This window comes from Bradysia coprophila, chromosome IV (genome assembly GCF_014529535.1).
Source record: "Bradysia coprophila strain Holo2 chromosome IV, BU_Bcop_v1, whole genome shotgun sequence".
Classification (NCBI taxonomy): domain Eukaryota; kingdom Metazoa; phylum Arthropoda; class Insecta; order Diptera; family Sciaridae; genus Bradysia; species Bradysia coprophila.
In genome coordinates this window covers 3,435,508-3,491,905 of record NC_050738.1, presented here as the reverse complement: position 1 = coordinate 3,491,905, position 56,398 = coordinate 3,435,508, and the positions used below count along the sequence as shown (strand labels likewise).

Genomic DNA, 56,398 nt, shown 5'->3' with positions numbered 1-56,398 from the left:
TGTCTTTCATGTGAGAAAAATCATTTTGTTGACTTGGGAATTGTTGTGAAGTCGCCAACTCGAAAACGGGCTAAATAGAACATTCATATTGAGTCTTCATACTTTTCATATTTTATTTGATTTTGATAGAAGGAACGCAAATAAAACGTTTTTTGAAGACAAATTTATCAAAATGAAAACTATACTTTCTTTGATTACTCCGTATACTCTATTTTCGAGTTGGCTATGTCATGACAATTTTCAAGTCATCACTCCGTTCGGCCTACAACTAGCGAAATTGCCTAAACTTAATCGTGCAAATCAGGTACACAAATGACTATTTCATATTGGACGGAGAAAATGTGCGACGAAGTCGAACTTTTTGGGTTCTCGGTATGAAATAGTCATTTCGAACGAAGTTAGATCTACAAGCGAAAGTGTCTTAAACCAATCGTCCCAAACAGGTACACATGTGAATTTTCATGCAAAGGGCAGAAAACCCAAGAAAATTTGAAAAATTCTGTTTTCAGAACTGGTAATTTCAGTTTTAGTTCAGGTTCAAGTTGACCTCAAATTTTTTGTGGAAATTTTTTTGGTTGACCTGAATCTGAAACGAGAAAACTTGATAACTAATCGGGTTCAGGTCAACATCAAGTTCAGGTACCGCACCCACATAGGTTGATATCTTAGGTGAATTTCTATTTTTTTTCTATATATCATCTTCAATGACGTTAATAAACTCAAGTGAGGTTACATCTGAAAGTACTATAAAATATTTCCACCACTTCTTGAAATGCTTAGAGTATGACATTAGACGAAAAATGTATGTCAAAGTCTATTGAACTAAAGATTCTGATACAAACAATCTGGATAAAATATTTAGATCGAAAGAAGTAATAGATTCGACGATTATATTTATGATATACTTGCTGTTAATGCAAAAGAGTTAATGCAATACAGAAAATGCATTCAAATTTATGTTGTTTAAGATGCTTTGCTGAAAAGCATATATTAGGGCGATTTTTAAATACTGGATTTTAGTTTACTTTTGGTTTACTTTTTGGAAAATGTACGACCGCAATTCCGACCACGACTGTGGTACCTTTCAACAGAAAATACATTTGGTTGTAACAGTTTTATACCGGCTCCGAGAAACGCGAGCAGTTTATGAAAATTTCATTAAACTGCTCACTTTTCTCAAACGACTACAACCAAATCTATCTTCTGTTGAAAGTTAACACATTCGTAGTCAGAATTGCGGTCGTACATTTTTGAAAAACGATTCTGATGGAAAGATATCATCAAAAATGAAATATGAAGCCCACAAAAGTAGGCTACAATTTCAGCTAAATACTGGTGCCTCTTAACTCGCCTGCAGAACGTTTGCATTAATTTTAGTGCTAGTATTTTTGGAAACAATTGGAAAGTTCACACCGAACGAAGTGAGGGCGACAAGTGAAAGTGACAAAAATCAACCGTCCACAACAGACGCGAAAACAACTTTTCATGTTGAGGGCCTAAATTAGTAGCAAACTTCCGAAATTTATGCCCAAAGCACGAAAAACAAATCTCAGGAGTCCGGTAAACTATAATTGTTCAGGCCAATATTTTCCGAGTGATGAAACTTTGATATCATCAATACAAACATCCCATTTTCAAATGCTAAATGCTCGGAAAATGTTGACCTGATTGAGATTTCTTTGATTAAAATCCTTGCAGTCAGAATTTAATTTTCACTGAATCTGTCAAACTTGTCCTTCCCATTTACGTTTCCGCTTGTATTTTCGTTTGTATTTTCTGTTCAGAAAATCTGACGTTCCCTAATATAACATTGTTATATGCATACTAAGTAAGGAGACTGAAGGCACAGATATTATGAAACCAATCCACCTGAAGAATTTGTAACTAGGTCAAATTTAATAGCCATTTTCGTTTGTCGTCCTCACTTCGCTCGATCTACCGTCCTCCACAAAAACGTAATTGTAATTGACTATTACGTTTCAAGGACAAAGACCGAAAGTACTTTTTCGTGTTGTAATATCGAGGGCAACATAGCTCCGAAACTACTGAACCGATTTTGATAAACTTTTTTTTCTCAGAAGGGCAGTAAAAAGATGTAAATTTTGTGCCCGGCATAAATTTCAGTGAAATTCGCATTTTTCGTCGTATTCTCGAGAAGATTATCAGTTTTTCAATATCTTCCGAGCCATGTGGCCGATTCCGATTGACTTCATGTCGGCTCAATTCAATTCTTTACTTTGTACTACTTTTCAGGGGAAAAAGTTTATCAAAATCGGTTCAGTAGTTTCGGAGATATAAAAGGGGGAAGAAAAAGTAGAAAAGTTTACTTTCCAAGCCTGAATTCATGTGGCATCAACACTAAGGTTGTAAGACTTAGGGAAGTCACGAAGATACAGATACGCGGGTGATGGTAATATAGCAGATTTAAACAAATTCACATCCCCAAAGTTTACAGTCTTGGCAAAATTCTGACTTTAAGTTGAATTTTCCACGAATTGTGATAGATGAGAGTTCACCAAGCTCGTTGTGTAACAATATCAGGGACTAAAATAAGGATTTCTGTGCAGGTGGGAAACTTTTCGAAGGGGCGCCTAAACACAAAATCTTGGGCGCCAAAGTAACAATTTTTTATCCAAAAATAATATCATGAATTCAGGACGTTGACGTAAATATATTTTACGATTTAAAGGGAATTATTCCCCTGACCGTAAGTCTAGGGTATTTCACCAAAAAATCATTTAAAATGTCAAAATTTAAAGTCTAGTCAAGTTGCCGATCATACCTGATAATAATCTGCAATTTTCTGGAATTTAATTTTTCGGTCATGTTAGGGGTGTATTTTTACCTGTGGAAAATGCGTCCACAATATGACCTAAAAATAAAATTCCAGAAAATTGCAGATAATTATCGGCTTACTGGACTAAAAGGTGTTTTTGGTAGAATATCAGCCCAAAAAATCACAATAGTGGTGAGTTTTTGGGTATGAGGGTGAGTTTTGTCTATAATTTATATATCTCAATAGATGTAACTGAAAAAATTCTCAAGTAACGTCTATAACATCTGTGATTTTTGCAGAATTTTTGGACCCCTACTTATAGGTAAAAATATTTATTCAAATATTCTTCGTTAAATTAGGGTGTGTTCCGCCATTTTAAAAAATCTGAGTAAATTACATAATCTAGGCATATTCCATGAAGACAAATCAAGTGACCAAAAACGGTAGTAGCACTTTTGTCTAGCATATGGAAAAAAATCACTGAATTTTTTCATCGTTAAATAGGGTCCAAAAAATCTGAAAAAATCTCGGATGTTAACCCTCCATATACAGACATTTTTTGAGAATTTCTACCGATTTTTACGTTAACACACCAGAGAGAAATAAATGAGAAACAAAATTCACATTTTTGTCAATAACTCCATTTTAGAGTTTCATACGCCACTCCACTGAAACTCTAGGCCAAGGTCTTTCGAATGATTTAGTTCCTTTAGTTCCTTTAGTGTCACTTTTTACATGCCAACCCTATTTTCTTTCCATTTTTTTTTAGTTTTTAGTAAAGTGAAAGCCACAAATGTGAAATACTTTGATTCTGTATCTGTATCTCCATCTAAATGATGATAAAAGATTAAAAAAAAAACTGATATCGACAATGCCATTATCATTTTCCAACTAGGTTCAATGCGCCGCAGGCAAAATTTGTATTAAAATTACATTCATTTGACTATTTCAAGTCAGATAATTATAATTTTTCTTGTGGGCAGATCTGGATTCGCAGGTGGGAATTAAAGAGCGCAGGTGGGAGAATTCCCACCTGCGATGTTCCTTAGTTTAGTCCCTGCAATATGGTGTAGATTTCAACCTAGTCTTTGTGAGGTGAGGATACAGGATATCGTACGGAACGGATTCTTGGTCAGAGTCTTTGTGAGATTTTTGTTGTCAAAAGCACGAAAAAAACGCCATTTATACTTTCTGCAGAAATTACTCATTTAATATCAAGTAACGTGCATACAGTGTTTCAATTACAAATCAAATTTTAAGAAAAAACTGCAACTAGTGCAGTCACAATTAAGATTTCGTCTAGACAGTTTTCAGTGTAAACATTCCGTTCAAATACCGTGCTTGTAGCACTTATTGTACCAAAATTGAGATTTCTTAAATCAAATGTTAATCCAATAATCGAACGTGAGTTGTAGACGCGTTGCCTGTTTCAATTTTATTTGCCTCGTAATAGAAGGTTCACAGCAAACATTAGATGAATGCTGATACACTTAGTACTCATCGTTGAAGGGATAATCTGGATGAGTGGTCGATCTGCGAAGCAAAGGTGTCTTAAAATCTGTAATTTACGTTTATACAAGCATGCTAGCACTTACGACGACATGGGACAAATTCTGCCATTGCAATCAAAACTGTCGATCAGAGCCATATCCTCATCGGATAGATCAAAATCAAAGACTTGAAAGTTGGATATGATTCGGTCCTTTGTGACTGACTTCGGAATAACGACATGTCCTCTTTGAATTTGATAGCGAATCAAAATTTGAGCCGACGTTTTGCTGTATTTGCTCGCAATGGACACGATCTGAATGTGAAATTTAAAGTACAAAAATTTCTGCATTGATTTCCTCACATCTTCAAGTCCTTATCCACATACCTTCGGATCGTCCAGCAAAACTGGATCATTGTTGGTGACCCATGGTCGATTTGGACTGCCCAGTGGACTGTATGCCGTGACGGCGATGCCTTTCGATTTGCAGAAATCACTGAGCTTCTTCTGAGTCAGATAAGGATGCGATTCGAATTGATTAACTGCCGGCTGTATACGACAATTTGCGAGCACTTTCTCAATTTGCCTCTTATTGAAATTTGATATTCCAATGCTTTTCACTAGGCCATCATCTACCGCCTTTTCCATTTCTTTCCACGTGTCCACGAAATCGACATCGGAAAACAAGATATTTTCCTTGTCATCCTTCGGGAACAATTCCCCATCCTCTTTGAAGGCATGTGGCCAATGAATCAAGTACAAATCAAGGTACGGTGTGCCCAAATTCTTGAGAGTTGTTTCCAGGGCACCTCTTACGAGATCAGGTCGATGGAAAGTGTTCCATAGTTTGCTCGTAATGAACATATCCTCTCTGTGTAAAATTTAAGGACGTTGTAGCACAGTTCCGAAGAAAGAAACAAGTTGGGACTCACCTTTTAACAACACCTTCCGCAATTTTAGCATTCAATCCTTGGCCCACTTCATGTTCATTCTGATACACATGAGCTCCATCGATACTACGATAGCCGGCATCGATAGCATCAGCGACGGCTTGTGCCACTTGACCAGGAGGAGACTACGAAATATTAAGATAACAAAAACCCTTGATTGATCTGTCACATACGGCTATTCATTATCGATAACGACAACAAAAAAAATGACAAGCTCTGGGTAATATGGTCCCTTATATAAAAAAATGTATGTTAAAACAATTGAAGTACAAGATTTGAAATCAACAGATTAAAAATACTTTGTTTGATAGTCTATCAATGATAGAAGTAATAGACCAGATAATATTGGTCATATGCCTGCCGTCTCTGGAGAGACTTAGCATACCCGGGTGTCGGACAAAGTAAAGTTATGAAATAAAGTGAAAACAAACGGGACAATCAATCTTTCAAAAATATCTGGAAGATCAAATGAATAGAGGTACTGCCATTAAATTGTCTCGTATTAGCAAAGTAAATTGAATCCGAGTTGAATCCAAGCCTTTTTTACGTTACGGTTATTGCAATTGGCAAAAGTCTACCTCTATGCGTATTAGTTGCGTTACGTGTCAAAACAGTAAGTCACTGGCAATGTTCAGAAACTATGTTAGTGATTAGCACGTAACAACGCAACATTCCATCGCATAAATATCTAACACTTACTCCCCAAGTTCCAAGGCCAAGAATTGGCATTTTATGGCCACAATTAAGCACAACACTCTGCAGTACAGACATGGTTGAAGACAAATTCACTGATTTTGAACAAAAAAAAATTGTTAAAATTGGGTGATCGTCACGGTTTTAGATTTAACAAATCAATTTTTATTCTATTCTGCTGAAGAAACCTCAGAATAATACTGTATTGTCAGCCGGTTTCCATATGTTGTCATGGATTTTCTCCTCTCTCTCTTTTCAATTTTCTCTCAACAAACGTCGACATTTCATTCAACATTCATGGCAGGTTATTTCTATAGGTACATGCAATACGAATATAGTGTTCACACGAGCATGTTAAGCGGTTGCTTCTATAATAGTACCAACATAATTAGCAACGTAATTTATCGGGGTTTACTTTTGGGAATTTCAATCCTGAAAATTGTGAAAATGCCCTTTGTTAACACGTTTCTACCATCTGGGAGTAGTTCTCAAAAGAAGCCTTTTCTACTCTTTGTTAAAACGATCTGGAGTCTTGTTATTTGTTTTTGCCTTGTAAACAAAACCGAATAAACAGAACCAAAATTAAAGAGTGTGAATTCACACGAGTTTAAATTTTATTGAAAACATACGTCATTTTTTACCGGGCATTTTATAAACCATACAACTAGAAGATTTTCAGTGAAACGAAACATAATTAAATCATCAATGAGATATTTATTAGACCGCGGTCTAGAAGTTCTTCTTCTAAATGCGTTTTTGTGGCCATCAACATACAAAATTACATTCCATTGAAATAAATCAATAAATCATTGCCAATATAAATATCATTGAGAAGCTCAGACAAACAGTCAAGGGATCTGACCCACCCAACAGGTGGGACCTAGTTTCTTGAATATTCTTACAAAAATCTGAAAATTCATAAAGTTAGGAATTCTTTTTTTTTTACATTTTCAGAATTTTTAAGAAATCAAAACTGAAAATTCAGAAACGTTTCTACTGTTTCTATTTGGATTTTTAAACAGTCAGGGGCAGTGAAATTTCAGCATGAATTTGCTTCAGCTGATCCGCATTGCCAATCAAAATTGTTCATACGTCTTTATCTTTATATGGATTTAAAAGTGTAAACAGTTTTTAATGTATGTGTGGATCAGCTGAAAAACAGCTGCAGCAAATTCATGCTGAAATTTCACTGCCTCTGACTGTATAAAAATCGCAATAATAAACCCTGTCATTTATAGAATCTGTTACTTCTTTTGGTGTTACTTCTTCGCATTTGTCATTGCTGCTGTAAACAGATTATTTTGCTGGAATCACTAATCTGTTGGTGTAATTGTTCAGCTATCGTTTCTCGTTGGTAGTCTACGTCCTTTTTTGGAACTTTTTATTTTACAATTGCAGCTTGACCCGAACGCGAGAGATGCAACAACACAAGGCAAAATACAATGTTCCCATCAATTACGTAAGTTTTGTAACTCATCGGGAAATGAGTTTTAACGCTCATATGTCAACGTAGTAACAACTAATTTCCCAGGGGGAAGTGAGTAAAGTATTATACATTTTTCAAGGTCTACATAAACCGTTCATACGTTACAATATGATAATTTTCAATTTCCATACAAATGGTAAATTAGTTTAGTTCCATAGTTTAGATTTTACGTCTTAGGATGTCTTTCTTTCACTAATAAAAGTATTGGCGAGACTATTCGGAAACCGGAAATCGGCGCAAAACTGAATTTTTGTCTTAAAATATTCTTCTGCTCGTATTGTTCATCTGATGTGTTCTCAGTCATTTCGAGCAATTCCAGATCGTAAGGCCTTTATCACAATAATATGGTGGAGCAATGTGCAACGATAAAGGTGAGATTTAATGTATTATGTACCGGAATCTGCTTCTTGAACGCTATAGAGCAATAAACCGATCCAATTCTTATTACCAACGACGAAGAAACCTACCTCAACACTATGTCTCAGAATTGCATAAGGTATTATGCCACTTAAGCGTTGGTAGGACGTTTTTAAGATTCAACAAAACCTAAATTCAGTGAAAATCGTAAAGCGCAACTCATAGAGAAAGAACCAAACTTTCACACCACGTGGGATGGTGAAACTCTCTCTCCATAGGATTCTGATCAATGCACGAAACTGCATTCGAAACTCGACTAATACCACCAGCAAAACACTATAAATCAACGACGAAATTTTCCTACCGACATGCATTTCCCCTTCTCGTAATTCACATTGAATATACGTTTTTTCCACCGAACATTATCTGTGTTAAGCATGCGACCACTTCATTGAAGCGATACCTATTTCACAATATATACTCTGTGTAACGAGACGATAGGAGTGAAGCGCTAAAATCATTGAACGAACGAAAACAATGTCAGAGCCAGTTTTGGAGAGGCATAAGGGTCTTATGGGTATTCGCAACAAAAATTCAGTTGTGTTCGGAAAGTTAAGGTAGAAAGATAAATAAAATGAAATTTTGTTCGTTGTGTGTTTTTCGGAACTGAAAAAGAATAACTCAACAATGTGAGGTATACATGAGGTAGATTATGAGGGGTATAATCAAAAAATTTTTTTTTGCTATTTGGTAACACATTTCACAAATTTAAATAATTCGTTTGTTGTGTCGTAAAAAGATATGAATCGAAATGACTTATAGTTGCAGATTATTTAAACAACTGGTAGCTCGCATAGATTATTATTATAACAAAAAATTGTTATAAAAACCGAACAGACAATTCGTTTTGCAAGTCTGAAATTGCGATACACTCGTTGATACAACTCGTTGTAATATAAAAAAGAAGAAACGAAATCGTCTATCAATGTTATCAGTTGAGTGACAACACAGTTCATACAGTTTGTAATTATTTTGAAAAATTTTATTGAGCACTTTACTGCTTATTGACACGAAGCGTATACATTCATATTTTTTACCTGCCGGACTAAGGTATGAAGATACAGACATGTTACTGTTGTACTTATAATATTTACATTAGGGAATTGTTATTAAACTAAATAACCTTCAGTTCCGAACCGATGAAATTTCATATTGCAGTGCTATGGACGTGTGTATCGAATACCTAGATCTCGATTTACTCATTCCGAATTTTAAAAAAAAAGTTTTTCAAAAATTGTCTTCATTTATTGTTGTTGAGCACTCGATTGGCAACAACAACAGTATAACGACAACTCACTTTCATAATAGTGTAACGAATGCAATTAAAAAGTAATTTTTTCTATTAATTACATAAAACGGCACATTTGAACTCATCGATGTTGGTTATGATAAATGTAGTCGGTCTATCCATGGTTTTCAGACCGAACCGAAGCTCGGAAGTGATTTCTCATTTTCTATAATAATTCGAATCCGCTTATCATTTTAATGGTAAAACGAATTCTGTGTTGTGTGGTGGGTAATAATTTTTATTTGTTACACGTATCGACTCGGCTAAAAATAGATTCGAAAATAACAAGAGTCACGATAGTTACCATTAAGGTAATCAATACAACAGCTACTCATATAGAAAAATGTATCAAATATGAATTGTTAATTAACAACAATAGACGATTCAAGATGTGTGAAACAATTGCAATACGATATAGAATACAGATATGAATCAAGAGGAAAACATTTTTGTAGGGCAGGTCGATTACAGCCAGAGGAAGTGAAATTTCAGCATGAATTTGCTTCAGCTGTTTTTCAGCTCACACATTAAATCAAAACTGTTTATACGGTTGAAACTGTTACACAGCTACACGCACACGCGGTAATAGTATATTACTTCCGAGGTTCCAAGTTGTGTATTTGATAAGTGAGGTGTTACAGCCCGACCCGAAGGGGAGGGCTGTATTCCCCACTTGTCAAATAACAACTTGGAACCTCGTAAGTACAACGCTTTACGTGATTAGGCAATGTAAATGAAAATGAAACATGCCGTAACACGTAAAACTTTATAACGATGTATAAAGACGTATAAACAGTTTAAACAGTTTTGAATGTTTGTGTGAATCAGCTGGAAAACAGCTGAAGCAAATTCATGTTGAAATTTCACTGCCTGTAACTGTACTACTAAGACTCATCTTCATTTCGAAAAAAATTAATTTCCAGGATCTTTTTAGTCTGTTGAATCTATAAACATTTAAATGCGCAAGTATTCTGCACGCAGTCGAGTCTCCCTCGATGGGAAAACAACTTTTGATTGAGCAAAAACTGCATCTCGAATCAGTGAATTCTTCGGTGATTAACATCGATTAATCGCTATTTTGCGTTGATTTGTTATAATTAGCAACTAATTAACGACGATTAACACAGTTCCCATCACTTGTTAATCACTTGATTAAACTCGGTTAATCATGTTATAGTCAGAGGAAGTGAACTTGCTTCAGCTGTTTCACACATCCAATCAAAACTGTTTATACTGTTGAAGCTGCTACACGCACACGCGTGGTAGTGGTAAAACCGTATAAATACGTGTAGACAGTTTTGAATCTTTGTGTGGATCAGCTGAAATTTCACTGTAATTAACTGTAATTATCTAAGTGAGGGAAATCACTTATTCTCCCTCTGAGTTCAGTTGATGGATACCAATGATGATGTTTTTTGATTGCATTACTTACTACACTACACCACCCAATCGTAAGTCTATCTTTTTGTACTAACCGCGTCAGGCGACAGTCCACGATGTAAAGTTCCAAATCAGAATATTGAGTCCGATTGATAGAGTCCGGTCTAAAATTCGTCAATGAACAAAATGAGTTCATTGTTTGATGTCATTGCCTTTTTAAACTGTGTATAGAAACACAACAGACGATTATAACGTAAAAAGGTCAAAGGTTATCTGACGAATTTTAATGTCAACTCCAATTTTAATCGACGATCTTTATCTTTGTATTAGTTTAGTGTGATGAATTTCCAATCACTTTACTGATCGAACAATATTCAAGACTTCGAGTTTTTGAAGTTTTGAAAATTTGACGTGAGTAATTTTCAGCTCAAATCAAACGACCGAATCTACTACTTCTTCTGAACACAACGTTAGGAAGAATTTATCGCTGTTGTCGAAGCTCTTCTAAGCAGATAAAATGATCGTCGGCAAAAAGCTATAGAAGTCTCGTGGCTAAAGGGGAAAATCTTGGTGATCGGTCAGTAAAAATGAATTTAATCTTTGAAAAAAAAGCTGCGCCCGTCGGAAGCAGATTTAAAAAAGAATGGAAAATTGACATCTACTCTGGACCTTATCTAGATTCGAGTGTGGAGTATCAGTAATAATACAGCTAAGCCTCAGAAAACAATAGACATTCTCTGAAAATCAACAGCAAAATTTTGCTAACCAGATCCCACATCGAAGCACATCGACTCAAATTGCTACAAAACAAAAATTTAGCGTAATACACCCTAGGCTCACTCAAAGTCTAACTACATTCAGAGCTTAAATTTGAAAGTTTAGCGGACCGGGACCATGTTTTTCAAAACTTTTGTCGGTGGTACAAACATTTTCCATTTAATATTCTCTTTCTTATCGCAATTCTATGCTTCAGACTACATTTTAATGTTGTGAGTTATTTTCAAAATTAACGAGCTGCTGATCATTATCGAATTAATGCGATAAAAACTAGAGAAGTAACACCTAACCTACGCAGAAGTATATACCGCTATCGATTGTATGCATACACCGAATTGATTTTATTTTTCCTTTAGAACTAATTTTTCCGTTTTAATTAAACGACGAATATGTGGCATGGCATGATGGCATCCTATGTGAGGCTATTTGCATTTTAATGGAATTATAAACGGACTTTTAGTCAGGCATATCTTTCTCGCAAATAATTACGTAATTAATCAGAAGTGAAATGAAACAATTTTTTCCTACATAAAAACACTGTATTGCACTGCAGAAGCGGTTGACCTATTTTCGTAGTAAATAGATGTCAAGGACGAATGGGGGTTGTTTGTGAATATGATTAGCATTATGCAGTCCTACCACAATCTTTGTATTTAGACCATAAAAATTGTCTATACAAACTGCTATTACACTCCATAAAATATAACATAAGATTCTAATGTGGTTTGCATTTCTTTCACTTACAGTTCAATCAACCAAAAATTCCATTTCGAATTGCAATAAAACAAACCCAAAATTATGTCGTTGAAACCATCAACCCCAGATCGACGTCATCAATTTCCACATGACCATCTACCACCATCACGTATACCCCAACCATCTCCACAATTATTGCGACGCTCGCTCTCACTGCGTCTGCGCAACACAACCCTCAACATATTAGATAATAATCCTACACAGTTAAAATCACCCACAAAGTCACCATTAATCCAAAGACAACGATCGAATTGTACGAAAAATCAATTGCACAGTTCAAAATCGCTAACAAATATTGGTAATATGGCCGAAGAAGCTGCCTATTTAAATGGTAAAGTGGATGCCAACGATGGTGGTCCGTGTGCGGAAACAAAGCATAGTCCAACGAGTGTAACAGTATGTTGTAAACAGGCATCGAAAAATTGTTTGGCCAAAAGTCAACATGGAATGGTTAGTATTGTGTGGTTCTTGCAACTAAGTGCTGTTAATTGTTTGGTGTTGAAATTTAAAACTATTGATTGAGGTGTGCGCCACTATTTGCGGTTTTAGCTTTAAAGAATTTCATTCGGAAAGTCCTCATTTATATGGCAAATTATGTCATCGAGGCTCCCTATGGATTTGATGTTATATAACAACATATGTGGCCAGTACACTGTATAGGAATACAATTACCGTCGTACAAATCAATTATGTACACGTATGTTGTTGGTTGTATTACTAAACTGTTCACGTATGGAATATCTGTGGCCCAGTTTAGCCTCTGTATCTTGGTTAGTAAATTACTTAAAAACTTCACTTTTTTCAGTCATTGAACCTGAACCGCCACAGTGACAATGGCTCAATTCAACGAACACAAAACCGAAGTGCTCAGACACCCCAAAGTCCACACACACCAGCTGGTCTACCACCAAATTTTAAGCAAAAATTAACTCCACAAACTCCACCCCAAACACCCGAATCGCCACTGAATGGTTATATGGACGACGACTTGGATTCGGTTTACAGTTATACTTCAATGGCATCGGGACGATCGGCAATATCAACGTGTGAACATCCATACGTGGCACGGAATGGTACAACATTCAGTGGACGTAAAATGAAGTATGTCGTTCATTGCTCGAGCTATGCGGGTCAGACGGGGGACGATTACTTAACGCCCACACAGAGAGCACAGAAACACATTAGAAGATTGAAGATTTTGCTGTCTCAAGCGCGCATGGACTTGGAGCAAAGAGATAGTGAAATTTTGAGGTTTGTAATTACCGTCTGTGAAACGGCGACCACGTGAGAATTTACCATTTTCCCTTCAACAGACTAACGAAGGAGGTAGTGGAATTACGGCTCTTCAAAGCGTCGCTCAGTTCGCCAGAAGAACGATCCAATTCAAGTGATGCAATTACAGTACGAGAAATCAACGATCCAAAAACATCAACAGACGTTTCGCCTATCGTAGTTGACACGGATATGGTCGACGAAGTATCCAAGTGTAGTCCACGGCATGTATCGTATCACACAAGCATCAATCCAGCCCAACATTATTTGGAAAAAATTAGCAATTCCGAAATGCAAAGTTCGTTCGCCGATTCAGGCCATTTCGAAGATATAACGGTATCGTCGATCAATTCGAAAGATTCGTTCGTACAAACCAGAGATGTGGCTTGCGGTGACGACACCGACGATCTCGTCAAAATGTATGAACAGAAAATTGAAGAATTGATTAAATGCCAAAATGAAGAGAAACAAGAAACTCGGGACAGTCAGAGCAGAGTTGAGGGATTGTTGGTTAAGTTGGCTGAATGCAATGAACGGTACGCTGATCTGGTGCCCGATTACGAGCAGGCAAAAGAGCGAATTCGTGAGTTGGAGAAACAATTGGAGGAACTGCAAAAGAAGTTGCAAGAACAAGAAGACAAGCAAAATAAAATGTACTTGCACATGTACACCAAAGGACAGGAATCCGAACGTATCAGTCATGCTGATAAGGTACATATATGACGAAATCCAATTCAACGAATCGATTGTAGCCTGCGAACAAAATCATTAATAAAATCCTATTGTCCAACAACAGGTCCTAGAATTGGCCAGTCAATCGGGTGCTGCTGGTCGAGTGTCCGTTCCTGAGCTAATACATCAGTTGCAAGTTACACAAAATGAATTGGAGAATATCAGGGTGAGTACATTGCCATTTGCGTCATATACAGTTAAAGGGCTTTTATGGGAGCGGGCGTGGTGTTTGTTCGGGATTGAAATCTTCTATTGAATGTTTGACATTTCATGTGTGGCCGTTGAGTTCATCTAACAAATGTACATATAAGCTTCACTCTCAGTGTTTATCAATCAGTTTGTTGAATGCTCACCATCAACGCTTCTCAAATGATAAAGAAACGAATGAATTGAACATATTGCTCTTGAGGGTTGAGTCTCTGTCGCATCAACCGATTCATTACATTTTTCATCATTGATCTAGTCATTAAAAAAGATGACCACAGAAGCTTAAAGTTTGCGGCAGGCTTGCAAGATCCTTAAAGTTTAAATTTCCTTTCTGTAACTAACAAGGTCGAGCCTCAAGTAAATTGACTAAAAAACAAGCGAGTAATTAACAAAGTGAAGATACTTTAACTGTATTCGGTATTTGGTGAAAGGCCAGCTGGTGAGAGACCGAGTACACTAAATACGACTTACATTCGTGCTAATCAAATATATTTTTGAATTTTGAAGATTAAAAAAAATATTTTTAATTCGAACCCATATTCTAGGAGGAAACAAATTATCTACAAGAAAACGGAAACTCTCAAGTTCTTTTGAGTGCAAAAGAAGCCATTTCATTATGGCTGTTGGGAGCTAGAAAGGTCTGTATAAATTAGCGAAATCACGGACAATGTAGCTGACGTTCCTTCGTTTTTTTTATTTTTGTTGCATTTCGAGGGGCGGATAAGTGTGACGAAGTATTTGCTGAAGAAAGAGTGTCCTTTTTAGTGATTTTTAGAACGGTATAAAATTACTGCTTTATACTGCTCTGCCCTCGCAAAGAGTCCCACCTTCATTTCTGAGCTGTTACTGTGATGCGACTCTTCGTTTCTCTGACTTATTTCGTATGTTATTTGAAATCAGAGAAACCAAGAAACCAGAAACCTCGAAATTAGGAGTAGATTTAAAAAGGATTAGATTTCAAAATGGTAATGTCTCTAACTAAAATCAATTGATGCACTTCCAAACTTCTTCTTTGAATGAGTTTCTTCCTTGTTGTTGTTGTTATCGATAACAGATGAATAGCCGTAAGTTGGAAGTTTTAAAATGAATATGTGAATTTGTGGCTGATCCATATTTTTGATCACATAGAAGCTAAACAAAGGTTTTGGTGGCATAAAGTACTAAAGATAGGATACTCAGGATATCTTAGTAATGTAAAACTTTTCGACAATCACAAAAAGTCAAAATACTTAGAGTCCAGTTGAGTCTTTGAACATAAGAATGGCTAGCAAATTTAATTCTACGTTTATCTGCCCCTCGCTGCACTAAAATAGAGTAACGTAGTTCGTGTTGGATGTTGTACCTAACACAATTGTAGACCTGCATTCAACGTTTTTTTAAAATTATTATCTCGTTAATAATACACAAAGTGCTCAAAATTTTAACGCTAAAAAACATTTTTTTGGACTTTGATGGAACTATATTTCAACTATCTGATATCGATCATCAACATCCATAAACAACGTTCATATTAAGTCTGACCAAATAACAAAAAATGTGTCAAGAATCTGTAAAACGGCGAACTTAATTTATGGATGATCCTTAATGTACCCATTTACCCATTCAATTTTCTTAATTTTTGCAGTGTTAAGTTGAAAAATTTGGTTTTTCGAAATTTTGATCACAATTTATGAACCAAATCACTTGAGTAAAAATTGTATTGGCTTATGACTTCAGATTAGGTTTTACCTTGACCCGAAGCAACGCACTTCAAGCATTAGTGATACTCATGTTTCGGCCGGTGAAAATTCGTGTTAACTAAGTATTAAAAGTTAAGCGATAGAATTTTCATAACACAGTAGTTACTGGGGGTTTTACGCACACGACTCACATCTAGTACGCAAAACAACCCCATTTACTACATTGTTATGAAAATAGCTATTTACTTATGGGATTTGGTCACAGTACTGCTCGTAGCATGAAGACTAAATTGACCAGTGACAAATTTGGAGGCTTTGGTGATAAGAGGCTGCTTATGATTGTGTGCAGTGTATGTTTGAACTCATACAAACTGGATCAGCCTCCGAATATTTTCTATGTTCATGCTAGAAGCAGAGCTGTGGATTTGATCCATGAATGGTGTTAAAAATGTCGAAAGGTCGAAAAACCAAATTAGCTCAAATTTTTGCGCTCCACCGAACCCTAAATTTTTGCAACTTAATTATAATCGCAGACGGAGTATATCAACTTTCGTTCAATTTTTTTTTTTAAGTTTATTTTGTTTGTTTTGTCCACTTGCACATAAACTACTGCATTAACTTTTGCTTTTTATCGTAAATCATTGGCGCTTATTTTCGTTAATTAAAAGAAAATTCAGCTCATTTTTATTGACTATACTAAATTCTCGCTGTTTACCATTTCTAACAGACCATGTACCGACGACTGATCGAAGCACAACAAACTAAGAGTAAAGTGGATCCAGAAGTGACGTTACAGTTTCTGAAAAGCGCAATTTACTACTTTTTAACCGATAAAGAAAATACCCAAGGTCATTTGAATGCGATCGAAAGTATTTTGGGTTTTTCGGAACTGGAAAAATTGAATATTGATCGAGCTAGAGCGGCTAAGTAGAGAACGTGAATTGTGAATTGTAGGTAAACAGAGAAAAATGTTTAAACTTTGCATTAGATTCAATATTTAGTGCGTCAGCTTAATGATCTAATTGGATGTCTAATTTTAATTTATTCAAATTGTTTTTAGGTGTTTTCTTTCGTAATTTATAAGAAAAAAATAATTTTTGATGGGAAAAAAATGAAGAAATTTGTATTACGTGTCTAAAAATGTGTGTTGTGTACACTAAAACCGTTATTTTTATTAACAAAATGTTTATTTCCTTTAAAGGAATATCAATTTCTAACATTTTAAGTTTGTTAATTCATTTGCCAAGCAATAACACGCATTAAAGTGTACCAAAATTTGAAGAGATTTTGTTTGGAATTTTCGAAATTAAATCCGATTCGGATGTGAACATGTATGCAAAGGACCAATTATGTCTTTGCAAAAAGGACAATGATCTCAGATCTCCAGAGAGATGCTAATTTGACGACTGGTTCGTTTCGACGGATAGAGGGAATATGTCGAATGATTTTGAAATTGGTTGAGCGAAAATGTATTGAATTCTCTCTCAAAAACCCAACTGTCATTCGACATATTCCCTCTATCCGTTGAAACGACCCAGTCGTCATATTAGCAACTCTCTGCAGATCTCATATTGTAAGAAAGTTAAATCGAAAGTTTTTGTTCGAAATTTCGAACTGAGTCTAAATCGAGTTCTTATTGTGCAACTCCGTCCGCTGTTACTGAAATCATTTGACGACTTGAATAAGGGAAAAAAATAGAAAATTTTGAAAAGAAGGTTGAGAACGTTTGCCTCCTTAGCATCCATCGGTTCACATCCGCCACACCGTACACTTGCTTATTTTGATAATCCAAAATAATCATATTGTTTTTGAAAGTGAAACTGCCAGCAATCTTGCTACATACACACTGTGAGTATGTACTACAAGACATGAAAATGGTTTTCCTAGACGTACAATCGTGTTAATTTAAGGATCGTTCATTAAGGTAAAAACAAAACTATTGATTCTTAGATTGTAAGAGTGATGTGAGACTAATATACTTACCCACACGTCGCGTCGCTGTGATATTCTTCAAAATTTTCAATTCTTTTTCAAGTTTTCTTAAATTTCTTTGTTCGATTCTTAGAGTAATTATACCTAGAGAGGAAATGACGAACAGAATTTCGTAAAATTTGTGGTCCCGACATGAAATACGTATCAAAATTTTCAACGCCTACATGTGTTAGTGAAAAGCTCTACGTAAAATTGTACGAAATGTGAATCTTATACAAACTGATGTCGGGACCACATTTTATCGTACGAAATACCTCTCTAGGTATAATTGCTCTAAGGTTCGATTGCTTTTGTTTTCTTGGACGAATCGTAATTTTAGGTGTCGCTAGTAGAAGAAACGAGAAGTTTTGTATACAACAACGCATTTGCAAACGTATTTAGGAGAAGGTCGAATGAGAAATAGATGAAGTTTGGGAAGTACAACGTTGCTGTGTACTGAATTACAGGGAAGGTATGACTAAAACGTTTTATTCTGTACAGCACATTAAAATGAACACGATTCTCTACTGTTATATAACCAACCATTCTGATGATTGTTTCCAATTATTTTATCGATGATCGTGTCACGATTGTACTGTACAGATTTTGATCTCGTAATCCTAACAATCCAGAGTTCTGTTTGGGTTAGGAGTAACCATAATTTATCTCCCTAATATATCGTCTTCAAGATACGATACTTTCACACGTAACCTCACTTAGGCTTCGTTAAATGTTTCGTTCATTCATTCAATTGCATGAGATTTTTTTTTAACGTGAATGGCATTTCAAACGGCCTTGATGATGATCTATAGATCTAATCGATATTCTATGGTAGAAAGTCTGTTGGCCTTTGAATTCTGAGAAATTATTCGTTAAAATTTCAAATCAAAGTGTAATTATGGACGGCTATTCATCTGCTATAGATAACAACGACAAAAATGTACGACAGAATCCGACTAATGCGGTCTTATAAGTAAAATGTATGTTCAAACAATTGAGGTAAAAGATTGGGAATTCTTTGGTCGAGAGAGGTACTAGACCCGACAATAATCCTGTTGATTGTCTGTGACAGATTAAGAAATATTGATACAATCACCGGTCACATGAATGAGACAGACATTCTTTCATTGTTAGTTTTGTGACTATTACGAAACGAGTATCTAGATTTGACAATAAACCTTTTCGAATGGCACGCAAACTGCGAAGTTGTTAATTCAGACTTTGGGAAACAGTGCCATCAAGGTATTTGAACATAATAAGTGTGATGTTCACAACTTTATTGCGATTCGAATCCAAAATTTAAAGATATCATGTTTTGTACTGATGGGGGTGAAAAGACTATTCCTTCTTGGGCGTTCCTAATTCTAGATATTCACTGGGATTTATCATTTTTACTGTAGCAAAAAGGATTCCAATTTACAGCTCAAGTTCAGTAATCTTGATTCCCGATCACCCTAAGAAAAAAACTCCTACTTCCCGTCCGTTCTAAACCAGTAGAAAAGGCAAGGTCCCAGTTGTAAATGTCAGTCCATAGTTTCTTAGAGGGATTCTTTTGAAATACAGCCTACCGAAATCGGACGCATTTTCCAGTGGACTTTTTTATATGTGCCTAGAAAGGACTTCGACCCTAGAACCCAAAACCACTTTCAAAAAAATTCTTCGAAGCTTTTGTGACTGGTGAAAGGTGATCAAAAACCGAAAACTTGCACTTTTCTTACCAAAATTTCTCCGGGTACACGAGCCGTACATGGTCGTGTGGGGTGTCATTAGAAAGGCAATCACATGTACTATTGAGCCAAATAGAGACTCATTGGTTTTAAAATTAATCCACATTGAAATTTGTGCAGTTGAAGTTTTCAACCGAAAACTTGCACTTTTCTTACCAATATTTCTCCAGTTACACGAGCCGTACATGGTGGTGTGGGGTATCATTTGAAAGGAAATTTTATGTGCTTTTGGGCCAAATAAGGTCTTATGGGGGTTTGAAAGCATCTACGATGAAATATGAGAAGTTGAAATGTTTAAGTAGATGTGATCACCTTTCACCAGCCATAAAAGCTTCGAAGAATTTTTTTGAGAGTAATTTTGGCTTCTAGGGTCGAAGTCCTTTCTAGGTACCTATAAAAAGTTCCACTAGAAAACACGCCCGATTTCGGTAGGCTGTTTTTCAAAAGAATCCCTCTTAACCCCTTTTTCAGTTACCTTTATGAAGGCGATTACAGCGGCGAAGTGAAACTATTTTAGTATGAAAACTTAAAAACAAAACCACAATATCATAACCCGGCCAGACGAAGAGAGTGCCTCTAATTTAACGGAGCTTTGAGCATTAGGAACTGTTAACATTCTATTTTAAGGGCAGAAAGAAAATTAAAGTTGCGCTTTGTTGAAACGACAGTAATTGCAATTTAATGCGATCGGTTTCCAACTGACTAGAATGGTAGAATTGGAGCTGTTGTTTGTAGAGACGCGTTCATTGTAGTAATCATCATTATTAATAGCAAAGGCAAAAAAAAAATGTGAAAATCAAAATTGAAAAAATAAAAATTTCTTGTTAAACCATTTACCGTGTTACTTAATCAATTTAATCAAAATTTCGCCCTTATCCATCCCCTACATTCACTTCCACACATTTTACGTATCCTGAGCAATAAACGGATTTTGTATCGCCTCCACACCGTCTTGCGGACAAATCAACACCACCGACGTACCACGGCAAACGACTAGTCCCAAATTTCTGGTATCATCGGCCAATTTGTACGGTTCGTCTGGATCGCGTAAATGTTCTGTGGTATTGTCCAGGACGAGATTCAACAACGGATCGAAACCTTTCAGAGATTGCGAAGTTTCAGTTTGTCGTTCGAATTGTATAATGGCTTTAAGTACATACCTTTCAGAACACCAGCCGCTTCTCGACCACCAGCAAATTTTACACGAATTGTCTTTTCCAGGTATTTGCTCAAGTCCAAAATTGACTCCTTTCGGCGTTTCTCTTTGCCATCTCCTCCTCCACCGCCGCCGCCACCTCCACCACCACCACCGGCACCTTGCAACTGTTAATAAGAGAATATTTGGTTGATCGGCAAGTGTTTCCACGAGAGGCAATAATGGAATATTCACAAACTCACTTTGTTTTTTTCGCTCATGGCTCCTACTTTGTACTGGATTTCGTTATTCTTGTGCAACACGAACAAACGTTTGTGTTGAGAGAAAAATAAAACTTGTAGTTGCGGTTTGAATGAAAAGGTTATGTTTTGCGTTTTATGTGTCAAAACAAATGTCAACTAAAAGAAAGCGCGCGCGCGACAAAACAAGACGGATCTGTAATACCAACATTTCTTCAAACATATTGAGTTGACATTCCCACAATTATTCAAGCTAGAAGGTTATCCGAGAACGGGCTTAGACATTCACGACATTTTTTGTACAAACTAGACGATTTCAGTGCCTTTGCCTTCGTGATAAGCTCATGATCACAAATTAATTATGATTAAATCAAAATTAATTGTATTTCCAGTGAAAATCAAAGTTCTGAAAGAATAAATTAAGACAACCGCCTCCGTTTCGGTGACACCAAATTTTATAAACACACTCACTACAGATAGTGTGAGAAAATATTTTTTTGGAAAATTGAGATTTTTTTTTGTTAAGTTGTATTTATCATATAAACTTTGCAGTCGTTGACGCCTTTGTGATCAACTCAGAGTTGTCTTAACCTGTTCTTTCAGAACCTTGGTGAAAATGGGTGAAAAAAATTGTTACAAAAACATCATCAAACTGACTTGCTTTCTCATAAATTGCGCATTTCTTTTATTTTAATCAAAACAAATTTTTAGAATGTCCTACATTTTCAAACGATCGTAAGTCCTATTGTCTGCTATAAAATTTCTTGAAAGGATTTCTTGTCTTGAACAAAAATTATCTGGATTACGTCCCTCACTTTGCTCTGGCAGCAAAGTTCACACTCGTTTAAATTTTTTTTATACAAACAACAAACAACTTATATTTCATACTCAAAAATTATTGCTCCGATACTTTCCATTTAATTAAAGAACTTAGCCTCAGGAATTTCAGGTGTCGTCGCTCGTCGAACAAAAAAGTTATCGAATAATCAAGAGACGAGACAAAAATTCTTTGATTATCTCTAAGATCACTCGTCGTCCGTCATAGCCTATATCTTCGAACTTACCCTGAGGCATTTTATTTCACTTCGATTAAAAAAAAACGTTTTTCAAAACGTTGTATACACATCTGTTGTCTCACTTCGTTCGGGCGACAACTAGCGAAATTGCCTAAAATCTATTGTGATTCGAGCCGATTTCCTTAGCGTTTCTCAACATCTTTCAGGTTTTTCCAGAGAGATCATAACAGATGGCGTTGCTTCCGCCGAAAAGAAAAAGTAAAATTTCTGAGAAATGAATGGGCCTTCTCGTCATCATAACTCAATGGTTTCGATATTGTTTTGACAATAGAAATTTCAACAGAAAATGTATGTTGACTGAATGGTTTTGTAGAATAAGTTTTGTGCCATCAACTATTAACATGTGTGTAAAGTAGAATTTGACTCATCTCTATTCTCTTGTAGTGCATAATAATTAGAAGAACGATCACCAAAACTAATTGATCAATACAAAAAGCAAAAATTGGACATGAATTGAAGCAAATTTATAATTGTATTTGAAGAAGAGCCGCTAATAATCAGACAATTTGTATTGGTAGTCAGCTTATAGACCCATCAAAGAACTGTAATATTTTCGAAAAACAAATAACGAAACAAACTGACTCATAGATAGCATCACCACCTCTAAACAAACATACCAGCTTTGATTATCGTCGGCTTCTATTTCATTCGCAGACGTTAAAGAAGAGAGACCGGTATTAGAGAATAAATTATACAATAATCGAGACAAATATTACGAATATACCATTAAAAACATCAAAAAGTAAGTAGGAAATTAGTCAAAACTGCTGCCTATTCCACAAAGAAATACACATCATCTGCGTTAATAGAGGATTTCATTTTTTGCATATCGTTAAAGGTGTTTCAAACTTACCAAACAAAAAAAAGAAGAGAAAAGAAACTCTCATTTGAATCGATAAAGAAGTGCCGACTGCCTCTTTCTCAAAAATCGATTTTGCCATTTCGTCGTGTAAAAAGTGAGCCGTGTAAAGTGTTTCGATTTGGTTGAAAATTATTAATTTTATGGAAAAAGTAAGTCAATTTTACGGATCTGATCATATGGAACGGGTAATTTTTCTGGTGTACTGTGCCGTTTTGATGGAATTGCTCGTTAAACGGTCATATTATCACTGGTATTGCCAGAAACATTTTCTCAAAAGTGCGTACATTTCGAAGCGGTATGGATGGTTGCCATGCCATATAGTTCTATTGTGATTCGTATAATTGGGACCTGGCTATGGGAATCAATTTTTTTTTGAAATTTGAATTTAAATCGAGAAGAAACGTTTGTGTAATGTACGCATAAAATTGTTCAAAAAGAAATTGGAATTCGTTTGACATCATCGAAAAATCATTTTCGTTTCCATCAGTTTTTTCTTCTTCTTTCGTTTCTCTTATTCATCAGTAAAATGAACAAGAGAAATTCTACGAAAAGAACAACGGTATCGGCTTTGTTCAACAAAAGAATTTAATTCCCTTTGCGCAATTGTCCGTATGATCATCTGATTGCATATCCTCAAACAAAAAAAGAAAAACCGAAGTCCACTTCACATATCCATTGACTAACAGAAAAATTAATTTTCTTTAGTTCCAGACTCTGTTGCCTTGTAGAAAAGTTAAATCACATCATTCAATCCTGGCTACGCGATTCATCATCAACCCTCCCTGCATGCTGAAATTATTGGCATATGTGCAACGGTAAAAAATGGCTTCACAGAACGAGAGCCATGAATTGTTCGAGGGATGGGTATGTATCATGCATTTGCTTTTCGTATTAACTCTAGTAGAGTCTACTGTGAGAAGACATTTTTAAATTGCACAAGCACCCGGACTATTTCGTTACAGTTTTTTTTCCCTTCCTCAGATTCTTGCGCAGACTCTTGGCGAGGGAGCTTACGGAGAGTAAGTACCATTTTTATTCCACAATGTAGCATGCAAAGAGGCACACTCTGAAAACTTACATTTTTTTTCATTTTTTTTTGTGTGCAAAATATATCTACCACTCAACTTCTCATCCTTTGTGCCTGAAATCGTAAGGTGTTTTAAGTTTCGTCAGTCGTAAAATCGATTTGATAAATTCGTGCAATGCGTTTCACACGGAATTTTTTTTCTTTCTTTCTTTCCTTCGTCGACAAAGATGTTTGAAGCTGTTTCGCTTCAAATGTTTTTTTTTTTAGTTGATGATGCACATACGATACATATTAAATTCTCGTTGGCACAGATGTGCCAATTGTTAATTATTTATTTTTCGGTTGTCGATGTTAGAGGGTGTGCCCGAAGTTCACTTTATTGATTTATTTGTTGTGGAAGTTCTTTAAATTTTACTCGCGATTCTAACGGTATAGACACTTTGATGGAACGGACTTTTTTTGCGGAAATGGTTACGTATGATTCTTCATATTTTTTTTTTGTTGCATCAATTCGGTTATGGCTGCGATTTGTACCGGTGAGGTTTTTCACAAAATTACCATCAACCTCTTTGTATACGTAATATCTGTGCTAAGGTTCGATTGGTTTTAAAAGAAAGAAATTGTTAGGTCTCCCGCTTAGTATTGCCAATAAATTTTGTGAGCGTGATTCGTAGGAAGAAATTAATTTTTAGTTCAAAGGCTGAACCACTTTTAGTGCGAAAATCAAAAAAAATTTTGTTTCGATCGGATTTTGGGACACCACTTGATGGATAGATTACAATGGTAACAGCATTCGTAACGGCAATGATAACGGCAATGGTAACGGCCATGGTAACGACAATGATAACGACAATGGTAACGGCAATGGTAACGGCAATGGTAACGGCAATGGTAACAACAATGGTAACAATGAGTGAATTTCTTGAACATTTCCCAGTTTATCTTTTTCGTATAGCCATTCTCAACACTCGGTATATTTAATTGTCTTCATTACGCCTTCCATTGCCGTCCTGTATTCATACACAAAAAGGTTACCATGACAACGAGCTAAATGAAAAAGCCAACGAAATAATTTCTTTTTCTAGTGAAATTGTCTAAATTCTATTGTGATTTGAACTGATTTCCTTAGCATTTCTCAACATCTATCAGGTTTTTCCAGAGAGATCATAACAGACGGCGTTGCTTCCGCCGAAAAGAAAAAGGAAAATTTCTGAGAGATGAATAGGCCTTCTTGTCATCATACATAACTCAATGGTTTCGATATTGTTTTGACAATAGAAATTTCAACAGAAAATGTATGTTGACTGAATGGACTGGTTTTGTAGAATAAGTTTTGTGCCATCAACTATTACAATGTGTGTAAAGTTTTGATGGATAGATTACAATGGTAACGGCAATGATAACGGCAATGGTAACGGCAATGGTAACAATGAGTGAATTTCTTGAACATTTCCCAGTTCATCTTTTTCGTATAGCCATTCTCAACACTCGGTATATTTAATTGTCTTCATTACGCCTTCCATTGCCGTCCTGTATTCGTACACAAAAAGGTTACCATGACAACGAGCTAAATTTATTTTCCGAACTTCTCATAAATTGATGCCGCTATGCTCTGCTCACCAATTGTCGCTAATACTTGAAAGTGCAGTTACAACGGTCTCAGCATTTAATATTCGTCGCCGCGAATACTCCTGGGATTTGCACGCACAATCGTTTCGTGAACTGACAATACAAAACCATCAATTGCATTGTTATGATGAACGTAGCGGTAGCGTCGAAGGCTAGCATGGAAATAATGCCGGTATCCTGGTAGTTACCGGGAAATTTTATTCGTCAGAATTTGATTACCGAAAAATTGAACCCTTGCAGAACAAACCCACCGGGAAATGTATGACCGCGATTCCTTCCAGTAGCCTCAAGAATTAAAAGCTCCCGAGGATTTGTTTCTCTTGAAGGGTTATAAGTCTAGGGGAGCTACTGTGGAAGAACCAAAACTCTCGGTGAATTATAACAATCCAAAGATCAAACACTCATAGGTCTCGGACGCTCTCAATAAAATGGTTGTGTTGGACACCTTTGCCTTTGTCCAATACTTTAACGTTGATAGAGGATGATCCAAAGATCAGTGTGCACAAACTTATATTACAAAATTGATACCAGTGTAACAACTGGTGGCGGGCTTCCTGAAGTTCATGGTCCACTAGAATTAATACTTTACAATAAGTAACCAAGTCGCTCGACAAGTAGATTATACTTCATCGTCGAAGTTTTAGATTTTCAAGAAAACGGAGGTATGAGCGGTGCTGACGGTGTGTTACTACATCACATTGAATCGAATGAATCTGTGACACAAGATTTTACTGTAAAAGCCCTCCAATGTTACACTATTCCTACTATAAAGCACAAAAATTACAATTAATTTCAATTGAAACTCCCCAACCACACCCACACCCCAGACCATTCTCTGTACCATGTACTTCAATGCCATTCTTTCCATTTCAAAATCAACAGAGTCAAACTGCTAATCAACAAACGAAATGGTGACACAATTGCAATGAAAATGATCGATCTACTCCGGCATCCAGACGCAACAGCTTCCGTGCGAAAAGAGGTTGGCATCCAGAAAATGCTGAACAACAAACACATTCTCCGATTGTATGGCAAACGTACCGAGTGCGACGTTGAGTACATTTTCTTGGAGTATGCCGTCGGCGGGGAACTATTCGATCGAATAGGTTGGTAATCTGGATGGAGTTGAAATCCACTTTTGTAATTGAACTTTGTGTTTGGACGAAGAAGCGTAATGCGAAAAACAATGTGTGTCATTTAGAACCGGATGTGGGAATGGAACGACACAGTGCTCAACGTTATTTCAAGCAGTTGCTGGAGGGTGTAATATATTTGCATTCGAGAGGCATCGCGCACCGTGACTTGAAGCCGGAAAATCTGCTGCTCGACAAAAATGACAATCTGAAAATATCGGACTTTGGAATGGCCACACTATTCAGGTAGTACGTACACTGCGAGCATGCAAATTAAATTGCTGAAATTTACATCAAAATCTCAAAAATAGAGTGCAGGGAAAGGAACGACTGCTCGATAAACGGTGTGGCACGTTACCGTATGTGGCGCCTGAAGTGTTAGCCGGTTCGTACCGCGCTCAGCCAGCCGATCTATGGTCGTGCGGAATTATATTGGTGGCTATGATCACGGGAGGTAGGTCAATGTCCGATAATTTTGTGCAGAAATTTTGCTAGCATTTTGTTTGGTTTTGTTTTGCGAGAGTATTCTTTTTGAGTTTTTTGTTTAAATCATTTTTGTTGGGTCTTTGGTATTCTAGCTGTAGATTGCATTGAAAATATCTAAAGCTTTAATACCAGAGGTCTGACTGAAATTGCTTGCTGCACATAGACAATTTTTATTACTCACTTTGTTCACCACCATACGCCTAATCCTGAGTTCATTCACCTGACAGTTACCCAATTGCACGCTTATCAAATAGATTTTCCTGTTTGTCGTCTTGTCACAGATGCCCTAACTTCCCCACTTTTTTCTTCCGTTTTATTTCTGAAACACGTCCCCTCTGTACATAAATTCCCATACATAGTGATAGCATAACAGACCATTTCTGGTCGTCTCGAAACATTTTGTCGTAACGCATTTCTTTTAACGCCACTGTTCCATTGCAGAATTACCGTGGGACAAACCGGGCACCGATTCGTCACCGTACATCAAATGGAAAAGCAACGATCGTTGGACGACGATTATGCCGTGGCGGAAAGTGGACACGCTCGCCCTGTCGCTGCTTCGGAAGATGTTGGATCCGAATCCGACAAAGCGTTTGGTGATGGCCTCAATCGTCGATCACAAATGGTGTAACATGCTCTTTGAGAATTCAGGTACGGTCCAGATTTTGGTGATTTCATTGAGTTTTGTGATTTGATCAAATTTTTTGGAAACAATACTGCGACGGAGATTAGTACTGCGTTCCAGGATTGGACTGAACTGCTTTTGGTTTTGTAAAATTTGGAAATTTAGAGCAAAAAGTTGTTCCCTGTCACACAACTAAAAATTTTTTCCTAAAACGTCAACCTCTCAAAGCTTCTTTGTGAAGCAGAAGTTTTGGTTGAACCTTCCCTAATCATAAATTTACCGTTAGCGCTGGTTCAATCGAAACTCCTGGTTCACAGAAGGATTTTTAGATGTCGACGCGGTGGGAAAAAATGTTAGTTGAGTGGCAGTGAACAACTTTTGCCTCTAAGCGTCATGTGAAATCTTACCTCTAAATATCGAAATTTTACAAAGCAAAAAGTAACGCTCGACTAGAGCAGCCCCATCCTGCTTCGGTCAGCTCGAGAGCTAAAATATTGACACGGTAAATTATAATTTGTGGCTGTAATGAAACTGTGTAGTCGTCAAAACTACATTGAGTTTCATTGATAAAAAGAGTTCAGTCGGCAATACAAACGGCACACCGATTTCAATCCAGAAATTCCATAACCATAGACCATCTATTCATTGAGTGTCCAGCCCGTGAGACCATCGCATTCCAGGGTATGATAGTTGCATATTCTCATTTGTGAAGCGAAAATTGCAGCCCTCGTATTAGGTGTCATAAAGCTATTGAAGTGCTCTTTCATCAATCATCAGTTCAAGTAGATTGTTCTAAGGCCTACAATGGTCACTTGTTTAAACACAAGCCTTTTTGAACAGATAATTGGTCCGCTCCTTTAAAATTTTTACCGCACACTTTACTGATCCATCGAGACCGGTTGAGTTGGACTTTCGTCACCCGAACATCGACTAAGGCTCATAAGAGTTTAATTACTCAGGTCTTGAATAATCGACTTTTTCGAACAGTGCGACAGTGAATGTAAATGACACGGTCGTTAGTCGGTATCAGAGGTTTTCTGTTGTATATGTCTCTTTGTTACTGCGACATATGTCTCATACATTTACAGACTTACTAACAACCATGCTATTTACATATGTACTATCGTGCTCTTGGAAAAGACGATTGAGTTTATTTTCCAAGACCTGACACTATAAAGAAACTATACCCAAGACAGTTCGATCACCCTTCCCACCCAACATTCAAAATTATGCAAATTGGTGGTTTAACCTTGAACCTTTTCTTGATTGCAGACAATATAATGAAACATTTCCCATATTATTTGTGCCCTGTCTCCCTCTCTACTTTGAAATTTTGTTTGCTCACAATAAAATGCTGACATTGAATGTAATTGTTACAAAGTACGTATCAAGGCCGTGTCTTCTAATATGCTGCATGTACAGTATACGTTTCATCTCGTAGCTACCTTTTTAATATTGCTTCTGCTACAATTAATGGAAAAATTTCCGTGTTTCCGAGAAGTTTTTAAATTCTTTCTGTAGAGTACGAACAAACAAAGTTAAATTTCATTATTTGTACAGCGTGTGTGAGAGTGCAGTTAGAGTTAAGTTTTTCATGAAAACGTTCGAAAACACTTCTCCGAACCATTTATCCGTTTCATTTTGTTCAATAAAAATTTTCTTCGTCAACACTTTTTTCTGTGTGAAAGCCGGTCTCGCATTTCGTCGGTAATTGGCAGCGATTCTTAACTGTAGAACGAATCATACAATGCTATTGAAGTTTTCAATCGCAAACATAGTTTCGAACACAAAAAAGAAACTCTTTATTCACAGCTGTGTATCGAAACTTGTGATTGCAATTTGTTTACTTTACCAGTCCATTTCAATCATCAGGAAGTAATTGCCATTCCGGAAATTTAAATTGAATTTTCCTTCATTTTATTTCGTGCATTTTTCTGAATCTAAACAGTGCCACTCAAGAAGCAGAAAAACATCGCAAATTTGTGAATTGTAATGCATAGCTTTCGTTAATAATATTTTAGGATTTTTGATTCACTTGGCGGTCAATTCGGTGCTACAGGCTCAAGTGATTTCCGAGCAATAAGTTTTATCTTTTAAGATTGGTGGGAGAAACATTCAACCTGGATTATATCAAATGAAAGATTGGTTGAAGAAATTGCTAATAGGTGTCGTCGCTTCCTTGCATGTCCTAAATGGCTACAGAGATCAGCGATCATTTTCGCTTTATGTTGAAAATGTTGAAAAAATCATTATTTTTGGAGAGAAGCTTATACATTCGTCTGGGCCTCTCCTTTTCCTCTGACGAATGTTTGACGACAACCCAGAGCCTATTATTGCTCTTCAAGTTAAAAAAAGAAGAAGTTTTCAAGGTCTCTTCATTGATGTTAGACTTTAGAAAACTCATCCTTAGTACATTGGTTTTCGCTGGGTTATTGGTAAATTTATTTACCGAATCTACATTGTGCTCATCTTTAGAAGACACAATTTTAGATTTATCAGTTTAAAAGTCATCGAAGTTCCCAGTCAATTAAAACAACATGCTTCTCAGTCTATGATATTTTGGCGCGAAATTTGAATTCGCTAAGGCGTTTTCAAATTTTCCGCCAAAACTCTTGAAAAACTGTCAAATTTGTTTTTTTTAGAATGAATCAACTGTAATTTCCACTTACCTAAACCGGACCGTGATAGAGACAAAATTGAATTTTTTCAATTTTTGCTTTGTTTTCTTGACAGCTTGCTCTCTCACTGAGTACTTTTGTTGACTGGACAGTGAAGACATTGAATTTTTTTTAAATTTGAAAAGTTTGAGCCTTTAAAGGTCAATACCCCCCACCCCACACATTTAAAACCGAACATTTTGTACGCTTCGTCTGATCTAAATGCTATTGGAAATGAAGATCGGAAGAAATTGTCCCTATTGAAAGTTGTGTACCTTAACATTTTACATTCCAGTCTCATGTTCCCAACTATCTGTACTAATGAACTCTGTTATTGATTAGTGTCGCAGATTGAATTTGTGGAGAAATATTTAACGAATCGCAATCCAACAAAAACAAGGAATGAGGAGTGCCTACGACGAGGCCTACGATATATTATGATCGCACTGTACCACGGAATGTCGATTATTTACCGAGTTGTATATTTCAATGGACAGACTGTTTGTACAGGTACTTAGTGACTCTCAGTTGTTTGGATTTCTGAGAGCATTATGGTGCCTGACCGAACGGTTTTGTCATAGCAACAAACAATCATCATAACGTAATTAACACAATGTTTAGTCAGTCCATTGTCTGAGTAGATGAGCTAGGAATCGCTAATGTGAAGTCTCTAATCAATTTCTAAGCTTTGGCGCTTTAGCTGTATGATAGATTTGTTATTTCATAAAGCTAGATTACCAAAGCATTGGAATTGTTTTCCTTACATCAAAACTATGCAATGATCGCGTTGCATATCGATGGCTGACATGTCGATTTTTTTTGCTGATGTTCACAGAGTAGTCTTTTTTGCTTAATTTATTATTTTTTATTTGTTATCTGATCTTTGGTTGTTTTAGCTGTATGCTTATGTTAAAGACTCATATGGCTTTACGACCAAATACCAGATGGCATTTATTTTCTTTCGTTTGGTTTATTTTTTTATTTATTTTAATATTTCATTTTTGTTGTTACGTTGTGCATGCGAACCATTACAAATATGGCAAACTAATCGTTCAGTGTTTTTCCTTCGTTTTAACATTACATTTTGATTTCTTATTCTTTACTGTGGCTCTTGGCTCCGTCAAGCCCATAGACAAATTTAATTTTCGAACAACCTCCGACCCTACATCATCCATCCAAGCATTACTCTAACTAATTTTTCTCTTTCTATCCATTTCCTTTCAAGATTACAAACACAATCGCGACTGTACCGATTCATCGTCTCCCCGTGCCAAACGCCAACGTCATGGTTCCAGCGACGACTGTATCCAATCGAATTACGCCAGTTCACACGTTCAACAGTCGCAGCCGGCCCATTCAGACTCGCGGCGAACAAACGTTGTACAAGACATTGAAGCACGGTATTCGTGCTTCTCGCAGCCGGCCAATCTGGATGATCTGTTATTGAATTCTCAAATGAATCCGACGCAGAGCACCAATCAGAACATATTCCAACAGTTGGTGCGTCGAATGACAAGGTTCTTTGTGTCGACCGATATCGACACGTCAATCAAACGATTGTCAAATATCTTTGACCATTTGGGTTTCACTTGGAAGATCAACGATTGCGGCATGGTAAGTTGAACAAATTCAGACAGTGAAGTGGTATCAGTGTGAGACTAACGTCTGTTTTTCTATTCAAAGATGTCAATTTCGACGATTGATCAGCACAAATTGCTGTTAGTGTTCAAAACGAATCTGGTAGAAATGGATGGAAATATTCTGCTTGACTTCCGGCTATCAAAAGGATGCGGTTTAGAATTTAAGCGACGATTCATTAAAATCAAATCAATGTTGACTGATGTTATTGTTAAGGGACCTGTTACTTGGCCCATTGCGGTCGCCACTCACTCGATGCCTTAAAGATTAGTAGACCTAGCCGATTTACAAATTTAAAAAATAAAAAGTTTTTTTTATTGACACTGAACGAATGTGACCGAATTTATTTATTCCAGTTCGCTTAATGCGACAACATCCTTCCGAAGATGTCGCTGCACGATGAGTTCTTATATAGTGGGCCGAGAACTCACGAACATATTACCTCACAAGGTCATGTTGTTAGACGAAGAATGGTTGTTCTATTGCTTGTACCTTCAGCGGTAGGGGTACCTTATTGGCAGCCAACATTGAAAAGAAATGAAATTTATCAGAAAACGTATTTCGAGCCTGATCAGTTCAAAATTCGAAAATTTGACCTATCTGGCATGACTGACCATTCAATTGCATCCTTTGCACTCTTGTCACATTGACATTGGTTATTCTACAATTACGATGTAAGCTGACTGAGTGTACTCAATGGATGTGTTATCGATAGTAGCAACTCTACGACAAAATTCTCGTCCTGAAGCTGAAGGCTACCAATACGGTACTTTAGAGTTTTCGAATGTTTCATCTTTCGGTTCAAAGACCTTCCTGGCTCTTTTTCTTTTCTTTTTTTTTTTGAGTTTGCTCTACCATTTAAGAAGAAGTTTGTTGGTCGATTTTGGGTGTAGCATCAAGTTTCGCTGATGTCTACCAATTACTGTTACTTCAAATTATTTGAATCAATTTTTATCAATAACTCTAATAACTCTAGATGAAATGACGAAAAGTGATGGAAAAATTTGAGAATTTTTGGAAATTAAATTTCCTTAAAATAGGCCCTGGCTACAAGTGAAAAATCTCGAAATTTTTAGAGGGCTGACAGGACTCATTATCCATTGACACCCTACACGACCATATTTTTCCGTCACAGAAAGAAATGGAGGTGATTTTTCACAATGTATTTGAACCCATCAAATTTTGGAAAATCGTCGAACTTTGACGTTCCCCAAAATTTGGGGCCAAAATAACGTTTTTACTTGTGGAACCACGGAGCTCAATAGACATTGCCATACAGTACCATACAGATCGTAGGAACTACGGAAGTAGTTGGCTTCGAGACTCGGTTTATATTAATGTGTCTAGTAAAGTGAGTGAAGCACGTGAGTAACTTTAGGCTCGAGACAAAAAAATGAAAGGAAGAAACAGTTCAGGGCCGCTACCAAAATTGACCATTTGTTTGACGTTCATCCGTCTTTCCCTTAAACTTTTTGTATTCATGAACGATCCAGCAAATGAATAATTCTTCTATGACAAACGAAACGTACGTCGTACATTCAGGCGTCACCACTACTTTGAACACTAATATTAACCATGCTGAATAGAATGATAAAATTTCATTTAAAATTCTCGAATTAGATTCGTCATTGGAAACTATTTCCGTTTCCATTTAAACGAACCGCTTGAATATATAATTTGTAGTTCGAGAACCACAGCGACAACGATTATCCTATGTTATATCCAGCTAAATCTGGATACTGAAGCCATCACAATTCCACTTTGTAAAGTTACTGGGCCAAAATTAAATTGGCTATAATGCAATTTTGACATGTAGTGCTCATAAATATAGCCGCAATAAATGCACTTTTCTCGAGCCTCGGTCGATGTAAATTACCATTGAACTGTTACGTGTCGAATTAGCCATTCCATTAAAGTTATGTCTAACAGTTGGAACAAAAGTCCTCACACATGACAGACACGTTCCATTAGCGCAAATCAAATTACATTTTTCAATAAAAGCGATTTTTGATGGAATTCCGTTGAATTGAATTTTATACTTGCCGCGGTTTTTTCCCTCTGGTGAAAGTACATTTCATAAAAAGAAAAACAACATCGAGGCATCCTCTTGGTTTTTATAAGCCAGGCTTACATTTTGCAAGATTATTTTGGCAAATAAAAATCTGGCGTTCAATAGAAAGTCTATCGGTTTTCCCACACTCTGTTTCCCTTTTTCTCTCTCTCTACGTTTTTCAAATGTTTTTCAATTTTGCTTTTACAGAGTTATGAATAAATAATGAATGAGAATAGATGTATATAATGCACGAGATGTGAATGCTTGCTTCCAATTCCAGCCACTACAAACATTATATCAAATTTTATTTGCCTCCTTTAAAGCTCCTGCATTATGAAACCAAATGTAAAGTGAAATGCCGAAATGTGCCAGCAGATTCAATTTTTTCCCTTCCTTATTCCTGGAAACCAACGAAAAAAAAACGGTGAAGTGAATTCTCGCAGATGATGGCTGTGTTCGGTATGGCCGACCAGTGTCTGAAGAACTAATAAAAGCACTCGGCTCTGTGCATACAATTTTAATAAAAATGAAATGTTTTTTCTTCCTCCTCTCCATTCTTTCGTCTACATACTGTCTTGGATTTGGAATATGAATTTTTGTTATGTGGGTAAGTAGTGATAAAACCTCCCGGTTGTAATCGACCGAACGTGAGGTTTTATATTTAAAGTGACTTGGAAATTGCACTTTGTGAAATTGGTAAATTATGCAAAACTTCGTGTAAATGATTTATGGTTAATGGGCATTTGTGTACAATATGACTTGAGAAAGTTAAAGCCAAAGTAAAGGAGATAAAAAATAAAATTTGTTTTAAAGAAAATTGTTTTTCTTTTTGAATGAGACTTTCAGTTTTAGAATTGCTGATTTACAGCCAACATTTTTACGTTTATATTGACGACAACGTTTTATTGCCAATAAAATGGCATAAGGGACGCGTGTGTTCAAAAGCCTATCGTCAATTTACATCGTCATGCACACAATTTTCATCGGTTAAATGTAAGAAATTAGACTTTCCGTTGATGGGCTTGGATTATTAAGCCATAAATACCAATAAACAGGCAATCATTGTTGTCAACATTACAGAAATCTACAAAATTGAACACTCATCTTCTTTCGAGTCGATAGAGTGAGAATGAGGAGTGTAAGTGAGAATAAGCCTTCGTGAGGAGAAGCTTTTCAATTTTCTCTTCATTCAAATAATGGCAAAAAATGATAAAGCAATGCTGTAAGGAGACATTCATTGACTTAATTATATAAATTTCATCCTTGAAATCTTTCACAGTATACGCAAGCAATAATTGAACCATGGACCTATTAGGGTAAACAGGTCAGGTCAATACCCTTTCTAGCAACCTAACTACATTTTATTAAGGTGGTAAGAATGCAACGTAGCCTTTGCATTTTACTTGTCAACAGCGCATGATTCTACAAACAAAGGAATAAGGTGGTATTTTGACAGCATCAAAACGAAGTGTGTTTGCTAGAGAGGGTATTGATCCCCTTTATTTTAGTTACGTTCTTTCAGCGGTCGTACTGGTAGAATGCATGTAACTGACTTGTTCACCCTATTTTTATAATGTGTCGTATCTCGTATCGCCTGTGCTGGATACAATAGATCTTGCTCAAGTTACGGTACTTTCAAACGTAACCTCACTTTATCGTTAAATGTTTTTTTTTAAACGGGGTGGCATATCAAACGTACAGAGAGTTGACATTGTTTTAGGCACAATAGTCCATGACATGGACTCCATGTTATGTGGGAAAGTTATACAAATGTACAGAAAAGCATAATTGCATAATAGTAAATTACCATTGTATCCAACATACTATGCGATGAACAATGCAAGTAGTAGATTCAGGAACTATTTTTGGGAAAACATTTTCTTGAATTTTCCCACATTTTCCAATTTTTTCCTTAATTTTCCAAAAAAATATTTCGTAGAAAATTATGGGAAACGAATGCCAGACATAGTCACTCAGTAGATTACTTCACAAGTCTTAAGCTTACGTATGGTAAACATGTTTAAGTCAGACTACATGAGCCAGATACTTTTGTCATCACTTCTATTCGATATCAGATGACATAGTCTGGTTTGTTCCGTAAAATCTTTTGTTTGGTTCCGAGGCAAGGCCGATGGTATTAATCTCACGAGAAGTCATTTTCAAGCAACTATACACTTATTAGCCCCGTACGAAGTACTGGGGGCTTATAAGATTAATATGCCGTTTGTAACACGTCGAATTGGAAGCAGACAGTAAGGGCAAAGCATTTGGTTATGTTCATAGATGACGAATCCGCAATAAAAAAAATGTCCGTCCGTCCGTCCGTCCGTCCGTCTGTGACCCCTCTAGCTTGAGCAAATCACAACCTTTTTTCAAAATTCTTTTTTTCCCCGATTGGTATCGACAAAAGTAAGGTCAAGTTCGAAAATGAGCATGGTAGGGTCGGCCCTTCCAGAGCTAGGGCCCTATAGGTGTTTTTCAGTCTTTCGACTATATCTACCGAAATACGCACGCAATAGCTGCTTGTGATATATCAAATGAAAGGTATTGACGAGTAGAACAAAGTTGCTGAACATTGTTTTTGGGTAAGATGCAACGAGGGCTTGTTGGGAGGGCTCAAAGGTCGTTACTCGGCCCTAAGTGTTTTTTGCACATAAATCGAGTAAATCTCATCCGATTTTGCTAGATTTAGTTTTTTATGGAAGGTAATTGAATACCGAAAAGAACGTGGCGAAAAAAGTTTCAAATTTGGGCCCTTGGACTAAGGCCACTACTCGGCCCTAAGTGTTTTTTGCACATAAATCGAGTAAATCTCATTCGATTTTGCTAGTTTTTGTTTAATTTGAGAGATAATTGAATGCCGAATAGACTGATGGCAAAAAAAGTTTCAAATTTGGGCCCTTGGACTAAGGCCGCTACTAGGCCCTAAGTGTTTTTTGCACATAAATCGAGTAAATCTCATCCGATTTTGCTAGATTTAGTTTTTTATGGAAGGTAATTAAATACCGAAAAGAACGAGGCGAAAAAAGTTTCAAATTTGGGCCCTTGGACTAAGGCCGCTACTCGGCCCTAAGTGCTTTTTGCACATAAATCGAGTAAATCTCAACCGATTTTGCTAGTTTTTGTTTCATTTGAGAGGTAATTGAATACCCAATGGAAAGTTGGCAAAAAATTTTGGGTTTCTAAAATAATGTCGTAAATTGTTGGTTTTACTTGAGAGGTACTTCGTACGGGCTTTCGTAATTGCGCTATGCGCAATTTTAAAAATGAACACTTTTAGTAAATTTGACCATGCCCAACTTGACTTGCATTTTGGTAACAGACGCATTAGAAGGTTGTAGACGTATTAGGGTTACGGGCGTATTACGGCTACGGACGTATTATGGTTACGGACGAAATAGGATTACGGGTCGTACGGGGCTAAGTCGCAGCAAACGCTCCGACTGTTCTGATGCCTTGTTTAAATAGAAATTAGTAACATTGCAAAGCTTTTCTTCAAATTTTCCTTCGTTCCTACGTAAAACGAATTTTCAGCATCGCAGTAGAGAAGCTCCTTGCAGCAACTCGAATCGTGAGAGCAGATATAATCGAAAGATTTGTCCATCGTTTAAGCGATTGTTATAAGAGATTTCGTTGACAACCCATTGAGACCATGAACCCTCAACGGTTCGGAAACTGTCATTTTTAAGTTGTGTGAGCTCTTTGTTTCATTTTTTTTCTGTTGGGTATTTGCGACGTCGCACATACCTACCTAAATATTATTCGCACAGTGAAATGTCACATTTATTTACATTTTGTCATTATTAAATTCCATCAGCTGTGTTTTGCTCGGTGATTGCTGTGCTTCAGTTTACGAGCTGTATTACTTTCTGAATTGTATTATGGTTGATTCGAAGGTATTTGGTCGTTTTCATAATGGTATGTACTCTAGTATGCTGCTGCGAGCATTATAATTTCGTTTCGTATTTGTGTTAGAGGGTTATCATACTTTGGATAGAGATCCGCTTCAACTAACTATCTTGATATTAACCAGTCGATTTGTATAAACAATACGCTCTGTTTAACTAGATAAAGCACGAAAAATGAGCTAAAATTGAAAGGGAAATAAAAACCACGAAAAGTCTGACAATCCTATAACGTCTTTTCAGATGAGTACGAAATAGTTTCCTATTCAGACAATTATTGGGACCAGTGTGATAAAGTAAGAATCAAAAAGACTAAGTTCAACCAACCACTCACCGAATTCCGCAAACGTTCCAGGTGCTCAATGATGCCTTCTATGACCTAGAGTATGTGTGCATTGGCTATGGAATTAATCTTCCCGGAACGGAAGAGGTTCGCAAAGAACTTTCTACATTGGTCAGAGAAACAACCAAAGACGGTGTGTCATTACTGGCGAGAGAAATTTCGACCGGCGAAATTGTTGGATTTTCTTTCAACAAACTACAGGTGAATAAGGCCGTGCCACAGCGTGAAAGATTTTGTCCTCTAAATCGAAATCGATTTTAGCCGAAACCAACATCCGACGAAGTATCATTTTTCGAAATTATTCGAGATCGATGCCAGAACCCGACCAGCAAAGCATACATTCAAATGATGATCGATTGTGACAAGGAACTGGACTTATTCGATCAATTCAAAACCGACTGTTTGATGGAATTGATGTTCTTGGGAGTGACACCCACACACTGCCGAAAATCCATCGGGAAAACATTGACCGACTACACCATTCGATTAGCGCTGGAACTTAAAAATGGGAACGGTTTGGATCGACTTCCTGCCAATTTGAAATCAGCTAGACCAACAATTGTTACGTCACTTTTTGCTTCTAAAGTATCACAATCGATAGGACGTAGCATGGGCTTTGAATTTTTTAATCGATTCCCTTACACCGATATCTGGTTCGATGGAAAATCGCTGGCAGAACGAATAGGAACTGATGATGAAGCAACAATTTTGTGTGTCAAATTTTTGTAAATTTTAAATAAAATTCAATTCTCATATTTGCTTATCAGCCTCTGGCTTAGCTTATTGAAGTGTGCTTACTCACTGGAAATTGCTGGTTGGTGAAGAAGCCTCGTTAATATTATATATATAACTCATGAGTTATATCGACGGCCAAAAAATACGTCCGATTTCGGAAGTTCGTTTCCCAAAGCTGAAGCCATTTTTTACTCGTGACTAAGTTTGAACCGACTTACAGTCACTCAATAAACGCAAACGTAAAGTAGAAAGCAACATCTTCTAATTGTTTTGTTCACCTTTTCGAAGGACTCGTCATAAGAGAGAATATAATTCGAGACAAACATTGTCGTAAATTAAAGCCACCGAGATTGCTGCCTCACGTTTTTTAAATAAAGTAAAAAACTTAACCTTAATAACATTGCCATGTCCAGTCCAGTTAATTAAAATTTAATGGAACTGTTTGAACAGAAAATTAAAGACATTCCAGCAGCTAGCAGCCGCAAACAAGAACCTTAAAATGGAACACGTTAAATACAATTTAAAAACAATGTTATCCCAACAATAAGCTCATAATCCTACAACACCACAAGGATTTTAATCTATTTACATATACTGTATTACATTTTGTACACTCTCCCCGCTCAGACGAAAGTCTATTCCATTTTATGGTTTTATTATTTTCATCACTCAAAACTTTTGCCGAAACTTTTCTTTGCAAGATTTCGTTAAAGAGGGAAAAACTAGGTCGGAAAAGAATATATAATTTAACCAGCAAGTGAAGAAGCGCTTCGAACGAAAATCAACACACCACGAAATTATCTACCCTCAAATCCATCCGCCAGACATATAAACATTAAATCGAGGTAATATTTATGGCACAGTCATTCGCTGATAATCAAATTTAATTCACTCATTCCCTCGACTGTAAGTCAGGGTCTTACGCTGAAAAATGGATGTTTGTTACGCGACCCGACCACTATGATTGAAAGTTTGTGGAAATAGTAAATGTGAGCGAAAACGGTCAACGTACGCTTCATATTTAGTTTTGTTATCACGACAAGGCTAAGGATGGGGCTAAGTTCGAAGATGGGATATATGAGACTCACATTGTGGAAGTTATTCCCAAGGTAAATATAGTGAGGAGGTAATGCCAATCCGACGCGCGGCCTACCACATAAGTTCGATGCCAATGACATCTTTTTTTAAAATGGTTGACTACGATTTACTTGTATTTTACAAAAATATTATCGCTATCTCACAACAGATGGCCCGACTTTCTATTCAATTTTTTACTTTCATCGTAGGGATTAGATGGTGTTTGTATCGAACTTTCGTGCCACCGCACATCTGATTCGGTTATATATGGCATTACCTCCTCACTATATTTACCTTGGTTATTCCCAAAATTTTTATTTATGTTTCCTTGCCATCACGATAATTTGAGTAATTCTCAATCTAAACTCTTTTACCTCAGTGTTAAACGAGTGTGAAGTTCACACGATTTTAAGGTTTATTGAAGACATTTTGGAACCGGGCAATTTATACACAGTAACTTAGTTCTCAGTAAAAATAAGCGAAATGAAATTATTAATCAGATATTAAGACCGTTCTAGGTTGTAGTAGTTTTTCTTCTAATTATTTTTTTTTGTAAAGGCTGTAAACTTTGGGAAGGTCACGCAGATACAAATACGCAGGTGACACACCACAGCTGACGATAAAATGGCGGATTTCATACAAAAATTCACATACTTTGGCGATTCTCGTCGCCGTGACGATGTGGTGATTTTTAATAAAATTGTTGTATTGCTTGGTCAGTAATTCAACATTGGCAAAGTGTTGTATTGCTTTGACTTGACCAAAAATTGTTGAAAAAATTTCTTTTATTCAACGAAGGGCGAACGAAACGTGTTACCGTTTACGATTCGTGACGAAACGTTTTACCGTTTACAATCATAATGCGGACGAACAGCAGGACAAAACAATGCTGATTTCGGCGTATCACGCCATCATCAGTGCACCTATGTCTTGCGATGACTATGTGCATATCAGCACGACACAAACTGAAGTGAGCAATCACTTCAACTGTACGAGCATTATATACACTTTCTCGTCATTTGTTAAAACTCTTTGTTTTGTTTTTTTTGCTATATCTCTCACATACAGCTTTTGTGGATCTCTCACATCCGACAATTTGTTTTTCGGTAATTTTAGTGACAATAAATAAATTGTTACTAAAACCGCGCAGAGTATGGCAGCCGTGGCGCCACCCACAGCTGCGATGCCAAACTTCAAAAAGCATCGATTAATAAAATTGTTGTATTGCTTGGTCAGTAATTCAACATTGACAAAGTGTTGTATTGCTTTGACTTGACCAAAAATTGTTGAAAAAATTTCTTTTATTCAACGAAGGGCGAACGAAACGTGTTACCGTTTACGATTCGTGACGAAACGTTTTACCGTTTATAATCATAATGCGGACGAACAACAGGACAAAACAATGCTGATTTCGGCGTATCACGCCATCATCAGTGCACCTATGTCTTGCGATGACTATGTGCATATCAACATGACGAAAAAGTGTATATAATGCTCGTACAGTTGAAGTGATTGCTCACTTCAGTTTGTGTCGTGCTGATATGCACATAGTCATCGCAAGACATAGGTGCACTGATGATGGCGTGATACGCCGAAATCAGCATTGTTTTGTCCTGCTGTTCGTCCGCATTATGATTGTAAACGGTAAAACGTTTCGTCACGAATCGTAAACGGTAACACGTTTCGTTCGCCCTTCGTTGAATAAAAGAAATTTTTTCAACAATTTTTGGTCAAGTCAAAGCAATACAACACTTTGTCAGTGGTGATTTTTTGTTATATGTAAAATGATTTGACTAAAATCTTCAGAAGTGGTGAACCTTGAAATATCGGTAAAGAAATGTACTGTTCACATAATGGAAATGGCAAATGACACGATCTTTCTCTATAGAAAGAGAAAGAAAATTTTGACAAGTACTTCAAGGCAAGTTAAAATAAACGGGTCTTTGGTGTTCTCACTCACATCATAACATGTTGAAAGACAAGCAAATACTTTGACAAGTACCCCAAAGCAAGGTATAATTAAATAGTCTTCGGTTCTCTCGCTCTGGTCATAACACTCTATTATGATAACAAAATAGGTTTTTTCCAAGGCCATACGAATTGTCAAATTTAATCCATAGAGACATAGCCTCATCACTATTTGTAGACTGTTATCATCAGAGCAAGAGAACCGAAGACTATACTAGTTAATTTATTATAGCTTGCCTTGGAGTACTTGTCAAAATATTGCTTTCTCTTTGTTACGTTGAGAGTGAGAGGACTGATGACCAGTTTATTATAAGTTGCCTTGGAGCTCGTTCAAGAACGGAAAATTCTTCACTCAGTGAACATTTGACGATTCGTTTAATGTTACACTGACAGTTGTCTGACGTTTGCCGTTCAGATACGTTAGTGAAAGTTACGAGTTAACTTTTTGTTTATGTTTACATTCACACACCGTTTGCTTTTCAGAAAATATCATGATGCATAAAGGTAATTCTTTTAAGTAGGAACGTGAACTCCAGTTAAGTGATTGAGGGTGTATTGTCACTTACAGAAATAGACATTTTAATTTTTAATTCATTTATTTTACGTCCACTACTGCAGTCTGGACTGCAAAACAGCTAGAGTTTTACACTCACACTTCCGAATAACAGTAGATCGGGTCAGGTTGAAACAGATTTAAGGTGTCAAATTGTAGCCAGCGGATCCTGGTCTGAAAACATTGAAGACCTAAAGTAGCGACTGATTTATCGATGAAGAGAAAGGATGTGCCACAAAAAACTTACAACAGAACCGTTTACCTTAGAAATTTATTTGACCATGACGAACATCACAAATCCATTATTCAGAATTCATTCGACTCAATGAAAAATCGCAGAAAAAAAATATTTCCACACAATCTCTAGTGCGCTTTTTTAACATTTCTTTGATCATCTGAATTGCATCAGGCGTCTCCTCATATGCCTCGTAATAGTATTGAGCGGTTACCTGGGCATGATCTTCACTTCCTTCTTCCGTCTTTCGGATCGATGAGACCGGGCCAAATGTACTAATTCTCCGTCTGGCCGAAGTCGAACAGCTGCTTCATCTGCTTGAGCAACGTTTTGATCAAAAGATTCTGATTTTTACTGATGAACAGATCCTTTTCCTTCGCCACAATGTTTCTGTCAATTGCTTCTTTGCGGATGAGATTGACTGGTTCCGTAGGAAGCGGTACTTGTCCGTACATAAAAAACGAATGTTGCAGCGTTTGTACGTCCCGTAAAAATTTCGTTTTGATCAGCATCAATGCTACGGCATATTGTAGTAAGCTAAGCATTGTCTAAAACGCAACATATTCGCCGGCAACATGAAGCTTGGTGGTTCTGCACGCAAAAACCTCTCTGCCATTTGATGGACGTTTCTAGCATTTTGCACTTGGATGCTTGCTACTTCGTTTTTAATATCAGCGTTCTGATGTTCTCGACAACGATATAGCAAATACTGCCTGTACTGTGGTTGCTTGCAGCCCCCGACTCGTACAGGATTGCCTTTAGCACAACATCCGTTTCTATGAAAATGTTCTGTTAGGTCGGTGGCAGATCGATTCGACATCGGAAAATCTTTGTTCTTGAACTGTCGACGCTGGCATATAGATTCATCAAATGGTCCACAGAAACCGAAATGATTTCTATCAGCAGATAATTTTGTAACAAAAAAAATTCAAACCACAACACATCCATTGTAAATTCACTTCACCGAAGTTTCATGACATTTGGGTAACATTTCACGACCAAAATACATCGTGAGAAATCTAACCTCACAGTTACACCTGTCATCGTTAACTGAACGAAACTCAGTGAAGAAAAAATCGTTCCTGAACGAGCTCTTGGGGTACTTGTCAAAATATATCTTTCTCTTTCATCATAACACTATATGAGAACCGATCTCTGCGAATGAAATCGTGTTCTTTCGACCGGTGAAATCTCGTGTTTACAGTTACTTGCAACAAACCTATGGGACTTTGATGTTGCATTGTTGACAGAGATATAATTTCAGTTTATTGTTAAGTTAGAATCAGTGTGTAAAGGTCGACATAACTTCCTGAGTTGCTTAGTTGAAAAAAAAAATTGGAATATGGGTGATGAATGGAATTACCCGAAATTACCTTCTCATAAAACAATTCGAATTTTGTTTCCAGTCAAATATCATAAGGTAAGAAATTGACAGTTCGACAGTTGAAAAATGGTTCGTTTTTCGACACTTTGAGACACATATTTTTTGGATGCAAAAAAGTGTGCAAACTATGATTCTACCAATAAACTCAATGCTCATTTTTATGTTTTCAAACAAAGATAAAAGGGTTAAAAGTGATCATTTAAGCGAAATTTTGGGTATTAAACACTGATCCGTCTTCGACGCGTTTCGACCGTGCTTCTTGTGAAAACTATATGATTTTATTCAAAATGTGAGTGTTTTTTGCAGTTTTTTGGCATAGGAACATCGATATTATAAGTTTGTTCCAAGGCTGTATGAATTGTCAAATTTCATCCACAGAACCATGACCTCAATAATATTTCTGTGTAAATCGCGTAGGCGACGTTGCTATATTTGTATGAAATTGACGCCGTAAGTGCGGTCGAAATTAAAAATGGAAAGTGCGTAAATGACGCAGCGTCATTTTCATACACGATGAAAGCATTGAAAGTTATTTTTCGGTCACTTTTTCATTAAATCGGTCGCTTGAAATTCAAATTTTAGGCACACTTACGGCGCGGCGTGATATCACGTAAGCGACGCTGTTGTGGATGAAATTGTCGTTGTTCGGGTTGTCAAAGTTAGTGTTTACAGTTACTTGGAACAAACCTATATACTGTAGATAAGAAGACGTGAAGAACGAAATTTCGGAAAAATGGCACACATACCGACTACAAAAAATACGAATCACAACACAAGCCGAAGAGGAAGAGACAAGAGTTCGTACAGTAATGCCAGGTGAAGTTTACTGTGAAAATTTTGACAGATCTACCCATATAATTTATATTGGTAGACTTGTCAAAATACTTTGGTTGAACGTAAGCTCAAAACACACTAGGCATAGAAAACGTGTTTCGATCAAAATTATCTTTGTTATTCCCTTGACTAAAAGTCAAGGGTCTTATGCCAGAAAATTTTAATAGAGAATTAGTTGTTCCTATAATTCCTAACGCGCCCTGGACATACAACTTCAAGTATGATATTTTAACGACGTTGATTAAAGATGTCGGAAAATTGTACAGAGACCAAAGCTCCGTTCTTTATAAACAATTGTCAATCGTCCGGGTCAACGCACAGTGCGTTGTCCGGGTCGTTCGCTAGATAACTGGGTAATGACGACAGTTTCTTTTTTCTTTCAGGCCACTGCTTTTCGTCTTTCTGACTATGAACGGTATGGAACGGTTCGATCACGACGATACGATATCGTCAAAAACAACTTAGAGTGTCAGGTTGAGTTCGAAGACGAAGGCGTTGTAGATAAAATTTTATCGGATGGATACATTTACATAAACGATCAACGAATCAAAGTCGAACCAATGACGAACCCAGATTCAAAACGAATCAAAATCGAACCAATGACGACACCAGATTCAAAACGAATCGAAATCGAACCAATGACGACACCAGATTCAAAACGAATCAAAATCGAACCAATGACGACACCAGATTCAAATCTCGCTTCCACGATGAACAACGACCAATCGATTATTGACAACGAACTCAATCTCACTGGATTAAATGATGACTGTTTACGCTCGATTTTCCGGGAAGTGGGCATACGGACACTGTGGTCGCTGGCCAACGTTTGTCTGCGTTTCAATGACCTTGCTAAAGAGGTTTTCAGATTGAAATACAAAGACAGCGAAATTCAATCCTTTGACGTCTCAATGAATGATCCGATTTCATTGCCGCAGTTCGAAGCGTCTTTGAAAACATTTGGATCGTCGATTCGACAATTACGTATCGGATCGGAATGCGAAGAACGTCAGCTGACCGATGTACTGCTGCAAATTGATAGGAATTGCCCGAATATTAAATCGTTAAGTATGCCTTATGTGGCCATTGGTAGTGATACAATATCGTTAGAATGTCGGTCGGTATTTTCTCGATTAGAAAGTCTATACATTAATTTTTCTGGTGATAACACGAACTACAGTGACATTTTACAAAAGAAAGTGTTGCCAAAACTGACTTCCTTAACTGTTTCAGTAGAAAAGTATGAGCACGAGCACCTTGAGTCGTGTTTCGCACCAGAAAATAATTGGCAATTAGAACAGCTGAATATTTTAACCGAAGGTGAAATTGCACTGAACACCACTGGTACAGAGACGCCAATGCTGTCATCGTCACATTTGTTTCCATTGATTTGTGAACGATATGCCAATATCAGTATATTGAATATAGAATTTGACCATGCGGATGACAATTTTCAAACGAATGTGCTACAATTAGGTCGACTGAAGCGACTACGTAATTTGCGTTTAGATTTTAATGGGAACGACCCTTCTCCACTGTTGGATGCAATACTTCAAAATGGCATTCAATTGAAATTGTTGAACATTTATAATGGTGTTATTGGGAACGATGCAATGGTCCTACTTTCTCGATTCGAAACTCTCCACAAATTGGAAATTGTATCTTCACACTATGATGAAGATGATCTAATTCAATTGGTAAAAGAATTACCCACACTATCTCAACTAATTATTTCTCTTGATTATATACCATCGTCAGCTGCAAATATGATCGATACGATAACATCAATAATTTCGAATGGAAAGAATTTGTCGCATTTGAATGTTATGGTGAATAAGTTTTCTGAAATAACGTCTATCGGTACCAACGACTACAACGCGATTCTGAAGATTGTTGAGCAACGTGTGGTACCTGTGGTGAATCTCACAGTTATCATTACGGGTTTCTATGGGCCGAAAAATGTAGCGCATTACATTACAATCGCGTCGAGTCCAGAATTATTAAAGCTTCAAATCAATTATGGAGACACATCGATGGTGTAAACTGTTTTGCAGAGAAATGATAAGCACGGCACTCATGAGTGGCCTCGCTTATCATTTCTCTGCTGTTTTGTTATAATTTACCTTCTTTTCTTTTCAGAGAGGTGCTAATATGACGACTGGGTCGTTTCGATGGATAAGGTAAATATGTCGAATGATTTTGAAATTGGTTAAGAGAAAATGTATGGAATTCTCTCTCAAAAACCCAACTGTACCCAGTCGTCATATTAGCATCTCTCTGTTTCTTTTACTTTTTTTTTTCTCGTCACATAAAATGTTCTCAAAATATAGAAAATAAAAATAAAAACGTTTTTCGATAAATGAAAAAGCCAAAATTTATTTATGCCCACAACAGATGAGAGTACAAGGTTTTCCGCTTTATTTTTGGGGCTGGTATGGAAACAGTATTTTATTTACCTAGAACTGCAAAATGGTATCTCAGTTTGAGGTGACACCGAGAGCGAAGACTCCATTTCGCCTTTTTAGGTAGTCTGAAAGATCGCTTGCTCTATAGAGCAATTTCACTCGGGAGGTGAACACAACGTTTTTCCTGTGTACATGTTGTGTTTTGCCGTTTTCACGAATCGACGCCATATCATTTTCGAAAACATAGTCGAAGTGACAGTTCGAATGAGAAAAGTTCGGTTTTCTCCCCCACGGGAGACAAAGTGCTGCACTTTTCTCACTAGAAATGTTATTCGTCATCAATAAAATGCAATTTTCTCATTGAGGGGAGAAAATAGGCAAAACACAACGCGCCTATTAAAATGATTTTTTAGCTTGCCACATGTATTGTTAGGGTGTGGCGGCGTGTGGGGCTGATCCTGTCATCGGAATCATAATTTGTCATCTTACCGAAACTAAAATTGAGTTCAATGATTTCAACATGATGATAAACAACCTATAATTGAACAGCTAAACTGAGAAAAAATAAAGAAATGTCTGGCGTATTTAAAAAAGGGTCATAAGACCATAAAAACGATAAAATGTTTATTCAAAGTAATGGAAATCCATAAGAGAAAACCAGCTTTCGAGAAAATTTGTGTATAAAAATGGATGTATTTGAAAGGATGTCAGTGTCATTTATATGAGCTTATTATGTTAATAACCTTTTCGTTGCCAGACGCTATTGATTGTGTTGCAAGAATCGAAATCTTTTAGATCACGTATATTTGCATAAAAGGGTATTCACAGGTTAAGAGAAGTCAGGCGGTATGAAAATGTATCAAGCTGAAAGAAACATATAATTAATGATTTAAGGAACGAATTTAAATTTTTCATATGACACGACTAATTATCGTTACCATTTGCACAGCTCTGCTCCTAGCATGAACGTAAGAAATATTTGAAGGCTTATGCATTCAAAATAGGAGTCCTGATTCCTTGTTTGAAAATTTGTAGGCTTTTTGACGTTGATGGAAACATTAGTTTTCGTGCTAGGAGCAGTGCTTTGCCATATAACATCGACTATTGGAAGCTTGCTTAGAACAACGAAATTTGAGCAAGTTTGCTCTAGCATGAGTATGTTGTCGGATCTTTGATCAATACCATATGACATAGTCGTGTCCAAATTATTGTTTTGACCTGGTAAATCGCATTTCAAGCATTAGTACCCTAAATAGAGTACTGACACTGGATAGTGTCTATATCTCCGAACTTAGTCCAAGTCCAAAATTTAGAACCCGCCTCCTGTAGAAGAAAGGACCAGCCTCTTTTCAATTTAAGTTCATAATGTTAACGTTAAAGGTGTGTCTAATTTAAGTGAAATAGCCGTGTCTTTAAAACAGGCAGTCCATTTTAATAAAATAAAATATTTCTTACCGATTCTGGACTGTCCAACTTATTTCGCGAGTCTTATATCTGGACTGTCCAACTTTTTTCGCGAGTCTTATTTCTGGACTGTCCAACTTTTTCTTCGACTCTTATTTCTGGACAGTCCAATTTTCTACTTACGAATCAATTCTGGACTGTCCAACCTTTTTCGCTAGTCTTATTTCTGGACTGTCCAACTTTTTCTTCGACTCTTATTTCTGGACAGTACAATTTTCCACTTACGAATCAATTCTGGACTGTCCAACTTTTTTCGCGAGTCTTATTTCTGGACTGTCCAACTTTTTCTTCGACTCTTATTTCTGGACAGTCCAATTTTATACTTACGAATCAATAAAAGGTTGAATTCCCTAGGTTTGGAACAAAACGCCTTTACGTTAAATTTCGTAAAAGGATGAATTCCCTAGGAACGAGCTAACGCCTTCACACAGACTAATTATTAGACGATGCGAGAGAAAAAAAAATAACTCCTAAGTTACCGACACCGTTCCGGCGCCCGGCTCGCATTGCGGCCCTCCGCTTCGCTACGGGGCAATGGGCCGGATCGCTCGGCGTGTTAAAACGCTTTTTATGTACAATTAAAATTGGTATTGGTTGGACAGTCCAGAATTGATTCGTAAGAAGAAAATTGGACTGTCCAGAAATAAGAGTCGCGAAAAAAGTTGGACAGTCCAGAAATAAGACTCGCGAAAAAAGTTGGACAGTCCAGAATTGATTCGTAAGTAGAAAATTGGACTGTCCAGAAATAAGAGTCGAAGAAAAAGTTGGACAGTCCAGAAATAAGACTCGCGAAAAAAGTTGGACAGTCCAGAATTGATTCGTAAGTAGAAAATTGGACTGTCCAGAAATAAGAGTCGAAGAAACTGTTGGACAGTCCAGAAATAAGACTCGCGAAAAAAGTTGGACAGTCCAGCATCGGTAAGAAATATTTTATTTTATTAAAATAGACTGCCCGTTTTAAAGACACGCCTATTTCTCTTAAATTAGACACACCTTTAACGTTAACATTATGAACTTAAATTGAAAAGAGGCGGGTCTTTTCTTCTACAGGAGGCGGGTTCTAAATTTTGGACTTGGACTATCTTCGGACATGTATAGTGTCTCAGTGTCTCATACAAATTTTGTGCACTGTAAAATGATTTGTACATTTTTTTTAGTCAACGTAGTACGCTATTTGGCAGCTATCACTACGATCACTCATGCTTGCAGTGCGTTGCACGGGAACTTAATGTCCATTGTCAAAATAGCAATTTGAAAGCCGCTCGTAAATTGCTATCATGATATATATTTCTCCGGCAAAGCTGTGCCATTTTCCTTGAACGTCGTGAGATAGAACTATATAGAACTATAGGTAGAACTATATTTAAAAACAGCCGCAAGCATACAGTACATATTTGTCAATTACAAACATTTCCATTGAAGTTGTAAATTTCGTCATTGACAACTCTCACGCTCATTGTATCGAGCCAACGCACTGCTCCTGTTCATGCTAGGAGCAGTGCGTTGATCGAGCCAATATCGACTCCACATGATGTTTGCTTTTTTACGTTTTACGTTTTTACCATGTATGTCTACTTACGACAGTCTATTATCCAAATTGTTGTTCATCCTGCAATGAAATTATTTTGTTTAATCGTACCAAATTCAAATAAAGTCTTTACTGGAATCATCGCATTCGCATTTAGTGGTCGACCTGTGATAAGAGTTATGAACAGTGGTCGCGACAAACGAAACCGAGTTGCACCTAAATCAACTGCCTATAAATGAACCGCTGACAACATAAACCCTAGCTGCTTAAATGTTGGTTCTGAGATTGTTATCGATGGCACAAAGTGGAACATTAACTCATCTCTGCACGCTATGTATACTATAAAAACATTTATAACAAACGTTGAATGCTGTTTATCGCTTGTTTATACCAAAATTTTGCCGGACGATATTCTGAGATTTTACAATATGTGTGGAAAATCAAGTAACAAAGTGCATGAGATTTTAACGTGTACCCACTCGGTACGTTGTGTTTACATAGGCAATTCACCGCTATGTAAAAGAATCATAACAGACTAGGCAGTAATGATTACAGTCCAGCTCATTTCAGATGAATCATATTAGCTGTAATGGCTAAATAAGCCAGGTCCGTCATACTAATTTCCTCGTCAGTCGTAAACAAATTTCTGATAATGCCATTTCGTTTCTAGGCCTGCATACATATCAATAATGCATGTCAATCGAATTTCAACAAATAGACCCGCGATAATTTCCACAAAAGCCATCACACTCTGGAAGCAATCAGTTCTAAATCTGCATACTAACCGGTTTAAAACAATGCACACGCAAGTCAACTTTCATCTCACACATTCGCGAAAGGTCCAACCTTGACCATACATCCCGCAGAGCTAATTTTTAAACAACGATTGTTGCTAAATTTAAAGCGATCTTTTTAGATTCTCAGGGCATCCAGATTTTAGAACGATTTGAGAATAAAAAGTCTGCTCTAAACACGACAGAGTAAAGTTAACCAGGCAAGAGCGGTGATTTGACTAAGGACCTGAATAATCTAGTAGCCCTATATATTTTGCGAATAAAATTTATGTCAGTGTTTATTTGAGTTCATTTTCATACAGTGTATTAGGTCTCTTATTTGACGTTTCGAAAATGAACCGCTCCTGCCTGGTTTATTTTACTCAGCCGTGGTTCTAAATCATCACAATAGATCATTGTCAATGTCGTTTGAGATGTGAAATGAGCTGTCATTTTCACAAAGCTAACCAAAATGTTACAAAGATTGATATGTAGCTGTCATTGTTTGAGGTTAGCTTTGTGAAATTGACAACTCATTTGACACTATTTTGAGAGAAGAAACCGTTATTTGACACTGATCTATTCTTTGGATTAGAATACATATATTTGTTTACCGCAGAGAAAAACTAAGAAATTTCAATAATGTGGCCAGAGCGAAGCGGGTACCGCAATATCGATCCATTTGGATTTTTCTATTTCCCCCAAAGGTGAGCACAACGCTTTTCATCGCTTTTCTCCGAGAAACAAAACACATCAATTGATCATACAATTTTTGAAAACATTAAAAAAGTGACAGTTAACGTGAAAAAAGTTTTCTCATGGACTCTTGAGGAGAGATAAAAAGGTAAATGACACGTCTTTATACGGTTTCACCACTACCACACGGGTATAACCTGTTTTGATTCGATGTGTGGATCAGCTGGAAAACAGCTGAAGCAAATTGATGGTGAAATTTCTCTGCCTTTGACTGTACACAATACCTACTCTAGCAACATAACTACATTTATTAAGGTAAAAATGCAACGTAGCCTTTGAATAAGGTGTGGTATTTTGAAAGCGTCAAAACCAAGTTTGTTTGCTAGAGAGGGTATTGCTGTACAACATCTAAAAAATTTCAAGATTTTAAGCTTAAACTTAAAAGATGAAAATGTAATTTCGTTAGGACCTAACGATTTCGAGTGAAATGTAGTTCCCGATGGAATTAAATTCTTTTTTAAAAAGAGATTCGATCGCTTACTGTTAATCCCTAAACCTAAACGATTAAGATCTAGGTCCATATTTCTATCTGTGATTGATGATTTATTGAGCGACATTAGTGAATTGTACAATGTTCAACTCTGAATGAAAAATCAGTAAAAATTTACAAAAAATTTCGAGCAAAACTTTCGGATAATGAATAATTAAAAGCTGAACCATGTTAACTGGTGTAAGAGCGAAAATTAATTGAGGACTGACTGTTTGTGTAATACTGAATTAATAAAGTTTACCGACAATGCAACGAAATTGAAAGTATTATTGAAAAGTTTAATGGGTTCCTCTTTAACTGTACACGCAAGATTTGCTGTTGCTGTTAGAAAAAGAAACGAAAACCCCAATCGATAATTGTAAATAACGAACGAAAATAAAGTTTCTAAAGCTAAATAGAAAATACTGGAGAAAAAATTGTTTATATTTCCTTTTTTCACGCAAATTTCAATAACCCAATTTTGGCAGCCGTATTTTACACAGAAAAAAAAACGCAAATAATGGCTGGCCATAACTTTCACCCATAAACCAAATTTTGTAAAGTCAATTACCATGACTGGGTAGTGGATGAAGAGGCTGCTCTTTATATATATACGAAAATGTACCTCTATCGCTATGTATATACAAACATGCATCCGACTATCTATATATATTCGCATATAGAAGTGGCAACAATATATCTGTATGGCGTGGTCGTAATAACCGAGGCCGGCACATATTTCCAATGGTATGTAGAAAGGCTACATTTAGCTACAAAATACTCTTGTCAGAAATAAAATTAATCATCGTTCAGTCATTATTTAATGTTTGATTGATTTGCTGTTCGCCCATCAAGGTTTCTTTTTTCATTTTGTTCAATTTTGTGAATTAGAGAGGAATTTTCGTGTCATAGGCTGCTGGAGAGTGTATGGTACGGTATAGTAGTGGCTACTGAACGGATAGATAGGCAAAAGGGATGTGTATATATATTTCACGTGTCAAATTAATTAAGTTTCACGTAACTTAATTATGTGGAATTTGGTGATTTTTTTTCCTACAATGTATTGCTGTGTATACGTCACAGTTATTGGATGTTAATATAAAATTCCGATCGGCAGTAAGTGGGAGATATGGAGTGCGTGGCACAGATGTCTTGATAACAAAGTGAGGGTCAACATGGTGTATTACTACATGGGCCTCATATAAAATTTCCATCAAATCAGCGAGGTAGAAAATAGCTACACAGATAAAACGAACTTGGATTGAAGAACTTTTGAGATGACATAGATTAGATTAGAGTTATTGGGAAGATCCAAGATCCTTTGTTCCTCACCTCATCTTGGAGTTCATAACATCCGAAGATGTGGAACCTGAGATTGGTGCGCCCGGGTGCAAATATCACATAGGACACTGTTTGCAGCAGAGTCAAAAAAATAGTTGTGTAGCGCAATTTGCACACAATTGTCGAAACATTGAACTGTTAGGCCAGTTTGTTCAATGTGCAAGGAATATTCAAGTGTCTTCTGACGAAACAACCAATTGTCAGACCAGTTTGTACAAGGAAAATTGACCTGTTGAAAGACTCAATGAGTGAAAATAGTGTTCAACAGAATATTTGACACCTTCCACCATAGTGTATTTTAGGCCAGTTTAGGCCCCGGGTGCAAATATTCAATTCGGGTTTTTAAAGAATTTTTTTCGTACAGTGAACGACATCTCAAATGTCTCACTGTCAAATTTTTCTGAGAATTTTATTGTGTCACTGCAAATTCACAATGACATTCTCTGAAAAAAATGACAGTGAGACATTTGAGATGTCGTTCACTGTAGACAAAGAAATCTGACGGTGTTCTCTCGCAAGATTAAACTCGTAATCCAAAATTTCTTTCGGTGTAAATAACATGGCCGTCTGGAGCGCTCTCAGTCCATTTGTAATTGGTCTCGTAATCTGAAATTTCTTTCGTTGTCTTGTCATCTTGACCGCTCAATGTGTGATTCGTGATCCATTTTGTATTATTAAACAAATTTAGTTAACTGAATGATTTATAAATGAATACAATCCATAAAGCGTATTTATTAGCCACAATTCTGCACTCAGTTATACATTTGGTGAATAAATAATGAGTTGGATGCGCTAAAAGAGGCATTGTTGGCATGGAAATGTATTATACATTTTGGTATTTCGAACGGGAAACGTTAATATATTCAATTATTTACCAAGTGAATACAATATACATATAATAGCTAAACCCCAAAAACATACACTTAACCACCTCCAAATACTTAACTATCCGACATTTTAATGCTGAAACCCTTAAAATGTTAAACTAACACATAAATAAATTGTGCCATGATTTTCACAAAATATTCGATTAATAATTTTCAACAGCAAAATGATTCGCATATTGTGAATATTTCAAATATTTAAACACAAACTAGTGCATGTTTGTAAAGGTCTTGCTATTAATTTATCGTTTGACTTCAGGCGATTTTAACGTTGTGATTGTATGGTAAATGGCATTAAAAGCTTTTTGCGAAAATCTGTTGAATTATATACTCATATTGTCAACTATACAAAAAAATCTATCGAGCTGTGTGTGTATAGCATATAATGCTTAGTTTCCTCTTACCAAAAAAGTACTCCGTATGAGAGACAAAATTGAATTTTTTCATTTTTTTCTTTATTTATTTAACAGCTCGCTCTCTCACGGCTCGCTCACGGAGTACTTTTGTTGAGTGGAATGGAAAAAGCTTTTGTGCACCGGACAACTGAAATACGACGTATCTTGCCATGATTTTTAGTTATGAAATGTCAGGTACTCTATTCGGCAGCTGTCACTGGAAGCACTTTTTTGGAAGTATGACGAACTTCTAAAACATTGGGGTCACAGTTCGTGAGACCGTGCGAAATGCACGAAAAGTCCCAGAAAAATGACTACGTTTCTCAATCATTTCGATGGGTTATTTCACGAACTGTGTATCGACATTGAAGACAAAACTGTTCGGTGAGTCCTGGCTATTGAAGTCTTATATATAGTAGAACGTATTTTGAAATTAATGAAGTAAAAGCATAGAGGTAGACTACCTAGAGGAATTATGACCGAAATTCATTGAAAAATTATATCTCACACACCACTAACACGAAAACGTCAACTTTGCTTTGCTTTTGACATTATGAGTCCCTTTATTTTTGACATTAAGAGTCCCGTGTACTGTCTGTACACGGAGCTGTCACACATACATTCAAATATATGATTTTTCATTTTAATTTGTCAGTTTGTTCTATTGAGAGGGCCCTTGAGTAAAAGATGGTGAATCAATCTAAAGAAAACAATTAGAACGAAAGAAGTAGCAGGAGAAGTAATTATATACTTGTCGTGCATTCCACATCACACAACACAATCATTTTTCATCTAAAAAAAAACAAGGTCCTTGCAAGCATATGCTATCAAAGGGACATGTGACATTAGCGAATTATAAGAGAAATGAATTTTGATTATTTATTTTGCGCCGTTCCGAATCGTCCTTACGATGGTTTTTTAAGCTATAGAACGAATTTCAGTTGACATCGTCTATCTAATTGAAACGGAGCTAAGTCAATGAAATTTTATTTTTCTTACTATTCGCTAATGTGACGCGTCCTGTTTGTTTATATGAAAAATGTCTGTCAAAATAAATGAAGTGAAACATGTGGCATCAAATGTTAGGCGATACTTGAAATGAAATAACAGACCTAATTATTAAACTGCGATACGGTTGCCTTGTGTAAAGGACTAAGTCTGGCACAGT

The 56,398-nt window shown here is 36.6% G+C and overlaps 6 protein-coding genes across 15 annotated transcripts; 4 read left to right on the top strand and 2 right to left on the bottom strand.

Annotated features, from left to right (window-relative positions):
* Nucleotides 1-4,193: 4,193 nt before the first annotated feature.
* LOC119085842 (aldo-keto reductase family 1 member B1-like) lies at nt 4,194-6,164 on the bottom strand. The gene is made up of 5 exons (XM_037196348.1): nt 5,915-6,164; nt 5,198-5,340; nt 4,653-5,136; nt 4,372-4,580; nt 4,194-4,309 (listed from the first exon to the last, which is right to left on the bottom strand). The coding sequence occupies exons 1-5, from the start codon at nt 5,984-5,986 to the stop codon at nt 4,267-4,269; spliced, it is 951 nt and encodes a 316-aa protein (XP_037052243.1). The 5' UTR covers nt 5,987-6,164; the 3' UTR covers nt 4,194-4,266.
* Nucleotides 6,165-8,225: 2,061 nt separating this feature from the next.
* Nucleotides 8,226-17,185, top strand: LOC119085825. 4 transcript variants are annotated; one of them, XM_037196324.1, is made up of 7 exons: nt 8,226-8,368; nt 12,003-12,462; nt 12,818-13,263; nt 13,326-13,995; nt 14,081-14,182; nt 14,769-14,861; nt 16,630-17,185. In XM_037196324.1, exons 2-7 carry the CDS (start codon nt 12,055-12,057, stop codon nt 16,831-16,833), a joined length of 1,923 nt encoding a protein of 640 aa, XP_037052219.1. In that variant the 5' UTR covers nt 8,226-8,368; nt 12,003-12,054; the 3' UTR covers nt 16,834-17,185. The 4 variants fall into 4 exon arrangements, with proteins under 4 accessions (XP_037052219.1, XP_037052220.1, XP_037052217.1 ...); XM_037196322.1 differs by having other exon boundaries at nt 8,241-8,445; XM_037196323.1 differs by lacking the exon at nt 8,226-8,368 and adding an exon at nt 8,548-8,861.
* A 3,232-nt stretch (nt 17,186-20,417) lies between these two features.
* Nucleotides 20,418-21,151, bottom strand: LOC119085859 (U6 snRNA-associated Sm-like protein LSm7). Its single transcript, XM_037196371.1, has 3 exons — nt 20,999-21,151; nt 20,761-20,923; nt 20,418-20,698 (listed from the first exon to the last, which is right to left on the bottom strand). The coding sequence occupies exons 1-3, from the start codon at nt 21,014-21,016 to the stop codon at nt 20,505-20,507; spliced, it is 375 nt and encodes a 124-aa protein (XP_037052266.1). The 5' UTR covers nt 21,017-21,151; the 3' UTR covers nt 20,418-20,504.
* A 1,544-nt stretch (nt 21,152-22,695) lies between these two features.
* LOC119085814 (serine/threonine-protein kinase grp) lies at nt 22,696-32,456 on the top strand. 7 transcript variants are annotated; one of them, XM_037196299.1, is made up of 9 exons: nt 22,696-22,813; nt 23,639-23,797; nt 23,915-23,952; nt 26,472-26,695; nt 26,791-26,968; nt 27,034-27,176; nt 27,650-27,859; nt 31,716-32,104; nt 32,174-32,454. In XM_037196299.1, the coding sequence occupies exons 2-9, from the start codon at nt 23,756-23,758 to the stop codon at nt 32,390-32,392; spliced, it is 1,443 nt and encodes a 480-aa protein (XP_037052194.1). In that variant the 5' UTR covers nt 22,696-22,813; nt 23,639-23,755; the 3' UTR covers nt 32,393-32,454. The 7 variants fall into 7 exon arrangements, with proteins under 7 accessions (XP_037052194.1, XP_037052193.1, XP_037052196.1 ...); XM_037196298.1 differs by having other exon boundaries at nt 22,772-23,082; nt 32,174-32,456; XM_037196301.1 differs by lacking the exon at nt 22,696-22,813 and adding an exon at nt 23,008-23,209.
* Nucleotides 32,457-37,941: 5,485 nt separating this feature from the next.
* LOC119086042 lies at nt 37,942-39,176 on the top strand. Its single transcript, XM_037196616.1, has 4 exons — nt 37,942-38,099; nt 38,330-38,382; nt 38,442-38,630; nt 38,691-39,176. Exons 1-4 carry the CDS (start codon nt 38,063-38,065, stop codon nt 39,156-39,158), a joined length of 747 nt encoding a protein of 248 aa, XP_037052511.1. The 5' UTR covers nt 37,942-38,062; the 3' UTR covers nt 39,159-39,176.
* Nucleotides 39,177-44,186: 5,010 nt separating this feature from the next.
* On the top strand, nt 44,187-47,329 carry LOC119085812. Its single transcript, XM_037196295.1, has 2 exons — nt 44,187-44,417; nt 45,599-47,329. The coding sequence occupies exons 1-2, from the start codon at nt 44,340-44,342 to the stop codon at nt 47,255-47,257; spliced, it is 1,737 nt and encodes a 578-aa protein (XP_037052190.1). The 5' UTR covers nt 44,187-44,339; the 3' UTR covers nt 47,258-47,329.
* Nucleotides 47,330-56,398: the final 9,069 nt, after the last annotated feature.

Bases quoted from the DNA above. Each gene is read 5' to 3' on its own strand.
- LOC119085842 (XM_037196348.1), bottom strand. From the start codon at position 5,986: ATGTCTGTACTGCAGAGTGTTGTGCTTAATTGTGGCCATAAAATGCCA. The intron at 5,137-5,197 runs GTGAGTCCCAAC...AATTTTACACAG, and splicing joins GCGGAAGGTGTTGTTAAAAG to AGAGGATATGTTCATTACGA. The intron at 4,310-4,371 runs GTAAGTGCTAGC...TTTGCTTCGCAG, and splicing joins AGAATTTGTCCCATGTCGTC to ATCGACCACTCATCCAGATT.
- LOC119085825 (XM_037196324.1), top strand. From the start codon at position 12,055: ATGTCGTTGAAACCATCAACCCCAGATCGACGTCATCAATTTCCACAT. The intron at 12,463-12,817 runs GTTAGTATTGTG...CACTTTTTTCAG, and splicing joins CCAAAAGTCAACATGGAATG to TCATTGAACCTGAACCGCCA. The intron at 14,862-16,629 runs GTCTGTATAAAT...CATTTCTAACAG, and splicing joins GGCTGTTGGGAGCTAGAAAG to ACCATGTACCGACGACTGAT.
- LOC119085859 (XM_037196371.1), bottom strand. The intron at 20,699-20,760 runs GTATGTACTTAA...AATCTCTGAAAG, and splicing joins AGCGGCTGGTGTTCTGAAAG to GTTTCGATCCGTTGTTGAAT.
- LOC119085814 (XM_037196298.1), top strand. From the start codon at position 23,756: ATGGCTTCACAGAACGAGAGCCATGAATTGTTCGAGGGATGG. The intron at 23,798-23,914 runs GTATGTATCATG...TCCCTTCCTCAG, and splicing joins ATGAATTGTTCGAGGGATGG to ATTCTTGCGCAGACTCTTGG. The intron at 26,696-26,790 runs GTTGGTAATCTG...TGTGTCATTTAG, and splicing joins GGAACTATTCGATCGAATAG to AACCGGATGTGGGAATGGAA.
- LOC119086042 (XM_037196616.1), top strand. From the start codon at position 38,063: ATGGTTGATTCGAAGGTATTTGGTCGTTTTCATAATG. The intron at 38,100-38,329 runs GTATGTACTCTA...ACGTCTTTTCAG, and splicing joins ATTTGGTCGTTTTCATAATG to ATGAGTACGAAATAGTTTCC. The intron at 38,631-38,690 runs GTGAATAAGGCC...AATCGATTTTAG, and splicing joins TTTCTTTCAACAAACTACAG to CCGAAACCAACATCCGACGA.
- LOC119085812 (XM_037196295.1), top strand. From the start codon at position 44,340: ATGGGTGATGAATGGAATTACCCGAAATTACCTTCTCATAAAACAATT. The intron at 44,418-45,598 runs GTAAGAAATTGA...TTTTTCTTTCAG, and splicing joins TTCCAGTCAAATATCATAAG to GCCACTGCTTTTCGTCTTTC.